This window comes from Lontra canadensis, unplaced genomic scaffold, assembly GCF_010015895.1.
Source record: "Lontra canadensis isolate GAN:19392208 unplaced genomic scaffold, GSC_riverotter_1.0 scaffold100, whole genome shotgun sequence".
NCBI classification, from domain to species: Eukaryota; Metazoa; Chordata; class Mammalia; order Carnivora; family Mustelidae; genus Lontra; species Lontra canadensis.
The window spans coordinates 92618-164706 of NW_022631094.1; the positions used below are offsets into that span (position 1 = coordinate 92618).

The 72089-nt window shown below is 41.3% G+C and overlaps 1 protein-coding gene across 3 annotated transcripts; it reads right to left on the minus strand.

The window, feature by feature from the left end:
* Positions 1 to 11911: 11911 nt before the first annotated feature.
* Positions 11912 to 56044, minus strand: OPTN (optineurin). 3 transcript variants are annotated; one of them, XM_032837789.1, is made up of 15 exons: positions 55882 to 56044; positions 55106 to 55213; positions 48821 to 48997; positions 48016 to 48218; positions 42002 to 42184; positions 39736 to 39809; positions 37139 to 37273; positions 30154 to 30256; positions 28366 to 28481; positions 26853 to 27002; positions 26180 to 26273; positions 22775 to 22933; positions 17079 to 17209; positions 15815 to 15897; positions 11912 to 12815 (listed from the first exon to the last, which is right to left on the minus strand). In XM_032837789.1, the coding sequence occupies exons 3-15, from the start codon at positions 48984 to 48986 to the stop codon at positions 12688 to 12690; spliced, it is 1725 nt and encodes a 574-aa protein (XP_032693680.1). In that variant the 5' UTR covers positions 48987 to 48997; positions 55106 to 55213; positions 55882 to 56044; the 3' UTR covers positions 11912 to 12687. The 3 variants fall into 3 exon arrangements, with proteins under 3 accessions (XP_032693680.1, XP_032693681.1, XP_032693679.1); XM_032837790.1 differs by lacking the exon at positions 55106 to 55213 and having other exon boundaries at positions 15815 to 15894; XM_032837788.1 differs by lacking the exon at positions 55106 to 55213 and having other exon boundaries at positions 55882 to 56043.
* Positions 56045 to 72089: the final 16045 nt, after the last annotated feature.

Genomic DNA, 72089 nt, shown 5'->3' on the forward strand with positions numbered 1-72089 from the left:
GAGATGACTAGACTCAAACAAAAATCTGGTTCACTTTTAATTCTGTCTAACTTTGGGGAAGTAACCTACGCCCTTGGGATTCTGCTTCACCATATGTAATATGAGATCTTAAGTCGATGACATTGTTTTATGCTATAGAAATCACTCTTCACAGAGGAATTTGTGTTCCACAGGTTTGGAGAATTTAAACTGGCATTAGACTAACTTGTTAGAGGGCCCTATTTTTCACGGGATATTTTTTTAGTAAAATTCAGACTTTTTTAGGTATTTCCATTCTAAAAATGGTGTTTGTACATAATTTTGAGAACTGCCATGTCTACATGCAGGATTATATTTAGCTTCTACATAATTTGAAGGAATTCAAAGCAGAAGAGTTTTTGATGGAACAAATGACCACTTTTTAATTAGTTGTTTTTTTTTTTTAAGAAAAAAGTTTATTTATTTGAAAGAGAGAGAGAATGAGAGGGGAGAAGGTCAGAGGGAGAAGCAGACTCCCTATGGATCTGGGAGCTGGATGTGGGACTCGATCCTGCGAATTACGGGATCATGACCTAGGTCAAAGGCAGTTACTTAACGAACTCAGCCACCCAGGCTCCCAATTAACTTTTTTAATTAAAATTTTAGTAATTAACGTACAGTGCAGTACTGGTTTCTGGAATAAAATCAGTGATTCATCACTTACAACACCCAGTGCTCATCGTAACAAGTGTCCTCGATACCAATCAGCCATGTCGCCCATCCCCCAACAACCTCCCTCCATCAACCCTCATTTGTTCTCTGTCCTTAAGAGTCTCTTAGGTTTGTTTCCCTCTTTTTTTTTCTTTTCCCCCTTAGCATATGTTCATCTATTTTCTTTATTAAATTCCACATATCAATGAGATCATGTAGTATTTGTCTTTCTCCGACTTTCAAATAACAATTTTCAGTCTTTTTTTTATCCTCCTCTCACGGGCTCTATTCAGGCCCTGCACCACCTCACTAATTATTTCATGTAAGATTGTATCTCTATCCATTGTGTTTGCTTTCATTTTCAGAAAAACTAAAATCAGCTTTAGGATGATGAAAATAAATAATCTGGATACCATCTACACTGATTTTTTTTTCTGTGTCCTAATGGAATATTAATGCTGCTTATTACCTGAGCTTATTATATGGACCCAGGAATGGGAATAATACCATTTTTGAGAACTGCTAGTGTTGAAAAATTCATAGTAATGGAGGAACTATTGTAATCAAATTAAAGAAAATTAAATGCATCACTACATCTAATTATAAAAGTTCATCATAGATTTATTGGCCATGATGCAGACATTCCTAGACCAATCTGATTTGCTTTCCAATGCTCTTTCTTCAACCTGACTTTCCAGGTCCACTTTGCCCCCAAATCCAAAGTAGAAAACAGTACTGATCTAAGCTCTCAAACTTTCCTCCAGTGAGGGATCGAGGCATTATTGGAGTGAGTACAGTGGTGATTTTGAGAAAGAATTAGGAGAGTAGATTCAGACGCACTGATGAAAGGGAGGGAGGTGGAAAACACAAAAAGGAGTTTAGGGTGTTTTTTGACGCAATGCACTGAAGTAGGGAACACAGGAAACAGAATAGGTTTAGGGCAGAAGACAGACTTGGTTTCAGCTTTCAGAATGAGGTATGAAAGACATGGATTTAGAGAAGCTTTATCTCCAGATCTGGGATTCAGAAGAGAGGTCTGCAATGCAATGGTGTTGATCTTTTTGGCAAGGAGTGATCACAGACCCTTTGAGAACAGAACAAAAATATTTTTTCCCCCCAAGAAAAATGTAGCCTCACACAGTCAAGATTTTGTCTACTTTCTGAGGGGATTCAGGTATTTTCTCAAAGACAGTCTTCCAATTAAGAACTTTGGTGTAGAAGGCCGGAGATGTGGGAGCCAGTGACAGAAGCTGAACAGGAGCGGCTGGAGTGGTTAGGAAAGCAGTCCCATGCTTAACCCTAGGCCTGGGCCTGACCTTCATCTGACCTTATGCTGGTCCTCTTCTAGTTGTGTCCCTCCCCACAGTGTGAGGTGTCCCAGGGCTAAGGGATGCACTCATCCAAATCCTGGGCAACCCCTTGTAGCCAAGCTCTCATTCTGGGATCCTGGGACTTTTTCTTACCCCACGGTTCTGAATCTGCTTTGAGGCCCAGTAAGGCCCCTTCCCCTGGCTGTCCTTCGAGGGCAGATCCCTCTGTCCAAGGGGTCCTTAGTGGATGGTGGTGGGTTGCAGGCAGAGTGGGACTTAAAGGGAGCTTGACTAGCAGGCACTGGTGTCCCCACACTTGGAGAAAGTCTGCCAAGTGCTACACAGAACTGAGTCCAGATGGAAGGAGAATGAAGATTGGCAGGGCTGGGACCATGTTTCTGTGTAAAACTCCAAGGAGACTCTAAGCTTGACCTCTAAATTTGAAAACTCTGTACCTTGGGTCTCTGTTGGTATTCTGGCTCCAGAGTTTTCCAGTGTAAGGAGTGGGCCTGCAGGAAAGAGATGGCCCAGGATGCCAAAGAAGGAGAGTGGTAAGAAGGTAATGGCAAATGTCAGTGGGACAGCAGGGCTTCCCCAAGTCTGGCTTGCCAGAGCAGCAGCTGCAGCAGCCCCTGGGAGCTTGTGAGAAACCAAATGCTCATGCCTGAAGCCAGACTTTCTAGATCAGAAACCAAGGGTGGAACCCAGCATTCCATGTTCAGTCTTGTGATAACTGCATCTTTCTATAGCAGTGGTTCTAAAACTTTAGAGGATACCAGAGTCATGAAAGGCCTTTAAAACACATCACAAAACCAGAAAGGGAGAAGTTAGTGGGCTCCAGCCTCCTTCCCCCAAATGCCACTGGGCCCTATGGCTCAGTTCCTCCCTCATCACCCCTGCTGGAAGTGCTCATTCTCCAGGTCCGTGTCCACCCGTCCCCCATCTTACAGATTATCTTTGCATCTCCTGACCTCACCCCCTCCTCTACATCCTCACTTCTGTGACGCTCCTTGACCTCTGGGCACCTCTCTCTTTTTTACTTCTAATTGATCTATATCCCATCTCATTCACTCCAATCCATTTCTCTTACTGCTCTTGATTATGACAAATTCTTGGCCTGCATTTTCCCTGAACAAAATTTGTCAAGGCCATCAGTTCCTGTACTCACAAAGTTCTTGCCACTCAGGAACTTGAATTACAGACTTGAGTTCTGCACACTTTTCCTTGAATCTCAGCTCTCCTCTTCCCACCTGGAATCAGCCTTTCTTCCAACCACACTGAGCTGGGACTTTTCCTAAATATTCTGGGCTCTGGCATGCCTCAGAGCCTTTGCACATGCAGACCCCTCTGCTTGGAGAGCCTGAACCCCTGGATCACCTCCTACTCATCCACTCAAGCTCAGTGTAGGCATCACCTCCTTGGTGAAGACCCTCTGACCCTTTGGACCAAGGATGGTGCTTAGCACAACTTGAGACCGGGAAGGCACACAGAACTTTCACACTGCATTATGGGCGTCTTCTGCTGCTTCTCACCGTGGTGTCCACATCTGGAGACAAGGGAGCTGTTCTTGTTCATCTTTCTATCTCTTTGCTGTCTTCCCTTCTGCTGCTGGTGGCTGGCACAAAATAAATGTTCCAGAAAGAAAACAAATAGAGTATTTCCTCCTTAACAAGTCCTTTAGCATCTGGAGGGTCAGTTTCTTTCTCTGGAAAGTGCTGAGATCAGGATGTGGATTCGAGGCTATTTTAGGAGGGCTCAAATGAGAATTTCCAGGACATTTTCACACACCAGTTATCAGCCATAATCACTTCCTGCCTCAGGGTCACATGGGGTTGGACAGAGATGTGGTCCATATTCTAAGAACTTACAGTCCAATGTGGGGGATGGGACATATGCATAAAAGATAAATAACATAAGGTGACAACCAATGAGCTCCAAAATTGCTGAAGGGGAGGGAACAGACAGATGAGGTAGAAACATTAAAATGCAGGGCAGAAGATGAACACCAGTCAAGAATTATATTCTGTAAGCAGTAAAAGGATTTGAGCAGGTAGGAGAGGAAGATCGATGTAAAGAGAACAGAGTGGCTAAGTGCTTAGACTTGAATTAATTAAGACTGTGTGGTTGTTAACTGCCAGCCACATACTAACTGTGCAACCTTGGGTCAGTTACTTAACCCGTGTCTCAATTGACTCACCTGCAAAACAGGGCTAGGGATAGTTATTTCATAGGGCATTTTGAGGATTAATGAGAATAACTTGAGAATATCACATAGTGCTTTTCAATCAACCTAGTGGCTACTTTAAACAATGGGGTATGTTCCTCCATCTAGTTACCTCAAATGATGCTTTCCATAAGGAAAGCCAATGAAACCACCAGCCTTGCTGGTTTTAATTAATTCATAAGACTGTTCAACATATTTCTTCCTTGGTTTTGCTGGGTTTATAACCCAGCTAATAATATAATAATAACAGTTATTATTATTATTATTATGTGTAATATATATTGTAATACATATGTAAAATTATATATATTTTAATATGTGATATATATGTAAAATTATTATTATTATATATGTAAAATAAATTTTACCCATAATTATGGCTCTGTATATTTAAAAACTGCTATATAAACCCATCAACTTGTGGAAAATTTCTGAATGAATACTTTTTGTATATTTCTCATCTTTGCAAGTACTTAGCTAGAAAAAAGTAACAAATTACTCAGTGATGACTAGCATTTTTTGTAACAAGAGTACATAATGTTATTTCAGTAATTTCTAAAAGGACGAACTCAGTCAAAGGATTCAAAAGACTGTAAAATTATCTCTACTTTTTGTTTGCTTCTCAGAGCAAAGCAGGTTTCTTACCTTTCATTGCTCCCCTAAGACATTTGAATGTTGGTTCACAGACTTAGTTCCTGTTATGCTTAAAAGGGGCAACTAGCTCTTGTATCAGTTTTCCTCCATTGAATTAATGATGGTGTAATAAATTTATTTCATTAAAAGCAATTCCAAGTTAGCCTTTTTATTATGAATCAAATGGAAGTGTTAGCCAACCTTCCCAAGAATCTTGATTTTATGACATACACAACATATTTTATGTTCATATGAAATAATCTTGTGCTTCAAAGTTATTTTTTTCCTTTTTCTAGAAAATAATGGACTTTTTAAATTGTTTTTAAAAAAGATTTTATTTATTTATTTGAGACAGCCCAAAAGCAAAAGAGATCACAGAGGGAGAAGCTGACTCACCGCTGAGTGGAGAGCCTGATGCAGGGCTCAATCCCGGAACCCTGGCATCATGACCTGAGCCAAAGGCAGACGCTTAACCGACTGAGCCACCCAGGCACCCCAAACTTTATTTTCTGGAACAGTTTTGGGATTATTGAAAAACTGAGTGCAAGGAATAAAGTTCCCATAAAGCCCCTTCCACACACAATTTCTCCTATCACTAACATATTGCACTAGCTGGGACATTTGTTATAAAGGATGAGCCAATACTGATACATAATTTTTTTATACATTATTTTTAACTGAAGTCCACAGTTTACATTAGGATTCACTCTTCTGTTTCACATTCAATGGATTTTGACAAATGTAGCCATCATCACAGTATCATGCAGAATAGTTTCACTGCCCTAAAAATCCTCTGTGCTCTCACCTATTCATCCCTCCCTCCACCTAACCCGGGGCAATCCCTGATCTTGTCTCCATAGTACTGACTTTCCCAGAATGTCATACAGTTCAAGTCATATAGCATGTAGGCTTTTCAGACTGGCTTCTTTCACTTAAGAGATATGCATTTAAAGTTCCTCCATGTCTTTTTGCAGTTTGATAGCTTATCTCTTTTTAGCACTGAGTAATATTCCATTGTATGGATGTACCACAGTTTATTTATGCATTTGCCTATTGATGGACATCTTGGTTGTGTCCAAGTTTGGGCAATTATGAATAAAGCTATTGTAAACATTCATGTGCAGGTTTTGTGTGGACATAGCTTCCAATTCATTTAAATAGATACAAAGGACTGCACACTTAATTTTGCAAGAAACTACTGAACTGTCTTCCAAACTACCATTCTGTATTTCCACCAGCAGTGAATGAAAAGTTTCTGCTATCTCACATCTTCCTCAGCATCGACTGTTGCTGTGTTTTGGATTTTAGCCATTTTAATAAGTGTATGGTGGTATCTCATTGTTTAAATCTGCAATTCCCTAATAACATGTTGTTGAGCATCTTTTAAAATGTGTTTACCAAGTGCACATCTTTGATGACATATCTATTATCTTTTGCCCATTTTTAAACTGAGTTGCTTTCTTGTTGCTGAGTTCTAAGAATTCTTTGTGTATAGAAAAAAATGAATTCTTTTAATTTTTTTTCTTTCTTTTTATATTTTGATACCAGTCGTTCATCAGATAATGTGTCTTATAAAGACTTACTTCCAGTCTGTGGCTTGAGTTTTATGTTTGTGAAAGGTATAAGGTCTGTGTCTAGATTTATTTTTTGCATGTGGAGGTCCACTGTTTGTTCTAGCATCACTTATTAAAAAATACTATCCTTTCTCCATTGAATTGCCTTTTCTCCTTTATCAAAGACCAGCTGACTACCTGGGTCTATTTCTGGGCTCTCTGTTCTGCTCCATTGATAAATTTGTCTATTCTCTCACCAATATCACAATCTTGATTCCTGCAGTTTGAGAATAAGTCTTGAAGGCAGGTAGTGTCTGTCCTCCAACTTTGTCTTTCTTTTTCAATATTATGCTGGCTATTCTGGGTCTTTTGCCTCTCCATATAAACTGTTAGAATCACTTTGTCAATAACTACAAAATAACTTCTTGGGATTATATTAACTCTGTAGATCAAGCTGGGAGAAACCAAAATCTTGATAATACTGAGTATCCCTATACAGGATCATGAAACATTGGTCCATGTATTTAGTTGACTTCTTTCACCAGATCTTATAAAACATATTTTATTAGATTTATACATAAGCATTTAGTATATTGGTACTAATAAGTTATTGTTACCGTGTTTTTAAAGTTCTAACCATTCATTTCTGGTATACTGACATTGGCAATTTTTGTCTTGTTTTCTTAACCTAGCTAGAGGTTTATCAATTTTGTTCATCATTTCAAAGGGCCAGCTTTCAGTTTCATTGATTTTCTTTATTGGCTTCCTGGTTTGATTTCATTGGTTTCTATTCTAATTTTTATTATTTATTTTCTTTTGCTTATTTTGTGTTTAATTTTTCATTCTTTTTCTAGTTTCTTAAAGTGGAAGCTTCGATTGCCAATTTTAGATCTTTCATTCAATGCTATACATTTTCTGCTAAGCTTGGCTTCCACTTCAGTCCACAAACTTTGTATTTTCATTTCATTTAGTTAAAAACTTATTTAAATCTCTTTTGAGAATTCTTCTTTAGTCCATGTATTATTTATAAGTGTGTTAAACGTCCAAACTTTTTTTTAAAGGTTCCCAGCTATCTTTCTGTTTTTGATTTCTAGTTTAATTCCATTGTGGTATGACAGCATAGTGTGCATATGGCTTACCTTTTTCTAAATTTGGTAAGCTGTGTTTTATGGCTCAGAATATGGTCTATCACAGTGAATGTTTTCTATGAACTTGAGAAAAATGCATATTCTGCTATATTTGGAATATGAAGTATTCCGTAAATGTTAATTAGATCTTGCTGATAGTGTTATTCAGGGAAACAATGGCCTTACTAATTTTTTTTACTATTGAGTCTGTTAATTACTGAGAGATTTTGAATTCTCTAACTGTACTAGTAGGTTCATCTATATTTGCTTGCAATTCTATCATTTTTCCCTTAGGTATATTGATGCCTTGTTGTTAGGTACATATGCATTAAGGACTGTTACGTTTCTTGGAGAACTGACCCTTTCATTATTCTGTAATGTCCCTTTTTATCCCCGACAATTCTTTTTGCTTTTAAGTCTTCTTTAAATTAATATAGTTACTCCAGCTTTCTTTTCTTTCTTTTTTTAAGATTTTATTTATGTATTTATTTGACAGACAAAGATCACAAGTAGGCAGAGAGGCACGCAGAGAGGGAGAGAGGAGGAATCAGGCTCCCTGCCAAGGAGAGAGCCCCATGCGGGACTCAATCCCAGGACCCTGAGACCATGACCTGAACCGAAGGCAGAGGCTAAACCCACTGAGCCACTCAGGCACCCTCCAGCTTTCTTTTAATTAGTGTTCCCTTGCTATTTCTTTCTCCATCTCTTTACTTGTAATCTACGTGTCCTTATATTTAAAGTGGGTTTCTTATAGCAGCACATAGGTGGAATCCCTTTTTTTTTAATCTGCTCTGACAATCTTTTAATTGGCATATTTAGACTAACGATGTTTAAAGTGAGTATTGACATAAGGGATTAATATCTAGCACATTTGTTACTGTTTTCTATTCATTGCCCTTTTTCTTTGTTTCTTCTATTGTCTTTCACTCTATTTCTGGGTTTTCTGCTTTTTAAAAAAATTTTATTTTAGCTCTTCAGTGTTCCATGATTCACTGTTTATGCACCACACCCAGTGCTCCATGCAATACGTGCCCTCCTTAATATCCACCACCAGAGTCACCTGGTTTTCTGCTTTTAACCGAACATTTTATGCTATTCCATTTTTGCTCCTCTCTTAGCATAACTTAGCATATACTTCTTTAACATTTTTTTCTCAGTGGTTGCACTGGAGTTTGCAATATGTGAGAACATCCTGTTAACAGACTATCCCACTTCCCTGCTCCCATCCCTTATAATACTGCTATTATTCATTCCACTGATCCATTAGCTATAATCACTGAATACACATGGCTATTATTATTTTGAACTGTTACTCTGTTAGATCAATTAAGAATACAGAAAACAAAAGTCTTCATCTTCATCTACTGTATCTCTAATAATTTTCCTTTTTTATGTAGATCTGAGTTTCTGACGGAAGTAACTTCCATTTTCTCTGCAGAATTTTTCACATTTCTTACAAAGCAGGTCTACTGGTAAGAAATTCCTCAATTTTTCTATGTCTATGAAAGTCTATTTCTCCTTCATTTTGTCCAATTTCCATGGACACAGAATTAGAGTTTGGTGGTTTTTCTCTCTCAACACTTTAAGTATTTCACTCCCTTCTTCCTGCTTGCATGGTTTCTGAAGAGAGATCTGATATATTTCTTATCCTTGCTCCTTTACAGGTAAGGTTGTTTTGTTTTGTTTTGTTTTTCCTTCTGGCTTCTTCAAGATTTTCTCTTTGCCCTTGATTTTCTGCAGTTTGAATACAATATACCTAGGTGAAGATTTTTTGGTATTCAACTTGCTCGGTGATCTCTGAGCTTCCTGATCTGTAGTTTGGTCTCTGTCATTAATCTTTGAAAATTCTCAGCCATAATTACTTAGCACAATCTCTTTTCATGCTGATATTCTCATTGCATATATATTACATTTAAAAAATTGTCCCATGGTTCTGGGATATTCTGTTTTTATTCTTTTTTCTCTCTGCATTTCAGTTTTAGAAGTTCCTATTGACATTGCTTCAAGCACACAGATTCTCTTAACCATGTTCAATCTTTTCATGAGCCCACAAAAGGCATTCTTCATTTCTGTTACACTGCCTGTGATTTCTAGTATTTCGTTTTGAGTTTTTCTTAGCGTTCCCATCTGTTTGCTTATATTACCCTTCATTTCCTACATGTTGTTACCTTTCCCATTAGAGCCCTTAGGATATTAACCATAGTTGTTTTAAGTTTCCAGTCTTATATTCATCACATCTGATGCTTGCTCTGTCTTTTTAAATTGTGTTTTTTATTATTAGTAGTATAATTTCTTGTTGAAAAATGGAAATGATGTAGTAGGTAAAAGGAACTGAGGTCAATAAATCTATAGTGTGAGGTTTTATGTTCACCTGGCTTAGAGCTAGACTATGTTTACTGTCTGCTGCAGCTCCTGGGTGTCACAGGCTAAAATTTCCTCTGGTGTCCTTGTTTTTTCTCTCCTGTTATCTTTGGGATTCCCTATATACCTCTTCTTTAATAAACCCAAAGGTGAGCAGCTCTTCTGGTTGTGATCCCGTTATTAGACAGGGACCTTGCTGATGTGGTGGTAAGGTAGGGCTTGGGGAAAAGAGTTCCATAGTCCTATGATTAGGTCTTGGTCTTTTACTGAGCCTCTGCCTCTGAACTACAACCTTTACAAGTGCTTCTCAGACTTTTTTTCTCCTCCTCAGGTGAGAGGAGTAAAGCTAGAAGGGGCTGGAGTTGGGTATTTCCTTTCCCCTGGGTCAGTCAGGTTCTGATATAACCCATCAGGTTAGGGTCTGGAAAAACAATTTCCCTTGAGGGATGGCATTCCTAAGAACAGAGTACTTTGGTGTATTTCAAAATAGCTTTCCCTCTTCCCCTGCTAAAAGTATGGGAGAATTTTTAGAAATCTTCACTGTGGGGATCTTCTAGGGCTCCTGGAAGTAAAATTCACACAAGTGTGGGGTGCTCTTCAGAATGGGCTCCTATTAAAGCTTTTAATTCTCAAGTTTGTCCATGCTGAGCCTCTGGCAATTCTTCAATTATAGTTTAAGTTCTCCTACTAAGATACTGGTTCCTACTGTGGTTTTTGCTCCTGAGACCCTGATCTGGTAATCTGAGACTCTCTGTATCTGTCTGACTGTCTCTCCAATTTCTGGGCAGTGGTTTGCCCTGTGACTTCAGTTCTCTGAGGGATTTAAAAAGAGTTGGTGATTTTCTGTCTGTTCAGCTTTTTCCCTGTTAAGAGGATGGAGTGATGACTTTCAAGCTCCTTTTACGCCAGACTAGATCAAAATTATTTTAAAATACAATACTTGAAGACTTAATATTGTAATCTTATTTAGCTGTAAAATTTTCATTGTCTCATTCCTATTTCTTCCCAGTTCTCATGTCTCTATTCCTCCCATTTTCCGCACTTTGAGAACACAGGATAGTGGGTTCCAGAGAGAGGCTGACATTCCAATGAAGTGTCATTACCTGGTAACATGGGAGATGGACCTCTGTAGAGACTCAGTTGGTTAGAGAAGACATGCACAGTTTACAAGCTGTTTACCAAACTGTTTGCCTCCCTCAGTACAATAATTAATTTAAACTGACTATATGAACTTGCCTTCATTTGCAATTCTTTTAATTATCCAGCAACCAATTTGATCACGCTTTAATAAGCCACTCACATTATTACCTCAGAGTTGGAATCAGCTTATATTTTTACTTGAACAACATAAAATGATAGTCCCTTAACTTAAATGTGAAACCATTTGGGTTGCTTTTCTATTTAAGACACTAGAGAAATCTATTTCCTCTAATACAAAATAGTAAGGAAAATAAATTAAAACTAGGAACTATAATCAATAAGTTAAAATGAAAATTTCATGGTTACTTTAGACATATCTTTCACAAGCATTCTCCCTGGAATGAGATGGGGGAATCTAAGCTACCAGTCCAATCTGTGTGTTCTCTTGGCATGAACACAGAATTAACTGTTTTGATTCCTGGCTTAAAAAACATATATGCATAAATAAACACACACACGCACACACACACACACACACACGTTATTAAATCAAGTTTGCCTAAGAGAAATTATTATGATAAACCCAGAGTATATCTTTTAAGTTTCTTCTAAATGTTTAGGATATAGACACACAAAGACACTGTTTACTTTGATGACTGGCTCAGTATTAGCTAATCTCAGTAAACTGTGGGTTTACAGAATAGAGCAAATCCCTATCTTTTTACCTTCTTAACAGGAATAATTTCTAATTCAAACAACACATACTAGTCTCTAGTAAGGGGATTTGCTTGTATCATAGAATTCATCAAACATATTTGAATAAGCATTAAGTTTATACAAAGCCGAATATGGGAAACATCCCATGAACTTGGCCAATCATATACGAACAATGTGAACTATTCAAAAGCAAAATTTTATTTTGCAATACCTATTTTTGTGATTATGAAAATACAGCCCGATCCAGGGAAATTAATAGGCAGCTGTTCTTTCTTAGAAATTAATAAACTATCTATTGTACAAGCCCATATACACGGGGCTACAATGAAACCAGTGAACTTAGTGTATGTTCTTCATATATGCCAATACATTTTCACTCATCCAAATGATCAAGTAAAAGCCCACAGCACTCATAGGAAAAGAGCCCCATCCTAACTATGGTAGAGTTAGTGCAGGTGCAATAAAACCACAACATACACACGACCTCATACAGATGTGTCTTAAAGGATGAAGAAAAATAACAATATAATTTATTAAAAAAAAAAAACTCCAAAGATACTATCGATTAAATCTCTGACCGCTTCATTTTTCCTGCCTCCTTAAAAAACTCTCAAAGTTTATCTGTGAGGCCTCCTCCTTCAGTTATATTCACTCTGTCCCATGATGTCACAAGCTCATTAACTGCGTGAATAGTTCAGCTCATGTATGTGGAACATTTAAAAAAAAAAAGAAAGAAAAAAAAAAGAATCTATTATCAGAAGAGTGATATGTTAAGGATTCTAAGGAAATCCACAGAAAATGTCCCATTTAGAACATACTCATTTTCTTTCTCCCAAAATAAACATAATGAGGCAAAATGTTTGTGTGAAAACAAATAACACAGAAGCACAACTCTTGGAGGAAAAAAATCTTGGTATTTACCAACAGTCTGGGGGGAAGTGAGATGTGAACACTTAAATGATGCAGTCCATTACATGGATCTGAAGCGTGTCTATGTCGGGCAGAACTTCTCCACATTTGGGGCAGGAATGAATTGGAATATTCCGCTGCTGCTGCTGCCGCCAGTTTCTGTCCTCAGCTCCTGGGAATAGGCATTAAATGAAACACTATTCCATTTCTTCCATGTTGTAAGTGGTTTTGTTTGATTTTAATAACAAATGATGAATGTTAACATCTGTTAAATTTTGCAAGTGATACCTAAAGGGGAGTGAATACAGGGAATTTTGGGGGGTGGGGTCCTTAACTTAAGACATCTACACACATAGAGAAGATCTCCCAGAATGGTACCCGCTTTCCTATTACTTTGAGATTTGGGCTCTAGTCCAAATTGTAGGCATGTGAAAATATGCGGTTTCAGTTCTAGGTGCAGGACAATATGTGCTACAATAAAAACAAGAATATCTGAGAGAAAGAATGAGATAGATGAAGATATGAGCTAAAGAGGAGAGAAGGTGGAGAAAACAGTAAGCAGCACACAGAGAGACAGCCAGAAAAATGTGAAGCTTCTCAGAAGCAGAAACAACTACATTCATTTGGCTCATGCATCTGAGACCTGGGAGGTGGACAAGAGGGGTACAGAGATGGTGGGGACTTCAGGTGAGAAAAGCAACAGCAGGGACATATGAGGAAAGGGCCGCACTGTGTCATGCACAAGGCAGGTTAGTGGGAGGACTGAAAAGGGCCCCCTGATGAGACCCATTGCACTTGAGAGGAATTCTAGGTGTAGGTAAGGGCTGCCCAGGCAAAGTAAGTGATGAGAAAGAATAGGTCATGGCATTCCATCCAATTTTAGAACTGGAATGAGGGTCAAGTCTAAATTAAAGAATGCTTGAAATAAGCCTTGACTCTAAGTAGGTCCCACATGTGCAAACTGTGATCGATGCTAGAAGTGACTTCTGGCTCCCGGGACATCTCCTTGGTCTGACCTTTTTGGACCAACACAAACCATTTTGGTCTGAGGACTTTCAGTCAGCCCCTGAAATATTTGCTTTTGGAGGCTGACAGTGGAGGCAAAATTTAACATGGTTTTTGGCTTCTGAGCTTATTATCTGAATTGAATGACATGTGAGACAATTACAGATAGTTTGTGTTCAGCAAACACCATTAAACAGAAATACTGACAAGGTGGGTGCCCAGGTGGCTCAGTTGGTTAAGCAACTGCCTTTGGCTCAGGTCATGATCCTTGAGTCCTAGGATCGAGTCCCACATCGAGCTCCCTGCTCAGCAGGGAGTCTGCTTCTCCTGCTGACCTATCTCCTCTCATGCTCTCTTTTTCTCTCAAATAAATAATAAAATCTTAAAAAAAAAAAAAAAAGGAAAAGAAATACTGACAAGGCATGAGTTCATGCCCTGAAAGTGGGGGACTTTCTAAAGGTCTCATGGCCTTAGATCAGGAGTCAGTCAGCTTTTTCTGCTCTAGATGACAACTGGCCACTGACCAGGGACTGCTCATTTTAAAACATTGTGTTCACCTGTGCTTTTTTTTTTTTTTTGTCCTGGTCTGTGTTTCGAGACTCAGACTTGGGCTGTTTTATTAGCTGGTTAACGGGTTCCCTCTATCTCCTGGCTCTTTGCTATAAAATAAGCTTAGTCACTTTTCATTGTTAACACATCACCCTTCTCTCTGCCTTGGACCCTTTATTCTCACATGGTACTTATGTAAATCCTAGCTTCAATGTCAAGCTTAAAGTCACACCTTTTCAAGGCCTTTCTCAGCTCCCCTGGCCCCCCAGTGATCAACCTGTCCTCTGACCTTCAGCACCATTATTCCTATTACTTAAATATTATCTTGTTTTATGAACCCATCCTTTTAAGTGCACATCCTGTCTCTCCAACCAGGCCACACGTCACCATGGACCTGACCAGGCCTTGTGCTCAACTGAGTGTCCCTGACTACAACAGGTGCACTGATGGCCACAGTTGACCATAACGATGAAATACAGTCAAGAGGGGCTACTGTTTAAGGCAGCTTTGTTATGAAGCTAACAAAATTATAATAATAAAAATAAAATGAAAATCTCAATACAGTCTGTTTGGAATATTGCTTTTTATAAGACAAAAAGCTTATTAGGATAATCATGAATAAATGTGTATTTTGTGATGATTTCTGGATTATAAATATAAGTAGAAGAGTATGTGACTTTTTTTTAACATAAATAGGCATTCCTTCTTTAATTACGACAAAAGAAAATCTTCTCCTAAGAAATTAAGGTGCAAGAGATGGTCTTTTTGGACCCAAAACTACAGACACTTTTGATAACAGAGGTATATGGGTGCTTCTGGGATACTTAAAACCAGATTAGGGAAAATGTCTGGTGGTGCTTAAGTGCGTAGAAACAGCTTTTGGGGAAGAACACAGCTTTACCCTGTGACAGTAAACATGCCTGAGGCCAGTGTTCATGTCAGTGCACACAGTAAACTCAGTAAATGCGAACATTATTATGTGCGTAACACCAGGTAATAGGTGAAGTTACGAGTTCTGGGAGAGCTTCATTAATATGGTACTTAGATGCATATTTAGAACACATACGTAATTATAAAATCAAATAGCAGAAGCGTACTACAACAGGAAGAGAGTACTTCTGAAATTCAGGAGGGAGAGGTCACATTTTGCTGGATTCCTGGAGATGGTATTTAAAATGGGTTTTACAGATGGGGTAGGAGTTCACTGGAAAGAGATGGGAGGGAGACAGGGAGATGAGTGAGTGAAGGACACCACGTAACCAAGTACATGCAGGTACACAAGCCTAGAGCAAGTTCAAGGAAAGGGGAGTGATTCAGTTGGCTAATAGCTATAGAGAATTAGAGGGAGAAAGGTTAAAAGTTCGGCTACACCAGGTCTTCAGTGCTAAGACGAAGAGTCTGGTGTCTGGATTCAGTTGGTAATGGTAATGGTAATGGTAATGAAGAAGAGGGTACATAGGAATTAAGGCTGAGGGGTGCTACATTCTTCACAGTTTGATCTGGAATTTTCGTGTAAAATGTAGTGTCTTCACTACATTTGTCCTCAAGCATTCTCTTTACAGGATAGTTATTCCCTGGAACCGTGATCACGGTTACGCACAATCACACGCAACTCACCTCTCTGAACGAGGTAGGCCTGCTGGTCGGAGTCACTGGTTCTCGCCCCATGACGGCTCTGCATCTCCATCAGGGACTGCCTGCTGGGATGAAAAGCAACAGGATAGTGATGTTCTAATGCCCTGAAATATGACAACATTAGACAGACATTCAACAACGGGATGGAGAAAAAGAAGAGCTGAAAAATAAATGCGAGGTTCATAGAAACCAGATATTAAGGATTAAGTTGAATGTTAAGTATTATTGGCGCTAAGACACAGAGTAGTGAAAGAAACGAACAATCAGAATGAAAAACATCAATCAGTAAATAACCACACTGTCAACTGATAATGGAATGGATTAGAAAAAAGTGTCATATTTCTAAAACAAGACACTATAGAGCAGTTAGAATGAAATAAACTGCATATATACACACAACCCCCCAAAGTTTAAAATCCCAGTGTGAGATAAAGCCAGCTGCTGAACAATACCCAGTGACCATCCTGTAACTTACACACAGAGAAACAAATATTATGTTGTTTCAAGATATGACATAGGTATTATACTGATACTATGTAGAAGTATACAACAGATGGGGGTGTTACCACCCGAGCTCCAGGCAGTATAAAATATCCACAATGCAGGGGGCCTGGGTGGTTCAGTGGGTTAAATCCTCTGCCTTCAGCTCAGGTTATGATCCCAGGGTCCTGGGAATGAGCCCTGCATCGGGCTCTCTGCTCAGCAGAGGAGCTTGCTCCCCCCACCCCTGCCTCTCTCTGCCTGCCTCTGCCTACTTGTGATCTCTGTCTGTCAAATAAATAAATAAAATCTTAAAAAAAATCCACGATGCAAATCAATGTAGGTCACTGTCAATTCTGGGTGGAGCACAGACATTCTATCCCTGTATTTTTGTATTTCTATTTGTTCCCAATTTTTCTCAAAATGGACATTTAAGAGACAGAAGTAATTTTAGCCCTATTTTCTTTTAAAACATGTTACAAAATCGAAGTGTGTATGACTTTGTACCCCTCAGGACAGCAGGACAGGGCTTCGGAACACACAAGGTCACGTCTTCCCAGCATGTCTGAAAGCAAAGAACTCATCACGTTCCCACAGGACGCGGCCAAGCCTCGTGAGAAGTCACGCTGAGTGTCAGGGACACAGTCAAGCAAAGTGTGCTCAGCTTGATTCCGACAGCTCATAGGGAGCACCTCGGACAGGCCCCCCCATGCTCGGCCTGTGCCCTGGGCTCCCGGGATGTGCTCTCAGCCTTCTTGAGCCTCACCTGCTTCCGTCTTCAAAAACATTATCCTCTTTCAGCAGGACTGCCAGCTGTAGGGCCAGCTGCTCCTTCTCTTCGTGTATCTTCTCTCTCGCTGCTCTTTCAGCGTGGAAGTCCGAACAGTAAACCTCCATCTGGTAGATGGTAAGAGAGACAGAGGTTACTACCTAGACGAACCCATGGACAGTCTACAGCCCACTGGGTGATGGGGCACAGGGGGAGTGCTGCCTTCTGTGATTCCCTCATCAGGAACAGGTGTGCACGGTCCTGCTAGAAGCCAGCACATGACTTCCCAACCTTCAGACGGAAGACAAGTTGTGTGTGCATGTGCATGCATGCGCGCGCACACTTTAGGCAATCAGAACCCAACAATAACATTGATATAGGTAGTTTAAGTACTGCACATAACATTTGTTCAGTAAAATTCTCCAGTCTTTTTTTTTTTTCTTTTAGATTTTATTTACTTATTTGACAGAGAGACAGCAAGAGCAGGAACACAAGCAGGGGGAGTGGGAGAGGGAAAATGGGCTTCCTGCCAAGCAGGGAGCCCAATGTGGGGCTCAATCCCAGGACTCTGGGATCATGACCTGAGCCAAAGGCAGACGCTTAATGACTGAGCCATCCAGGCACCCCAATTCTCTGGTCTTTTAAAAAAAAATCATATTCAGGGGCACCTGGGTGGCTCAGTGGGTTAAGCCTCTGCCTTCGGCTCAGGTCATGATCTCAGGGTCCTGGGATCAAGCCCCGCATCGGGCTCTCAGGGTCCTGGGATCAAGCCCCGCATCGGGCTCTCTGCTCAGCAGGAAGCCTGCTTCCCCCTCTCTCTCTGCCTGCCTCTCTGCCTGCTTGTGATCTCTGTCAAATAAATAAATAAAAATCTTTATTAAAATAAATAAAATAAAAAAGTCATATTCAGGATTAGCTTAATATAGTAAATGCTTTATTTACTCTGTCAGATATATTTACAAAGGCTGGCTTTAAATTAAATTTTAAACAACAATAATAAATAGATGTTATTCATTGCATTCCAAACATGTACAAGGTCTTACGTCAGGTGCCTATATTCTTACCTTACTTCACTTTATCAGAGGTCCTGTGAATGTATAATTGCTATGCTCATTTTACATTCACAAGTTTAACAGCTCTCAGTCTGGGGTAGTTTAGGTATGTGGTCAAGACAGCACTTGAACCAAGACTGAAGCCTGTATTCTATGCCCCCTTCTTACGGTGGTAGCCAGCCTCCAAGATGGCCTGGGTGATGCTCCCCTCTTGGTATTCACACCCTTCCATGGTCCCCTTCCACAACAAAAAGAGCCAACCCATGTAACCACTAGGATATTGCAGAAATGATGGTATGTGGCTTCTGCCTTGTTCTTCCCTGGGTCACCCGCTGTGGGGGAAGCTTGCTGTCATGTCATGAGAGTGTGCAAGCTGCCGTGTGGGGAGCCCCACAGGGTGAGGAACTCAGGCCTCCTGCCTGCAGCTATGTGAGTGAGCTGGCTTGGAAACGGATCTTCCAGTCCATTTTGAGCGCAGCCTCATGAGGGACCCTGAGTCGGAATCACCCCGCTAAGCTGCTCCTGCATGCCTGACTCACAGAAACCCAAAAATGACAAATGCTTGTTGTAGCAGCTGCTAAACTAGAGGGTAATTTCTAACCTAGAAATATATAAATATTATGCTGTGATAGAGATTTCTTCACTGTTAAAGATTTCTAAAGTAAAAATGAGCTCCTTAATAGTGAAATGAACATTATTCTAATAACAATTTTTAACTTTTTATACTTAAAATTTAGGCTTTCCCCCAAATTTCATGGTTCTAGGATACAAATATTTATCTCTCTTTTTTTTAAAAGATTTTATTTATTTATTTGACAGAGACACAGCAAGAGAGGGAACACAAGCAGTGGGAGAGGGAGAAGCAGGCAGACGCTTAACGACTGAGCCAACCAGGGGCCCCCTTATCTCTTACTTTTAAAAGTAAAAATTAATAAAAACTTAAATATCACAGTTTTAGTTACAACCCCCCCACACACAACTATGTGATAAAAGGTCCTTTTAAGGGACATCCTGCCGTTTATGAATGGTCCAACACTTTATGCGATCACTGATGCATCACGGGAATTTTTGAGACCGACCTCAATTTAAGTTACTGTCTTACTTCTACCAATGATTAGCTTTGAGCCAGTCGGACCTGGGTCATTCTGTCCGTTCCTATGTGCCCTGCAGCGACACCAGTGGCTCACATCCCAGGTGCTCAAAAAGAAGTGGCTGAGTGAACAAACGGGAGTATCTATCAAAACACAACAAATGTCCGCGTACAGAAGGAAAAGGACATGACAATAATACCATGAGGTACCTGAACAATCAAAATGCTGTAAAGGGCTTGGGTTGAAATTCTCTTCCTATAGAAATAAAACTCAAGACTGTAAGTCCAGTAAATCCAAAGGTGGTAACCTTTGGATTTCATATTTGAGTAATGAGTATATAGGTGGTCACTAGGAAATAATAAACTGTTAACTTCATTATATTAAACATAATTTATCTTTATCAGATTGGCAAACATTTAAAAGAATGACGCAAGGAGGTGGGGAAATAGACGTTCTCATCTCCTTCAGAGAGAGGATAATTTTGGATATGCATTTTTGGAAGACAACTTGTTAATATTTATTTAACTTAAAGACAGGCATACCCAATAACCCAACCATTCCATGTCTACATCTCACTATAGATTCCACAAGTGCACAGAGAAATACATACAAGACTGCTCAGTTCACCATTGTTGGTAATAGCAAGAATATTGGTACAGCCTATACATATTAAAGGACTGGTTAAGTCTATGATGGTAATGCACACTTTGGAATACCATACAAGTGTTCAAAAAGATAACAAATGGCTATGAGTCATGGAGAGAAGTCTAAGATATCATGAGTGAAGAGTTGTAGTATAAAAGGTATACTGCAATCCCACTTTTAATTAAGCAAACAAACAAAATAACAACAAGAGACAAAGGTTCTCTCCCACATTTCCTGTGGTTTTACATCTCAGGCAGGATTCATTCTCACTGATAACTTTCTGCAAGTCCTCCACCCACCAGGAGCAAGAGTGGGGTCAAATAGTAACAATAAGACATGGTACACAAATTCTTCTCAAGTAAAAGAAGGAATGTATCTCAACTTATTTTCATGAGGCCAATAAAACCTTGATATCAAAACCTCACAATGACATTAGCAAAAGGAAAATTCCAGGCCAATTTTACTCAAGAATATAGACACAAAAGTCCTAAGCAAAATATAAGCAAACCAAATCCAGCAGTATGTATGAAGGATTGTTCAAGAAATGTAATTTGTTTAATATTTAAAAATCAATGTGATTCACCACATTAACAAATTAAAGGAAAAAGGCATGTAATTATCCAACTATATCATTACCAGAAGAAAAAAACATTCCCTCAATAAAATTCAATATCCACTAGAAATACAAATTTTGGCAAACAAGAAAGAAAAGGGAATTTCCTTGATTTGATAAGTAAGATCAACAAAGCCTATGGCAAACACCATGTACTTAGCAGTAAAATGTTAAAAACACTGCTTCTGAGACTGGGAGCAAGGCAAGGCTGCCTGCCATCTGCACTGTAACACAACACTTTGTGTAACAGGGACTCAGTCAGTGTGTAACAGGGACCGAGTGGCAAGAAAAAGAAATAAAGCAAAGGAAGAACTGGAAAGGAAAACACCCCAAACTGTCATTATTTAAATGATATGACTGTGAATGCAAAGAGGTCAAAAGAATATTCAGAGATATTATTAAAATTAAAATGTGAATTGAGCAAGTCTACTGCATACAAAATCAATTTATAAAAATCAGTTGTATTTCTATATAACAGCAGGTGTTAAAAAAATGAAGATTTTTAAAAAGGTGCTATTTATAACAGTATTGAAATAGAGTATCTATGAATAATAGATACTTAGATAATAATACTAAGAAGATTAAAAATATTACTTAGAAGGATTAAAAAATAATACATTATATGTTAATAAAAAAAAAAGAAAGAAGAAGAATTAAAGAAGGGATGCCCAGATGGCTCAGTCGGTTAGGTGTTTGCCTTCAGCTCAGGTCATGATCCCAGGGTCCCGGGATCGAGCCCCTCATCGGGCTCCCTACTCAGCAGGGAAGTGTGCTTCTCCCTCTCCCTCTGTCCCTGCTTGTATTTTCTCTCTTGCTCATGCTCTCTCAAATAAATAAATAAAATCTTAAAAAAAAAAAAAAAGAAGAATTACAGAAGATACGCCACATTCTTGCACTGGAAGAGTCACGGTTGTAAAGAGGTCAGTTACTTCCAAATGGATTGATAATATATTTAATATAATTCCAGTCAAAGCTCCAGAAGGTTCTTCTGTGTATGTGTGTAAGAATACCAAGTGGATGCTAAAATTAAAATGACAATGAAAAAGGGAAGGAAAATCTAAGGTCTTCTTGACAAGTATCAATGAGGTAGGAAGACTTACTCTACCAGGTATCAAAATTTTGGTGCTTCATAATAAGTCATGACAGTATGGTACCAGAGCAAGGATACAAAAATAGCTCAATGGAACAGGACAGAGTCCAGAAATAGACCATGGATACCTGAACACAATATACAACAAAGAGGACAGCACAGTACTTAAGATGACATTATAAATAAATGGTGCCAAGGCAATAAGATAAAAAAAATGAGTCTTCACCCTTACCCCACTCTATAAAGAAAAACTAATTCCAGATGGTTTCTAGATATTAATATAAAAGGCAAAACAGTAAAACTTTTAGAATACAACACGGCAGAGTATCTTCATGGCCTTGAGGTAAAGAAAGTTTTTTAACAGGACACAAGAAGTACTAATTGTAAGCGTTAAGACTGACAATGTAGACTACATTAAAATTAAGAAGTTCTGTTCATCAAAAGACAACTTTATGGGTGTGAAAAGACAAATCGCAGAACCAAGAAACCTGCAACAAACGGAACTGTCAAGGGTTTGTGTCTGGAGTGTAAACACAGAACTCATAAAATTAAGACAATAAACCAGAAGAAAAATGGGCAAAGATATCTTCAGGCACTTCACAAAAGGGAGCATCAAGAAGACTACTGAACACCTGAGAAAGTACTCAGTCTCATTAGTCATCAGGGAAATCCACATTAAATGAGACACCATTATGTGCCCCCCAGAATGGTTACAAATAAAAGTAAAAATATTGATAATACAAGTATGGGTAAGGATGTTGAGCAATGGGGACTCTGTTGGTGGGAGCGAAAACTGATACAACCACTTTGGAAAAGTACTGGCAACGTCCACTAACATTCAGTAATACATGAACTCTAGCAATGTGCTCTTCCACTCCCAACTAGGTATGTACCCACAGAAAGGAACACAGAGTCCAGCAAAGAGATACCCACAAGAATGTCAGAACAACCTTAATTATACCGGCCCAAACTGAAAATAATCCAACTACTTATCAATGGTAGCATGGATAAATTCATTGAGCTCTATCCTTAACAGTTTGGTGCACTTTCCATCCATGATATGCTTTAATAAAAAATATCTTTAAATATATTGGTGGAAATTATATAACATCCAAAAATATATTTTGAACGCCATCACTTTCCCATATGAGAACAGAACCATGGTTGGCCTCACTCAGTTCATGTTTCAGAACGTAGCTTACTTGAGCCCGAAGAACGGTCATGGTTTCCAGGTCCTCCTCCTGCTTGGCGATGGTCTGCTTCATCTCATCCATCTGAAGCTGCTTGGAAGCCAAGGCCTTCTCTGCCACTTCCAGCTTTTCACTTAGTTCTTGCAGTACCACCTTATCCACTTTTTCAGACTAAAAGAGACAAGATTATTCTAGAAATGACTGTGAAATAATTTAACCTATTTTTTTAAAAAAGATTTATTTATTTAGGGGCACCTGGGTGGCTCAGTAGGTTAAGCCTCTCCTTCAGCTCAGGTCATCATGATCTCAGGGTCCTGGGATTGAGCCCCACATCCGGCTCTCTGTTCAACAGGGAGCCTCTTCTTCCTCTCTCTCTGCCTGCCTCTCTGCCTGCTTGTAATCTCTCTCTCTTTCTCTGTCAAATAAATAAAATCTTTAAAAAAAAGATTAATTTATTTAAGTGAGAGAGTGTGGATGAACAGGGGTGGGGAGAGGCAGAGGGACAGAAAGAGTCTCAAGCAGACTCCTCACTGAGCGTGGATCCTAACGTGAGGCTCGGTCTCACGACCCTGAGATCACAACCTGAGCCAAAATCAAGAGACAGCTGCCTAACCAATGATTCCCCCCAGGTGCCCCTAATTCAATCTATTTTAGTAAAACATTAAATGAAGTTTTATTTTTTTAAATGCCTGTCTCTAAACTGTTTTGCTAATTAGCAATGATAACTTACTCAGAAAGTTGTACTCATTTGACTTACAGCTTGCAAATTATAATTTCTTAATTTAAGACAATTAAAAAAAAAAACACTTAAAGAAGGGGAACGATGACAAACCCTGATCTCAGTGAGGCTGTAACTTGCTGATACTGTTATTTTCCCCACTGATGTTACTCTTACATGGCGAAGTCAGTGGAAAAGCAGAAACATGTTTAAATTAAAAACTGATCACCTCACACCTTTCAGAATGACTAGTATCGAAACCAACCAAACAAACAAACAAAACCCAACAAGTGTTGGCAAGGATGTGGAGAAAAAGGGGAACGCTTGTGCACTGTTGGTGGGAATGCAAACTGGTGCAGCCACTCTGGAAACACTATTGAGGTTCCTCTAAAAAAGTTAAAAATAGAACTACCTTATGATCCAGCAATCCCACTCTCCAGTATTTATTCAGAGAAAATGAAAATACTAATTCAAAAAGATATATCCATTCCTATGTTTACTAGAGCATTATTTACAATAGCTAAGATATGGCAGCAATCTGTTCGTCAACAGATGAATGGATAAAGAAGAGGTGATCTATATACGTACACACACACACACACACACACACACACACACAAGAATATTACTCAGACATAAAAAGACTGAAATCTTGCCATCTGTGACAATATGGTGGACCTAGAGGGTATTACGTAAAGTGAAGTAAATCATAGAAACAGACAAATACTGTATGATTTCACTTATGTGGAATGTAAAAAACATTTGTTTTGTTAAGGAGAGAAATATAGGGGGATGAAGGAGATCAAGAGGTGCAAACTTGCAGTTTGTAGTTATAAAATAAATAAGTCAAGGGATGTACAGTACAGCACAGGAACACAGCTGACCCTCAAACAATGCACGGGTTAGAGGCACTGAGCTCCTGCAGAGTCACAAATCCACATGTAACTTTTGACTCCCCAGAAACTTAACTAGTAACAGCCTATGGCTGACTGGAAGCCTTACCAATAATTTAGTGGCCTAACATATATTTTGTATGTTACATGTATTATATACTGTGTTCTTACAATAAAGTAAGCTAAAAAAAGAGAAAATGTTATTTAAAAAGTTGTAAGGAAGAAAAAACACATATACAGTTCTGTATTTTAAAAAATCTGCATATTAAGCAGACCTGTGCAAACCTTTTGTTCAAGGGTCAACTGTACAGTTAATACTATTGTAATAACTCTGTACAGTGATAGATGGTAGCTGTAATTATGAATGTTTCATAAGGTATGTAAATTTCAGATCACTATGTTGGACACTGAAAACTAATATGACATTGTGTGTCAACTCTACTCCAATTAAAAATAAATAAGCATATAAATAATGAAAAAATTTTACTAGTCCTAGAGAGGAACAATATATTTTTTTAAAGATTTTATTTATTTATTTGACAAATACAGATCACAAGTAGACAGAGAGGAAGGCAGAGAGAGAGAGAGGAAGAAGCAGGCTCCCTGCTGAGCGGAGAGCCCTATGTGGGGCTCGATCTCAGGACCCTGGAAACACGACCTGAGCCAAAGGCAGAGGCCCCAACCCACTGAGCCACCCAGGCGCCCCAGGAAGAATATTTTATTTAAAAAAATATGTGGTGTCTGGGTGGCTCAGTCAGTTAAGCATCTGACTCTTGGTTTTGGCTCAGTTCCTGATCTCATGGTTGAGGGATCAAGCCCTGTGTCCTCAGGCTCTGTACTCAGCGGGGAGTCTGTTTGAAAGATTCTCTCCCTCTGACCCTTCCCTGAAAGATTTTCTCTCTCTAAAAATAAATAAAACTTTAAAAAAAAAAAAAGGAAAACAGAGTCCATTTACAAGCATATAAACTCAAAGACCCCTTCTAATTCAAAGCATTCATGATCTTTACTCATTTATCCCAGCTTTATCCAAGTAAAACTGACAAATTAAATTATAAGATATTTAAAGTGAACAATGTAACAATTTGATATACATATACAGTGTGAGAGGGTTCCCCCCACCAGGTTAACAGGCACGCCTATCACCTCACACATCTTCCGATTTTTAAACTGCCACTCCTTGCTGGTGTTATACTAATATAAGTTGCAGTCCAGTGAGTCCAGGGTCTCAAGGTCACTGGCAGCAGCAAGCTAGCCCTGTAACAGCTCCATGGAGACAAACCTTCCAGTGGCTACCCATAGTCTCACTGTGCCCTGGTCGCATGGGAACCCATGCTGGTAGCTCTCCTATGAACCCACCCACTGTTAGAAATGCTAAAAGCTGTAGCATCTGGGTGGCTCAGTTGGTTAAGGGTCCAACTCTTGGTTTTGGCTCAGGTCATGATCTTAGGGTCCTGGGATAGAGCCCGAAGTTGGGCTCCATGCTCGTCAGGAGTCTGCTTGAGATTCTCTCTCTCCCTCTCCCTCTGCCCCGCCCCACCATGCCCCTCCGCACTCTCTCTCTCTCAAATAATAACTAAATAAATAAATCTTTAAAAAAAGAAATGCTAAAAGCATTTTATAAAGCACATTATACACTGGGGGAACCTCAGAAGCTCTACACACTTAGACATAAGAAATCAATTATAAACTGAAGAACGACCTTTGAAACCAGAGTCAGTTAAGGATTAACACAACATTTTGCATATAAAAATGTTTATAGTTTCTGTTCCTTATGAGGCGATGAAAGTCATTTTTTTCTACGAGTACCTCTTTCCTTTTCAGTTCCTCCAGTGTTTTCAATGAATTACTGTGTTCTTGAAGAAGCTTGTTATGGGTCAACTGAAGAGTGGCTAACTTGGACCTGTTTAAAAAAAAATTAAGAAATGGAATTTTGGGAGAAAATATAAAAACTTAGTCTTGCTTTCCCACCTTCTTCTGAAAACTCGACTAGTAAAACCTTCTCTCTTACCTTTACCATTCCACTACCTGCCAGCCTTTTTTTACTCTCAAAGAAAACAATCTTTCAAAAAAAAAAAAAAAAAAATCAACACTGGGGCGCCTGGGTGGCTCAGTGGGTTAAGCCTCTGCCTTCGGCTCAGGTCATGATCTCAGGGTCCTGGGATCGAGCCCCACATCGGGTTCTCTGCTCAGCGGGGAGCCTGCTTCCCCCTCTCTCTCTGCCTGCCTCTCTGCCTACCTGTGACCTCTGCCTGTCAAATAAATAAATAAAATCTTAAAAAAAAATCAACATAGATTACAAGTAACTTAATCATTTTGTTATAATAGAACAAAGTTTATCTCTTCAGAGAAGTCTCCTGGTACCCCTTCAAATACATAAAAGAGAAAAATTTTAAACTTATTCTAAATCCTAATTCCAATCTTATGAAAGTGCTCTTCTACCTTCTTCTAGCAAGTGGTCATTCAGCTGGGGCATACTCACTTTTCCTCTTCAGTTTTAGCTTGTTCCATTTTGATTTCTGATTTCATGCTTTCCACTTGTAGCTCCAACTTTTTGTTGTTATAAACAAGCTCTTGCTTTTCATTCAGCTCTGAAGGGATTGCATAATTTTTCCTTTCAAGGGACTGACATCTAGGAAAGATCATGAGGATAAACAATGCTCCTTCATTTCTCAGCGACTTTTAAACCAAATCCAAGATTATGTAGCAAACACAAAGAAATTTAGGATTGCCATTTTCAAGGATTTAATGGTGCAAAAAAAATATTTTTATCCTCCTTGCTTCTTTACTAGAAGCAAATAATATTTCTAAACCCTCATGACTAAACATTAAAAAAATACAGACCTTTTTTTGGAAAAGAAATTTACATATTCCTGAACCCTTATGCCTAACATTAAAAAAAAAGTACAGATCTAAGGTCACAGAAGCTATGGAATAATGGCCTTAAGTAGTCATGCAAGTATATTTTTGTTCTTCAACACAGACCAAAGTAGTAATTGGCTAAAGGTGCTTTTCATAGAGTGATCCATGGATATCTTCAGTATTTTGAGAAGTGTGGGTTCTGTCAAAACGCACAAAGAATATGTCCAAAGATTCAATAAGGGAAAAGGAAGTGTCTTAAGGTCTCTTAAAGATCAGAAAGAGAATTTCAATATAATAATAGGAAACATGAACCACAGGTTCCTAATAGCAAGGCATTAACACCAAGCATGGTAAACCTCTCAATATGTTACAAGGTAGGTATAATGACACAGATTTTACAAATGATAAAACTCGGGCTCAGAGAGGTTAAATAAATAACTTGCTCAAGGAAATACCACAAATAAATTCTAGATCCATGCTTCAACTAAGCCTGTTTGTCCAAAGTCCTTAGCTTTAGCTGCTATGCTCTGCTGGATAACCATAAGACGGTAGAGCCTTGGTAAGTAAAACTCTAAGGCAACACACGCTCGTGTATTGAACTGGATTTATGTTTGCCAACTAATCCAAAAGAACAACATCAACTTAGCTTTTTAAAATCTGGTAATTTGCTACATTAAGAAAAATAAACGCAAAGTTCTGAATTTAAATATTAGCCTTCGTAATTGATTAAAAATGAATTCTTTTTCCTCAAGAAATATCCCTGAAGTTCTTCTTTCTCTTTGCAGCTTCATTTATGTTTGCTTACATCAATATTGTCAGCTCAGGTAAGTCACAGGAAATCTGGCTTACTGCTTTTTTTTACAGATCATCCCATAGGCTATAGCAAGCATAACCAACATCCCGGAGCAGCGGAATCAGATTTCCCTGGGCCTCGTTCCCCCATATTACAAGTATTTCATATTTATAAATGAACCTGTACATTAATCTAGACGTTAGTGTTTGCTGAATTCATATTTTAATTAGGCTTCTATTTTTTTTAGTAGCACAGTAATGAAACTATGTTTTTACATAGTAATATAATTTGTAAAAATGTCCATTTTCTAAAGAAAATAGAATTCATCTCTCATTCTTACTTCTCTTGAAGTCTCTTCTTCATTAGCTCAGCCTCACTGAGCTTCGTATGAGCCTCTTGAAGTTCCTTAAATAGAGTCGTCACCTGAAGGTTCAATGTCTCCACTTCACTTCCAACCTGTCATTCAGGAAATCCCAAACACGCACATGTGATTCGGACTAAATGAACCTTTTTGTGAGAAAACTGTGTGAACCATCATTGTCCAACTAAGACTGGTGAATTGATTACACTTTTGACAATTAATGCTGCAAATATCTTCCATGAAAAGAAATGTTTTAGCTACAACTCTGTTTCCTTATATGTCTACATTTACTAATCATATACAACATTTTATGTTTCATAATATGTAATTTGCAAACATATGGCAATATTTATATATAAAACTGTTTTTCTTACATAACTGATCAATTTGGATGCACTGTGATAATGACTTCATCATAATTTTTTTTTCCTATAGACATGTGTGCAGTTTATTTAAAGGGTAGAAGAACTCTCTCCTTTTTGATTCCGGCAACCCAAGAACATCCCCTCTTAAGAGTTGTAGGAGCCAAAATTCACACAAACACTCCCAGACGTTAAGGTTCTAGGTTTTGCTAGTTTCTGCTCACCCTTTGTCAGACCTCAGTTAATCCTGATCATGGTTCAGGGGATCAGAGAGCACAGCAGAGTCAAAGCATAATCTAATTTACCCAGAGAGCAGCTTATGCTCATAGTCCTTGGCTGATTTATGTTTCTAGTTTACTCCACTCTTTTCACTGAACCAAGTTTTTCCTGGCAGCTCCAGAATGGCTGTCAGTGAGTTTTATGGTGCCTTGGAAATCTCAGTACTCTTCTACTACCAGTTGTCAAATTGGCTTTAGTCCACAACACACTATGACTCCTGGGTTGTCTCTTCATCTCAGTGTTTTCAGTGTTCTCCAGTCTCTTGAAGTAGGAAACTCAGCCCAGAGCATGGCATACAGTAGACATTCAACATATATTTGTTGAATAAATGAATTGGCTACAGTGAGCATCTTACAGAAATGTCTTTCATGTGGACGACTACAGCTCTTACAACTTCCTGCCTTCATCCACCTTCCCTAAGCTTAAGACTGAGTGACAGGCTCTAGGGCACAGCTCTGAGGTGCCACAGAACACTGGCTACAGAAACATGAACCTTTACATTCAAACTATTTCATTCAAACCAGTAGTAGGGGAGAACCGAGATCTTTCAATTCTATCCCAAGTTTCTGGGTCATATTCTCAAATAATCTCATTACAAAGTGGGCAAAATTCCTTCTCCACTAGAGGGCCTGTTCACTCACAAAGTTAGAAGAGAAAAATCAGCCAAGAAGGGATAGAGCCTGGGTGGTTCAGTAGATTGGACATCTGACTCTTGATTTTGGCTAGGGTCCTGATCCCAGGGTCATGAGATGGGAACCCTGTGTCGGGCTCTGCCCTCCACAGGCAGTCTGCTTTGGATTCTCTTTCTCCCTCTCTCTCTGCCTCTCCCCTCACTCGTGCATGCTCTTGCTCTCTAAAATAAATAAATCTACCTTAAAAAAAAAAAAAAGAAGATACAGAGGTGTAATTCCCTAGAATCACTGGGATAGGAGCACATCTCACTATAATTTACTATGGATGGAATTCGAATCAGGTCAAGGAAATATGAGAGAAATAGAATATAATATATCCAACATTATGATTATTTCCATTTCTAAATCTAATGACACAGCACAAGACTCGACTTCAGATATGACTCTTGGGTACATCAGGGGTGTGACAGTAGCCTTAGAACCCAAGTACCTACAGTTTCGGGGGCTTTCTCCTCTTCTTTCTCTTTTTCTGTGCTTCCCTCTGTCTGGGTCTCAATGTCAGAATGATCACTGGCTTTCTTTTCAAAATATGAAACTCTGAAAAATACAGAATATGGAAAAGTTAGTTTGTCTTTGGCTTCAACAGAACAGCAATTGCAGAAGCACCAAAACCAGCATTGTCTGAAATCCGGATGGAAGATCAGAGATTTCAAAATCTCTCTGTATTTGCTATATTATATATTAACCTTTTTGGGTTTAGCTCTCATCCTAAAATTGGCTAGATGTGATTTAAGGGATGAATTCATGCAGAGATAAAATATGGGCATAAATCACACCAAACACTTAAAAAACCGTCTCTTTCCATGTACAGTAATACACAGAAATATTTTAAAAATCTGTGTCTTTGTTGTACGTACATGCATGCTTGTGTGTTACATGAGTATGCATCCCTTTATAAAGATCCAGCAGAGAAAGGAAGCCCTTTTGGACCCATCTAAGTTCACAAGTCCTTAAAAACAAACAAATGTACCAAAATTCTTACAGTGAATCATAACCACATGAAAGCCAGCCCAAGGCAAATGAAACAAGAAGAGATTTCTCGTTAATGACAGTGAACTGAACATATGCACATAATTTTTCTGCCACCCTGTACTCCACCAAAATGACTTTTAAAAAGCTATCTACATACAAGAACAAAGAGAAAGGGAGAGGAAATAACAGCAAGAAGATTTGGGGAGTATGGCTATGAGTGGGAATTGACTTGGAAGCCCAGTAAGGCTGGGTCTGAAGTCAACATTAGGGAAAGCCAAGACTTAACCTAATCGACACTGTGGGAAGTAGAAGGATCAGGAGTCAGTGACACCAGGTACCTCTGGATGTGGGGACAAAGGTGGGGCCTGTTTAAGAGGGACTGGAAGTGATGTCTGGGTGGCTCAGTCAGTTGGGCATCAACAGGGTCATGAATTCTGCCCCATGTTGGACTCCACCCTGGGTGTGGAGTCTACTTTTAAAAAAAAAAAAGAGGGTCTAGAATATCACAAATAAGGGCTTTCTGGGTTCAGACATTAGTCAGAAATGAGACATGGGTTGTCCTATAAGGGGAACTTACACACAGAACATTAGGACCCTCAGCCACCTTCTTTTACTCATCTCAAGAACCTCCACATTTGAGAAATGCCCTCAAGGCTGGAGGCTAGAAGAGTATCCTCTGGAGTATGTAACCAGGATAAGGGAAAAGATTGAAAGTTTTTGACACAGCACTTCCCCAAGGAAACCTCTCTAGATGTGCACCAAGAGCTTCAATCAGCTTCTGATACCCTGTAATCCTGCTAAATTTGATCAAACAGCCAAGATTACTAGACATTTAAGGAAAATCTTAATAAGAAACAGAAAAAAGTAACTTACTGAAAACAGAATATCCCAGCAGGGAAATAAATGTCAAAAATATCATTAAGATTTTTAGAGAGATGAGGAAACATTACAACCACAAAAAAATAGAACACAATAAAAAATGAATACTCACAGGTTCTCCTCCACAAAAAAAGGGAAGATGAAAGTTGATCAAATTCATCAGAAAGGAGAAAAAGGGAGAGACAGAGAAAAGGAACAAGGAGTTAAGAAAATTAGAGGAGATCCAATTAAAAAAATAGTAATGCTATAAAGAGAGAACAAAGACAATTGAGGGTAAGAGATCATCACTAAATTAATTCAAGATCATCTCTCAAGAACTGAAGGACATGAGTTTGCAGAATGAAAGATCCCAAGAGCGTCCAGAACAGATGAAAAACAGGCTCACACCAAAGTATGTGAGAAGTCTCATCCCCAAAGATGAGGAACCAGAATGGCAGAGGGTCTTTTTAGCATTAACACCAGAAGCTAGGACACAATGAAGCAAAGCTTTTGAAATGTGAAGGGAAAATTATATCCGATAACAGAATTCTATACCTAGCCAAACTATCCATGAAGTAAAAAGGCAGAAGGAGAGATTTTTAGATATGCAGGTCTGAGAAAATATACTGCCCATATATTCTTTTTCAGTCAGTTAGTGGAAATGTGGTAAGCTTTGTTTGAGAAAAACAACAACAATAACAACACTTAAAAAGAGTAGAAAAGGTGTTGGATTCAGGAAACAGGTGATGGAACACAGGATAGGTGAAGGAATTCCTCAGGGCGAAGGCAAAGGGAGATGCCAAGATGACTGCCATGAGACAGGACCTAGAAAGCAAGTATTCTCCAGAGAGAATACGACTAGACTACTAACATGTCTGAATGCATCTGAGAGAGTTCCTCACTGAGGAAGAGTATGGGGAAAATAAGCAAATTTTAAAGATGTAATTATGCACAGAAGTAAGAAAAAAAAAGTTGTATAAAAAAAGGAAAGGTGTTCAAGACACAGAGCAGAGCTCAACTGAGTACTCCCTGGGTGAGCCTAATAACGTAAAATGCCGAGTAGTTACCTAACTAAATTTCAGTATAGCCAGTTTCGGAGGTGGGGCAGGTAAGTCAGGTCCACAATCATCTGTGTGTGCAATGGGAGGTCAATAGGTTGTGTTCACAATAGGGGGACAACTCAGTAGCAATTTAAGCCTGGTGCATGGAGGGAAATATCAAAAAAGTCACAACCATCACAAATTGCCAAACCTAACTAGTGCACAGACACTATTTCAGGCTAAGCCAGATAAATGGGGTAAGAGCCAGCTGGTATGGAGTTGATGGATGGGCCTTTTTCACGCCACTCATGTATGACCCAGGGTTCTGATCTACTTTTGAATAATCATTTATCTTACTTTTATAGGGCAAATTTTCATCTTGGAGTGACTTTCCCTGCAACTTCTTGACTCTCTTGGGCCACACTTCCTACACTTTCCTCCTTTTTACTTGCTGTCAGTTTAAATTTGTTTAGAAAGTACAAATCACATGAAATATGAATCCTGGAAAACAATGAGGGAAAGAAAAAGACAAATCTACAGTCCCCTTTCCCCACAAATCTCCTAAGAGTTTTCAGAATAAATTTCATGCTCTCTATATCCCTATTTGTCATGATTAAGGAAAACAGCTGAAGACTCACTTGTTTGAGAAAGAGACATGCTAGGTCTTGGGATGTGTTTTCATCATATCCTATACAGCACGTACAAGCCAGGCTGTCCAGGTATCAGGGATTTTATTTCTTGGTTTTCAGTTCTGCCACAGCAAGGGGGAAATCATCATCCTGATACATACCCAGAGAGCATGAGTCTGTTGACTTACCAGTTGTTAAATACTGAGAGAGGGCTGGCTCAGAGAATGGAGATTTAATGCTATTGAGAAAGCAACCCTTTCTAGGTGCTCAAGGTGGGAGACTAAAGACAGCCATCTCAAAGGCATGCCTGACTTCCGAGGGCCATCCGAAGAACTATTGTTACAGGGAAAAGGCTGTGATTATTCTGAAAGCAGGAATTATATACATCATATGAATGATGAGGAGGTATAATTAGTAAATTCCCAAGTTGACACTTTCTTAACACTTTCATCATGAAAGCTAATCATGTTGTCTAAGTACAGATGAATTACTGGCTCAACCTGACTTCTGAGAATGGTGTGCAGAACACAGGAGGGGTAAAAGTGCCTACAAAATACAAACACGCTGATTATTCATGGCTTGTAAAGGTCTCCTTCAAAGGGTAACATTTTCCCTTTAAAAATAGCTTGGTAACTAAGATGTAAAAAGAGTGCTTTTATTTATCTATCTATGCATTGTTACTATGTTTTAGGATTTGCCGAAAAGACAGGACGAATATTTTGCTCCATTAGAATACATGCTACTTGTCTCCTAGAAGTCAACCCTTGAAATTTTCTAAGGGACAACAAGAGGATATGGTGTAAACATACAGGATTCAGAGCCGACGTGCCCTCCACACCTTTTGAAATGCACTGATCATGAAATCAGTCATTGGACCAAAGCCGATGGTGTCTTCCAGGTTAACCTCATCTGAATAAGGAACTTATGTTTCATATTTGACAAAAGATCTTTCTATAGTTGAAAATTTAAATTGTTTCAGAAGCTCCTAGATGGAGCAGTTGGTTAAGTATCCTACTCTTGGTTTCAGCTCAGGTCTTGATCTCAGGATTGTGAGACTGAGCCCTGCCCTGGGCTCTACACTCAGGGTAGAGTCTGCTTGAGACTCTCTCTCTTCCTCTCCCTTAGCCCCTCCTGCCTCCCTCTCTAAAATAAATAAATCTTAAGATGTAAACTGCTTCAGTTAGAAAGTACTTCTCACAGTGCTATAATTTTAAGATTAATAAGCCATTTATAATGTCTGAGAGAATCAATGATGTCATAGTATATTTACGATTAAATGTTGCAATTGCTGGAGCCTTAAAACTATTGCATAACCTCTCCCATATCCTACATAGTTTAGCACTTTGCATTTCTTAAAAGTGCATTTGCACATAGAAATTAATTGACTTCACAACTCTACAGTGTATAAATTTTATCCCAAAGTGGGTGTGTGTGTGTGTTCCCATATATACCATATTCTATGAGGCCAGTATTTCCCTTACACCAAAACCAAAGACATTACAAGGAAAGAAAACTATGGACTGATACAACTTATGAATAAAGATGTAAAAATCCTTAACAAAATTTTAATAACCTAAACTAGCAACATATAGAAAGGATTATACATCCAAGTGGATTTACCCAGGAATGAAAGGTCGGTTTAACACATGAAAATCAATCACTGCAATATATCATATTAACAGAAGTTTAAAAAACCATTAGTTGTCCCCATAGACATGGAAAAAGCATTTCACAAAATTCAAAACTCTTCATGATAAAAAGTACAACAAACTAGAAATAGAAGGGAGCTTCTCAGCCTGATAAAAGCATCTATGAAAACTTGCAGCTAACATCATACTTGATGGTGAAAGGTTGAAGGCCTTCCCCCCCAAACAAGCATGCCTGCTTTCTCCACTTTACTTCACATGTGCTAGAGATTCTAACCAGGGAAGTCATGCAAGAAAAAGAAATACAAGGTACCCTTGCTGGTAAGGAAGAAAGAACACTATTCCTTTGCATAGGACATGATCTTGTATAAAGAAAATCCTAAGGAATCCACTAAAAAACTATTAGTGCTAATACATGAGTTCTAGCAAGGTTTCAGGATACAAGATCAATGTACAATATACAAAAAAGTCAGTGGTATTTCTACACACTATCAAAGAATACTCCAAAAAAGCAATTTAAAAAACAATTTCATGTATAAGAGGGTTTTGAGACTAGAAATCATAGTAACAAATTTCGAAAACTAGTTTAAGACCTGTATACCAAAAATGACAAAACATCATTGAAATACATTACAGATGACCTAATGAAATTATGGGTTATCCTTCACAGATCAGAAGATTTAATATTGTTAAGATGGCATTGCTCCCCAAACCGAACTCCAGATTTGATGCAATCCCTAACAAAATCCCAGCTGACTTTCTTTTTTTCTTTTTAACCAGAAATTAACCAACTTATCCTAAGATTTATACAGAAAAGCAAGAAGCCCAGGACAGCCAAAATAATCTTTCAATTTAAGAACCTATACTTCCTGATTTCAAAATTTAACTGTAGTAATCAAGACAGTGTAGCATTTGCAAGGGATAAACATATAGATCAAAGGAATAAAATTGAAGGTTTAGAATTTAATCTTTACATGCATGGCCAACTGATTTATACCAAGGGTGCCAAGGCAGTTCACCGACGGAGAGAAGGGTCTTTTCAACGAACGGTATTAGGGTGACTGGATATCCACACACAAAAGAAAGAAGCTGGACTCCGACCTCACACCATATACCCAGATGAACTCAAAATGGATCAGAGACCTGACCGTAAGAGCTAAAACTATAAAGCTCTTAGAAGAAAACATAGGAGTGAATCTTTGTGACCCTGGGTTAGTCAATGGTTCATTAGACACAACATCAAAAGCACAAATGACAAAAGAAAAAGAGATAAAGTGGACTACATCAAAATTTAAAAAAAATTTGTGCTGCCAATGAAAGCGCCCAGGAGGTAAAGAGGTAATTCACAGAATGGGAGAAAATATTTACAAATCATATACCCTCAAAAAGGATTTGCATCTAGAATATATAATGAACTCTTAGGACTCAGCAATAAAAAGGCAATCCTATTTTTTTAAATGGGCAATAGATATTTTCAATAGATATTTTCAAAGATGATATACAAAGGATCAACATTATCAGTCATTAGGAAAATGAAATCAAAATCACAATGAGACACCACTTTACATCCATGAGGATGGCTGTCATCAAGAAGGCAGACGATTACAAGTGTGAAGGAGGACATGGAGAAAAGCAGAACCCTCAAACGTAAAATGGCGCAGCTACTGCAGGAAACAGTTTGGTAGCTCTTCAAACCATTCAACACAGAGATGCCAATGGCCCAGCGATCCCACTCCTGCATATATACCCCCGGAGGATTAAAAAAATATGTCCACACAAAAAGTTGTGCAAGAATGTTTACAGCAAACATTATTCACAATAGATAAAAAGTGGGAACCAAAACGTTCACCAGCTATTGAATAAGCAATAGACTACTGACTAGTCACACAATGGACTATTATTTGGCAACAAAAAGGAAATGAAGAACTGATTTGTGCTACAACGTGGATGACCTCTGAAAACACGATGCTAAATAAAGTCAGTCGACCACAAAAGACCACATATCATATGGTTCCATTTGGATGAAATGTCCAGAATAGGCAAATCTGTGGAGACAGAGAACAGACTGCTGGGAGGAATGAGGGATCAGTGTTAACAGGTACTGGGTTTCTTGTTCCAAAACTATAATGTGGTCATGGCTACATAACTGGGAATATTCTAAACTATACTGAAATGTATACCTTAAATGCATGGATTATCTGGTGTCTTAATTTTATCTCCATAAAGCTGTTAAAAAAAGCAATGTATGCATATTTCAAGTTACCTATTTCATACCTTTCTTTGGCTTCCTTGAGTGCAATTCCAAGCTTCTCCACCTTCTGGTTTTCCTCCCTTAGACAAAGCAGGAGCTGGCTCACAGTTAATTTCTCAAATTCCAAATAATTCCTGGCACTTCCTGTAGATTTGCTCCTGTACCAAGAACAGAATAAAGATTAAAAGGTTTTCATCAGAAAACACGAATGTTGAAGTGTCTAAGAAAGTAACTGAAACCAAAGTAAAGGAACTACTTTTTAGAACACTCTCCAAATAATTCTCATCTACAGACCAAACGCAGCTGGCCTGCGACCACCAGGTTCACACTCCTCCACAGTGTCCGGGAAAGGGGTGGGGATTCTGGGGTAGCCTCGCCTTGCACTGGACACACTCACTTCCTCCAAATAGCCAGTGTGCCCACTACATCAGACCCCAGAACCCCCAGGAATGGTAGAGCAGAGGTGGCCCTGGTTTCCGGTGCCCGGCCTTCCTAGAGAACTAGCCTCAAAGAGGATCACAGTCACACAAAGTACACGAACACGTGTGCTGCCTGGCAACACCCAGACTGCTGACCTTTCTCCAACTTGATATTCTCAGGTCAAGAGAAGAAGGTACTTTTTGTTTTTGATTTCAAATAACTATAGCAGAGAAATGTAAGCACCACTGGTATGTGAAATATTTTCCTTGATTTCGCAATCTGATTATATCAACAAGCAGGAAGATGACAAACAAGACCAGGACCACCGGTATGACAGCTACACTTCCCGGATGACCGCAATGATGCTCACGTTCAAGTTCACATGTTTCATACACAGCCGGGATTAAATCCCAGTTCCCGACTTTGAACTCCACACCCAGTTATCAATCTCTGACTCCTTCATATACCTTCAAATGAGGTAAGAAAGCAGTTACTAAAACATAACTGTGCCTTGGGGTATCTGGCCAGCTCAGTCAGAGGAGCGTGTGTCCCTTCATCTCAGGGTTGTGAGTTCAAGCTCCACATTGGATGTAGAGATTACTTAAAAATAAAACCTTAAAAAAACAAAAACAACCTATGGCTTAAAAAAGGAAGTGGCTTTAGCAGGTGGCTACAGATGAAGAGGAAGTGGCTTGGAAATTTCAACCAGGGCCTTCTTCCTTCCCACCACTTCCAGGAAAGTCTTTCGATATTAAAAAGAGCAGGATGGGGGAAAACTGAGGAACTGCTAAGCGAGGAAGCAACTTTCATTTATGCTGACAGCCCTGTTTAATGAAAGATTATTATCTATCACTTATTTTCTACTTGATGCAAGGACTTGGGAGCAAAACTGGGAAAAAAGAAACAGCCTGTTTTTCTAAGTACATTTGTCACATTATGGGAAAAAAGGTATTCAAAGCCCACGAGAGAAGAGATTCCTAGATGAATTTTCAAATAACTGTCTCTTTCAAAGAGACGAACCCAGCAGTAACTTGCATCCGGGGGATGAGCCAACAGCCCATTCCAGGTGAGAGCTGTGAATGACTAGCTCTTCTGCCATCTCTTCTGCCAAACCCCACCGCCCCACCCCCCCACTATTTAAGATGTCTGCTTCTTAATGTCTACTTGGAATAGGTCACCTAGATGTCTGCATCTTCATCTTTTTTTTTTTTAAGATTTTATTTAAATAAATAAAGTAAATACTTGACAGAGGGAACACAAACAGGGGGAGTGGGAGAGGGAGAAGCAGACTTCCCGTGGAGCAGGGAGCCCGATGCAGGGCTCAATTCCAGGACCCTGGGATCATGACCTGAGCCGAAGGCAGAGGCTTAACCCACTGAGCCACCCAGGTGCCCCTAGATGTCTGCTTCTTAATGTCTATTTGGAACAGGTCAACTAGATGTCTGCTTCCTGATGTCTACTTGGAACAGGACAGCTTGAGACTCCACAGGTAAGACATCTGGCCATGGGGTATGTCAGCGTCTTAGAGCACTTACAGTCCTTACTGGAGATCACTCAGGATCAGTCGTCTGGGCTCATTCTGGGGAATGAACAGGGAAGACAAAATGATAACATCCCACTTTATCGAGCTGAACAGCCCAGGCCAGGGCAAAGTGCACCAGTAAACAAATCAGCAAGCATGAGTCTTTTGATTAAGAACAAGTTTGTCTTCTCTTCTCATCCTATGGGACATGAAACACCTCTAAACGGAGTGGTGAGGGTTGAGTTGGCCCACAGAGGGACCACACATTGTTTTTATTCTCTGCCAGCCTGGCTGCAACACTAAATAGCATTCAAACCGGACATTCTTAAAAGGTCCTGGCATGGGGCACCTGGATGGCTCAGTCAGTTAAGTGGCTGCCATCTGCTCACGTCAAGATCCCAGAGCCCTGGGATCGAGCCCTGCATCAGGTTTCCTCCTTGGTGGGGGGTCTGGTTCCTCTCACTCTGCCTCTCCCCCTTCTTGCGCTCTCTCTCAAATAAATAAATAAATAAATTCTTAACAACAACAACAAAAAAAGGGTCCTGGCATCAATTAATGAGAATCAACTTTTGCAGCCCAAGATGTTTGACCTCCTAGCGGCGAGCTGCAAGTGACAAGACCGCCCGGTGTGGGGGCGGCGTAGGGGTTGTCCACTAGCCCTAGCCCTTGTCCACATACGTGTCAATGGAATCAGTTCTTGTTGGTCCAGGACTTGTCCTGATTTCTCTCACTGCCACATCTGCATCTCCTTCCTGTAAAGGCAGAAGTAAAAGGGCTTTACCATGATAATGTCCGCAAGACAAATTTTTTATCAAGAGAAAAAGGCAGTAAGATCAAGAATGTTGATGGCCTGCAACCCAAGGAAGCTACCGACATTTAAATGTGAGATGTTCCAACGAGGTCACTGAAATGGAATGGGAATCTAGCCTTCCCTTACTCTGCACACCCTGTCAGGATTATAAATATCTAGGCCAAGGTGTGAAGGTTCATTTCTCATCCAGAAGAGTCAACCTGACCCCGAACACATGAAAACTTATCTCCTCCCTCTCCTTGGCAGTTCGTTCCCTTCTTTCCCAAGTTAAGGTCACATGGAGCTAGCGAGACCTCCATTCAGCTTCCCTGTACAGGCCTTTAAAATGCAAAATGTCAGAACCTGCTGAAGCAATGTTGAAAAAGAGGCCGTTTTCTATGGGCAAAGCTCACAAAGCACAACGCTGGATCCTAGCAAAATCTGTATACATCACGGGCCATTTAAGTGTACAAGAAGTCCAAGACCAATCAAATGGTAGGAAAGACACTAACAGTCCAATGAGCTAGCAGGAAAGTCTTCCGCAAATGCATGAACAAAGATGGATCTAGACAATTCTGATTGTGTACATTTTTCCTAAAACTTGGGCAGTGTTTTCCAGTTCATAAGAAGCAAGGCAAGAAAAGCATGTTTACACTAAAACTAACTGTCACTCATTGGACAAGTGGAGGAGCATATTGTGCTCACCATGTGCCCCAAAGGAAGAAGCCTCATTTGGAAACTTCTCATATGCTCCTTGGCCTTCCTGAATTTTGCCAGGTATTTGGAGAAGGTGAAAGCTGTTCAATCAAACCTGCATTTCATTATCTTTGGTCATCTGCTGAAAGGGTACTCTGGCAAAGCGTGCTTTCCATTTGGTATTTCAATTCTCCTGATTTCGGCTGCTATGAACGCTCCTGAAGATTTATTAGGGAGCATGGACGGCAAAGTTACTAAGAGCTGTCTCCCCATGCTACTACTCTTCAGTGCAACAAAGGAACTGGAAAGCAAAGGAAGTCACACACTAATAATTCTGACATGCCCAGGAGTTCAGCTTTTTACAAGCTTCCCACGCATTACCTACAAGGTCCATATTTCTCTCTCAGAGACAGTCTCTTTTTTCCTGTCTGATGTACGGTCTGATAAAGCTAACATGCCAGTGGGTATCACCGAGGATCTTATCCTTGTGGGTTTTTCTCCCTCAACATTTAGTATTTTCTAGTGGCGATGAACGAGAGTGGCTCTGTGGCTCCCAGACACGGACACCAGAGATACTCGTCATATGCTCAGGAACGGGCCAGCACATGCCACTTCACTTTCTTTTCGGTTCCACAGAAACGTGTCAGACACCCAGGGCTTCACCCTCAGCTCCTGGAGGTGCCCAGGCAGCTTCTGTTAGAAGCGGGGACAAAGCCAAGGTCAACCCTCAACCACAACCCCAGTGGCACTACTTTCTTTTCTTCACTTCTTGTTTTTAATAAACCAAGGTTTCTCATAAGGCTTGTCTGAAAAGAGGCTTCTATTATTAAAAAGTATTTTAAAGCCATCAGTTTGCCCCACCTTCTCATGAGTCTGTACACCCAAGTGCAGTGCGGGACGCAGTGAAGGACCTTGTCTGGAAAAATGTATGTTTTCTGTTTTGTTTTTTAGATCAGTCACAAGATATCTGATTTATCTGATTATCCTTCCTATGGGAAGGAAAAGAAAAGAAAAACTAACCCTATCCCTTTTGTCATAAAAGATAATCAGTATTCTTTCATTTCAGCCATGATAGCCCTCATGAGTGTTAAGACTTTTTTTTTTTTTTTTTTTTGAGCGCGAAACAGAGAGAGAGTGCATGTGCAAGCAAGGGTAGGGACAGAGGGAGAGAGAGAATCCCAAGCAGGCTCCATGATTCAAGCAGGATCTCATAACCCTGAGACGGGGACCTGAGCCGAAATAGAGAGTCGGACGCTTAACCCACCGAGCCACCCAGGCACCCCTAGGATTATGTCATACTTAAAAACTAGAGCCAGTTTATCTTGGTGATATTGATGCTGAAACTCCCGCCTCTTTGGCTGTGGTGTGTTGAAAAGACATGATGGTAATCTAGGTGTCTAGGTGTCTAGGTGAGATTTTGTAATTTGCTGAAAATGAAATCAAAACCAGGACACTTACAGCTATCCTGATTTCAACAAAGGAGTCTTCAGAAGAGCCCCCCGAATTCAGCTTGAGCTGTAGTTCTGACACAATCCCCAGCAGATCTGCTTTTTCAGCTTGGAGATAGGCCACCTGGGTCTTCAGCTGTTCGAGTTCCTGGTCTGCTTCTACCTTGGGGACTTTGGGGTCCCCAGTGGGGTCCTGGAAATGATGAGAAGCAAAGTGAATGAGCAAATCAAACTAACACCTGGTCATCAAACTCAAGTGTTCCCACACCCCCTGGCAAGACAGCTACACTTTACGGTAGAAAATTCTAGCCTTTTCTTGGAGATATATTGTGATACAACATTTCAAATGGAAGATTTTACATTATTTTATTATATTCAAACAACACAAAGTTAAAATAATCTCATGACAAGAAAGAAAGGCTTTCTCAGCATACAGGATAATATGACATGAAAGAAACCAATCAGACTTTGACAACGGTAAAGTTGTCCAAAACCTCAGAAAATAAGGACAAAACGCTACCAAATCAACCCCTTGCCTTTTTTCTTCCCACACAAAGGCAGACTCACCCTCGCTCTCTCCATACTTGTCATGTATAGTTTGAAGTCAAAGCATCAAGCCATCTCATTACATGAAACATGAATGGTAAAGACAATGCAAAGTCCTAAATTCTCTCAGGCAGTCTGTTACACTCTATGTTGGTGTTTTTTTAGGCTGCTAAAAGTAAGCCCAGGGAGAAATAAGAAAACTGAAAATTTGGAGGCTGCTATGAAAGGTAAAAAAATTAAATTTCAGGCTATGTCAACACGAAGAATAAATACTCCTATTTACTAATAACAAGTATGTGTTGCATTCCTCTTATTACACTTACTACCTGTGACAAAGTCCTAAGAGAAAGGGTCTGTTTAGATGCAGTGTTTTCATCTGGGAGCAGAGAAAACAGATTCCAGTCCACAGCCTGCTAATTGCTGTCACCCTGAGCAGATTTACTTAATGTCTTGGCCTCGGTTGTGTTGGGTTAGAAAGGAAGACATGGTCCCAAGTGGTCTCCGTGGTCCCTTCCAGCCGTGACCTAGGAGGCCTCTCTGATTCCCTCCTCAGGAAACCTTCATTGTGTTTATGGGCATGGTGCCACCAGAAATCCACACTTGAGGTTATCAGAGCATTACAACACAGCAATTCTCTCTCTCTCTCTTTCTCTCTCTCTCTCTCTCACACACACACACACAGATACACACACCCATCTCCATGATAGATTTCCTAAGGAACCAGAAATAGACCTAAAGGCTGTTAGGAGAACCAAAAAGCATCAAAAGGATTTGCATAAACCAGTTGGTCCCTGAAATATTGAAACCTGGAGAGAAAGGTATTAATATGCAGCACGGGACTATCTCTCACACCAGTGAGATCATGTTCTTGCTTCACTGGGAGTGTTCCCTTGCAGGAAACGACCACAGGCCTGAGAGAAAAGAACTCATTGTGAAGCTGAAGAGTTAGATGTGCAGGGAAAGGTTATCAGCCTGGGCATCCTCTCTTGGTAATGACTCATTCTAAAGAAATGAAACTGTGAAAGCGGTAGAAAGTCAAAGGAGAGGCCCTACTTAGCCTGGACTAGGAAGCAAGCAGGTAAGGGCAAAGTCAGGGTCTATTAGGTATCTTCACATTTTCCTGCTGGACCCCTCTGAGGACATTTTATAGAATGGATTTAAAAAAATGTTTTTTTTTTTTTTTTAAGAAAGAGTGAGTGTGTTAGTGGGGGTGAGGAGGGACAGAGGGAGGGAGACAGAATTCTAAGCAGGTTGCACACCCAGTGAGGAGCCCAACTCGGGTCTTGGTCTCATGACCCTGAGATCATGAACTGAGCCGAAATCAAGAGTCAGATACCCAACTGACTGAGCCACACAGGCACCTCAGAATGGATTTTTATAACCACCTTGGCGTAAGTGTAGGAAACAGAGTTTTAAGCAAGTGTCTGATGACAAGGGATATAAGGCCATGATTCTAGAATCTCAGACTTGTCAGGGTAATCTTCTTTTTTACAAGGGTGAGGATCTTTTGACTAACTTGGGAAATTCCTATCTACTTATTTGGCCATAAAATACCTTACAAGGTAACATTTTAAATCTCTCTTCATTTCACTACTGAGACTCCTTTCAATCCTTTCCTGGACTAGAACTCACATGTTGTTGTTGGTTTTTTTTTTTTTAATTTTTTATTTTTTCAACGTAACAGTATTCATTATTTTTGCACCACACCCAGTGCTCCATGCAATCTGTGCCCTCTACAATACCCACCACCTGGATTCCCCAACCTCCCACCCCCCGCCCCTTCAAAACCCTCAGATTGTTTTTCAGAGTCCATAGTCTCTCATGGTTCACCTCCCCTTCCAGTTTCCCTCAAATCCCTTCTCCTCTCCATCTCCCCAGATATGGACCCTCAACTCTATGGTCAATTAATCTTCGACAAGGAAAAAATATACAGTGGAAAAAAGACAGTCTCTTCAATAAATGGTGCTGGGAAAACTGGACAGCTATATGCAGAAGAATGAAACTCGACCATTCTCTTACACCGTACACAAAGATAAACTCAAAATGGATAAAAGATCTCAACGCGGGACAGGAATCCATCAGAATCCTAGAGGAGAACATAGGCAGTAACCTCTTTGATATCAGCCACAGCAACTTCTTTCAAGATATGTCTCCAAAGGCAAAGGAAACAAAAGCAAAGATGAACTTTTGGGACTTCATCAAGATCAAAAGCTTCTGCACAGCAAAGGAAACAGTCAAAAAAACAAAGAGGCAACCCACGGAATGGGAGAAGATATTTGCAAATGACAGTACAGACAAAAGGTTGATATCCAGGATCTATAAAGAGCTCCTGAAACTCAACACACACAAAACAGACAATCATATCAAAAAATGGGCAGAAGATATGAACAGACACTTCTCCAATGAAGACATACAAATGGCTATCAGACACATGAAAAAATGTTCATCATCACTAGCCATCACGGAGATTCAAATTAAAACCACATTGAGATACCACCTTATACCACTTAGAATGGCCAAAATTAGCAAGACAGGAAACAACATGTGTTGGAAAGGATGTGGAGAAAGGGGAACCCTCTTACACTGTTGGTGGGAATGTAAGTTGGTGCAGCCACTTTGGAGAACAGTGTGGAGATTCCTCAAGAAATTAAAAATAGAGCTTCCCTATGACCCTGCCATTGCACTACTGGGTATTTACCCCAAAGATACAGATGTAGTGGAAAGAAGGGCCATCTGTATCCCAATGTTTATAGCAGCAATGGCCATGGTCGCCAAACTGTGGAAAGAACCAAGATGCCCTTCAACGGACAAATGGATAAGGAAGATGTGGTCCATATACGCTATGGAGTATTATGCCTCCAGAAAGGATGAATACCCAACTTTTGTAGCAACATGGACAGGACTGGAAGAGATTATGCTGAGTGAAATAAGTCAAGCAGAGAAAGTCAATTATCATATGGTTTCACTTATTTGTGGAGCATAACAAATAGAACTCACATGTTTTATTCTCTCTGATCAAACTCAACACCATGATTTGTTATCTTTCATTACTTTTGAATGCTTGCCCTTGACCTTCAAGCAACACAATGGCTCTCCTTGTGTACTTGTATCATGTCTCCAACTTGCTGTCATGGAAATCCGCCCAGGCTACCATGCATTTTATAATCCTAGAAGAAATACCCAGCTAATGATCTCTACCTAGCAATCTGTACCATTAAAAGTTAAAAAGTTCTCTCTACAGATGATAATAATGTATAATTCTGTGAGTTGGACAGAACCATGAAAACCTCAGCCTCACCCTGAGGATCAGAAGGCAGATCTCCAAAAGAAATGCCCTATTCACTTTCGTTGTGTGGCACAGAACACGTGAGAGGCCCTGGTGGCTGGAAGGTCCTCCCTGGAGAGATGCAGCAAGGATGGGTTAGCAAGAGTGAGAAAAGGCAGGGTCTGGGAGAGCTTTAAGTCAGGAAGACGACAGCCTAAATTGTACAAATCATCTCAACTGGTCCATGAAATAAAAATTAAAGAAGAGGCAGGGAGGCAATAAGCAGGCCTGGGAGGCACATTTCTGGGGAGAGAAGGCTGATGACCAAGGGTATTAAAGAGCCATAAATGTCTCTTTGTCCAAGTACCCATGTCCTCTGTTGCGAGGACTCACTTCTGAGTCATGCTTATAGCTTGTTTCAGCTATCTTCTGCATTGAAAGAAGCTGTCTGGAGCTCCAGCTTCTTCTCTCCATCTCTTCCAATACTGGGACTTCTTAGGAAAATGCATACACAGATGATTTCAAGCAAACTGCTCTGGAAGCTTCTTTCTGGGCTTCAGTGTGATAGGCCCCAACAGACTGATGCCAACTGTCAGCTCACACCCCAAAAGCCAAAGGAGGAAAACAGTGTAAGATATTTTCTGGGGCACCTGGCTGGCCCAGTCAGTTAAGCATCTGACTTCGGCTGTGGTCATGATCTTGAGGTCCTGGGATCAAGCCTCACTTTGGGCTCTGCGCTCAGTGGGGAGTCTGCTTGTCCCTCTGCCCTTCTGCCCAGCTTGTACACTCTTTCTCTCTCAGGTAAATAAAATTTTAAAACAAAGGTATTTTCTTACAGAGAGTAGAAAATTATTCAGATATCCTAGCTGATCATTTTTTCAGAGTATTCTACCTTGCAAATATTTAGATACCGAGAGATTTCCCCCAAAGAAGTAACTTAATGTTTTTTGAACTATAAGACAAGTTGAAGCATTAGATGTGATAGAGCTAATCAGCAATGAATCATTTCCTACACAAACATAAGTTTATTCAAGCAGAATGTTCACACGGTCCCATAAGCAGGGATCGATGAGTAAAGCCCTGATATAAAGCACAATAAAGTACCCTAAACAACTTTTCATTCTTCAGGTTATTCCATATTCCCCCCCACCTTTTTTTCCCTCTTATCTTTCTTTGTTTGCATACTTTACCCAAGAAATCAGAGATCAACAGGGTTCAAGGTATCTTAAGGAACATCTCTGAAGTCTGGGTTTCTATCCTCCCTGAATCAAATCAGTGGTCCATCCCTCAGGGGGTTGCTAAGTTCCAGGTCAGGAAAACAAGGAACAGCAGATGCCCCGCCTAAGGAACAACCAGTCCTCAGAATATGAGCGGATGCTTCAGATGGGTTCTGATACATATTTTCTCACTAACAACTTTGGCACCCACTCTTGGCCATGAGCACATTTCTCAGGTTCTTTGGGTCAATGAAAATGTGGCAAACTGACAGCCTCCTATCACAACATGATAAGTATTGCACCATTTTTCAAAAGTAGATGTAAAAAAGAAAAGTAGATGTAAAATGTAAAGTGAGGAATCTCTATTTTAGACTTAGGAAAAGACTAAACTAGTAAGTAAAACTTGGGAGTAATAGTTTTTTTTTATGTAATTTTCTATCAGACATAAACTAAAAGCTGACACTTGGATGGTTCGAGGCAGAGGTTCTCCTGCACGGTCTATAATGAATACAAAATACTGATTTATAACCACAACCTTCTTTTGACTATAATCAATATGGTCAAAACCCTCCCCCAGGGGCACCTGGGTGGCTCAGTGGGTTAAAGCCTCTGCCTTCGGCTCAGGTCATGATCCCAGGGTCCTGGGATCGAGCCCCGCATCGGGCTCTCTGCTCAGCGGGGAGCCTGCTTCCTCCTCTCTCTCTGCCTGCCTCTCTGCCTACTTGTGATCTCTGTCAAATAAATAAATAAAATCTTTAAAAAAAAAACAAAAAAACAAAAAAACCCTCCCCCAACAGATTTCCCTCCCCCAACAGAGACTGCACACGACCCTTGAAACTGAAGCCACCTTCTCAGGAAGAACAGTTCTCTCAAATGATGCAAAATACTCATCTAGCCTGAACCATGAAAGGTTTTGATCTAGAAGTCTAGATAAGGAAGATTCCACTCTAAATATTAATAAAATAAAATAAAATCGCAACTGATTAGTCTGCTCACCTCAAGGGGCTTTTCCATTTTCCCTTTTAGTTTTTCAAGTTCTTCCTTCAATTTTTCATTTTCGTGACTCAAAGCCATGAGGCGCTCTTTGGCTTCTTTGCTCTGTATCTCAAAAAAGAGGCGTTCTTCCTTCTGTTTCTCTGTCCAGGCTGAAAGCTCTTCAAATCGCCCTTTCATTGCCTGATTATTTAGCTTCATGGCTTCTGTATGGGGTTCAGAGTGAGAGTGTCACACATCAGACTCGATTTGATGAATCCAACCTCCAACCACCCTCATCACTTAGCTGTGAATCTAAAGAAGCCCTCCTTGGCCTGGACCCCAGGGTTGGCAGGAAATGTAGGAAGTTGAGTGATTTTTGCTTCCAGACAAGACTCGGGGGCCTAATGTCATTTCTAGTCCTCCAAAGACTCCAGAAAATAAAACTAGTTTGGGTTCCACCATGACGGCACACACGCTAGAGCACTGATTTGAACACAGGTCCTGCCAGAAGCCATGGCCGGAGATCCCAGAACGCGTTCTATGAACAGGGTCATATTTAGAACTCTGTAATTCTTCCTTTCTTTCCAAAGGGACTCTATGTCTTTATACCATTTCCCCGGGGTGTGTAAATACCTTTTATTCTTACCTGTATCCCAAAAGTAAACAATGGAAACAATTTTAGCTTTACCAAAAGCTAAACTCTGTGCTCTTTCTCCCGCTAGTGAAAGAGAGAGAAGGGAATTCACCAACAAGCTTTTTGACAGAGAGATGCTGTTCATGAAGGCCCAGGGTGAATGAAGAAATGTGGTGGCCAGGGGCTTCTCACCTTTGAGCTGATGGTTCTCAATCAGGAGCTCCTTCATCTGCCGCAGCAGCTCCTCTGGGGTGAACGTGTCCAGGTTTGGGTGAGCCAGGTTGGGGGGCCCATTTCCTGTGGTTTCGTTGGGGCTGTCCCCCTTTTCAGTCAGGCAGCTAAGCGGTTGGTGGGACATGGCTGCAGGACCTAGGGAAACGTCACAGACTGAAGAGAGAGCTGTCTTCCCGCTGCAAGGGGCTCCCCTGAGTCCCACAAATCCATGGGCAACTGCTAGTGTGCATTCCAAAAGCTGCCTCCTTCCTCTCCAATTCTTTTTTGGACATTTTTGGCTCTTCCCTTTTAAACAAAGAGGTGTATTCTAGCCTCCATGCGTTGTGAGTGTGCCCATGTGTCTGTGTGCGTGGGTGCGGCAAGGGCCTGAGGGATGGAGGAGGGAGAGAAGAGCATGAGAATCAGGGATCCTAACAGGAATTCAAGGCTTCCAAATGTACATTTGTAGATATGGGTAAAGTATCATTAAATTGGTTTTCCTATGCAAATCTTTCAAGCTCAGATCTTTTTGTTTTGGGTGAACTGCACATAAAGCTGTTAAAAAAATCTCCATATTTTATCTCTTGAATTTTTGGCTAAGAGGAAAGGGAGAAGGAACATTTTTTGGATGCTTACTACATGCTGAATCACCGCAGCCAACACGTCAGTTTCTAATCCTCACTAAAACCCAACTGGATGGCTACTTGACAGGAGACCGAGCTGAGCTCACAGCGGTGTTAGGGCTCAGCTGAGGTCACTTCAGAAGAGGTTTGAACTATAGGAGTATGAATAATACCAAAACCCAGCTCCGTCATACAATAAAGATGCTACTGAATATTTAGGCTTCAATATTCAATAATTCTGCAAGGCATCCTAAAAAGACTAAGAAACCTTGCTCACTTATTGCATATTCTGAGAATATTTTAAGCATACCACTTTATTTTTTAGAGAGGTCAATGTGGACGTAAATGAGATAGACAAGACAAGAAAGACAAGATGGACAAAAATAAGATCCGTTTATGCATGCCCTACCACCTGGGCAAACATACGAATCTCATCTAACAACTGGTAGCATGCTACACGCAAACATTTTCTTTTTTGCGCTTCATGATGATCATGATAAGCCTTGTCGTGGAAGATGAAGAAGGATAAGTGCCCTCTTTCTGATACAGCACCATATCATTAACAGCTAGGAGCACGTTTGGTGACTATTAAAATGCAACCAAACAGACAGGTTGTGGTACAGTGCTTTTTCCCCACCCGCAATGGAAGCAATGCCTGGGGTTCTCTGGAGGCCCCCTGGACCCAAGAGCCTGGTGATCTGCTTTTGGTCTGAAGGAACCTGCAGGTCATGAGGGACAGTACCATGACAGGACAGCAGACTCCAGCTTCTCCCCTGAGCAGCCACCTTAAGGAGAGGCACTCCCATGAAATTCTTTAAGGAGGATGTCAGTTTCTGAAGTGAAAAGCATTGACGAGGCATACTATCACACTGTGGGCCTCTGGAAGGTAGCCTATGTTCTACATATCCTAATGCATTAGTAAAGTGGTCTAGTGCTGAGGTGGGATCCTAGTATTCAGTGATGAGAAGAGACTGCTTTTGGTTTCCCCAATAAAATAATCTGGATGAAATAATTTAAAAGGGAGAAAGCCAGTTTCTGGATTTCTGTAACATTTGTTTTTGCACAGTATGATGTTGGAGCTAACCTTTCATAAACATGGGTTTTTACAAAATAATAGGAATACTAAAGAGACCTAAAGATAAAATCCTCACAATGTGCCCCAATGTTTAGAGCAGCAATGTCCACAATAACCAAAATATGGAAAAAGCCCAGATGTCCATTGACAGATGAATAGATAAAGAAGATGTGGTATATATCTGCATGGAATATTACTCAGCCATGAAAAAAAAATCTTGCCATTTGCAACGACAAGGATGGAACTAGAGAGTATTAAGCTAAGCGAAATAAGTCAGTCAAAGATAGAAAAATACCACATGATTTCATTCATGTGTGGAATTTAAGAAACAAAACAGAGGAACATAGGGGAAGGGAAGGAAAAAAAAAACAAGATAAAAACAGAGAGGGAAGCAAACCATAAATCTTAAATCTTAAATCTAGGGAACAAACAGAGGGTTGCTGGAGGGGAGGTGGGTGGGGGATGGGGTAATTAGGTGATGGGCATTAAGGAGGGCACTTGACAGAATGAACACAGGGTGTTCTTTTTTTTTTTTAATTTTATTTTTCTGAGATAGAGCACAAGTGGAGGGGAGGGGCAGAGGGAGAAGGAGAAGCAGGCTCCCCGCTGGGCAGGGAGCCTGTCATAGGGCTCCAGCACAGGACCCTGAGATCATGACCTGAGCCAAAGGCAGACACTTAACCAACTGAGTCCCCCAGGCGCCCCAGCACTTCGTGTTCTGTGCAACTGATGAATCACTAAATTCTATCCCTGAAACTAACAGTACACTATATGTTAAATTGAATTTAAATAAAAAATTTTAAAAACCTTACAATATGTATCATTTACTTGTCAACTGTCCAGTTTGCTTAGAAATTCAATGATTATAATACACTTTGCAAAAGCAAATGGAAACATTCAACAGATTTTTTTTTAAGTTCCTAAGCAGTTCTCTAGAGATGTGCTTAATTTCATTTTAGTACATACACATTTCTCCTTAATTGTTTTTCCAAGAAAGAGGAAAGGGGAGAGAAGAGGGAAGGGCAGGGGAGGCAGGGAAGAGGAAGAGAGGGGAGGGGAGAAAAGAAAGATTTTCTCTTGAAAATTATCCAGGTTATTTTTCCTCTTCAACTTTCCTTTATACTTCCTTTAGACATCCACAACAAAGTTAAAACTGGTTCTAGCTTTTTTATCAGGGCTTCTAACTTTTTCAGGTTGCCCAGATTTTAGGACATGAAGGGGAAAAGCAGGGTCACGCTAGGGGACAGTATAAAAAACACTGGCTGCCTTACCCAGATGTGTGACCTCTTATGATAATTTACGGACTTGTCTAGCGAATGATGATCATTACATTTGCTTTTAGCTCAAAAACCCCATGAAAAGTATTCTTGAATTTCTAGGAAGATCCAACCCCCCCATCCAACACACACAACCCAGCACCATCATGGCCATGCCACCATATGTATTATATGCCTGTCCTAATCACAGCAAACACTTCATTATCCAGCATTGTTAGGAAAAATTATTTGGTAATTCAAATGTCATAGGAAAATAAGAAGTTAGTGTATATGCCAAACATAAGCATGTAAATACTTATTACCAAATTGTTACCAAAAGCAACTTAATTGTTTTTTGGTGACCCAAAGAGCACCCTATGATTTTAGGTATTTTGGGGGGCATCATTATGAGTTATGAGTACAGTGCCTATGTGAAATGTCTATTGGTAGAGCACCGTTTAGGGAAAGCTGAATTCTCTAAGTCTTTAACATCGGTTTAAGCTACATTCAATTGAACAAATACAGAGATGAATTATAAATTCTTGCACACATTTCCAAAGGTTATAGAAATTGAAACTAAGCCATTTATTCCAAGGTTCTATCCATTAACAGAATTGTTTTTCTTTTTTTTTTTTTTTTAGTAACAGAATTTCTCATAAAAATCCAACTAACCTGGATCTGAAACATGTCTTTTTTTTTCTTTCTTTTGTTTCTTTAATATAAGTTCTATGTCCAACATGGGGCTTGAACTCATTGCTCTGAGATCAAAAGTCACATACTCTACTAAGTCAGCCAAGCATCCTTGAAACACGTCATTTCTAAGCAAAGGTGATATTTAACTACAGAAGGGTGAATTAAGCAAGCACAGGATTTATCAAGATTTCACCAGTGAGGAAGACAGCAAACTACCTGGAAGAATTTCCTTGATTTTATTCCCAGTCCTATTTGAATTCTTAACTATATTATCATTTTTAATTCCAGAGGTCAAGTAGCAATGACTTGACTCTGTGGATGTGGGCATGAGCTTAAATCTCATTTCTGAGTTGGCCTTACAAATGATCCAGTCCAACTTCTTATTCGATGCAAGAATCTCTTATCTGGTTTCCATGGAAGAGGGTCATACAGACCGGGCCTGAAAGGCTTCAATGACAGAATATATGAGCAATGACTTTGGCAGGCAACACAGCCCATTCTGTTCCAGGACCATTCCCATCATTAGAAAGTCATCCTATATTGAACAGAAATCTGCCTTACACTGACTTGCACCCACTGGACATTGGACCAGTGCCCACTGGTCATGCAGAATAAGTCCAGGCCCTACCCTGGTGTGTTCTAAACTGGCTTAATAAAAATTCACAGGTTCAATCCCTGCATGAATAAATTAATTTTAAACAGTAAAAACCTATTTCTTGATCAGAGACATTAGGTGGCTGAGATTGTAGAATCATGGCCTTATAACCCTCGTCCTCAGACCCTTGCGTAACACTCCGTGTCCTACGCTTATGCCAGCGTGGGGGGCTGAGTGTTATCCCAAGATTACATCAACTAAAACCATCATCATCCTGGTAAAAGAACTCAAAGCCTGTATCCAATGAAGGGGGAAAAAGCAGCTTCGCTTTTCATGCCAGAAATGGTATTCTGATTTTGTAATTTGCTAACCTACAGAAAATGGAAATCGATTTACCCTTCTCAACGTAAGTGAGAGTATCCGGATTCTCTCCATTGGAGTCTCATGGGTCAGTAAGTTGCTGGTACTTCCTCCTCCTTCCCATCCTTGCCAGCTTAGGTCAGGCCCTCCGTGTCTTGTCTCAATTACAGTAGCGATGCACTCCACAGAGTACAGGATTTTTGTCTGTTCTGTGCACCACTGTGTCCCCGGCATCAAGAATTCTTGCTGAGTAGTTACCTACGCGGTCTGTGTGGCCTCTTTCTAGCGCAGTCCCCATACCACTACAGATTCTTTCCCAGCATGAGGTCACCCTCCTGCTGAAAACCCTTCCCATGCAAGGCAGAATGCCAGCTCCTAAATGAGAAAAACGTGGCCTTTCAGAGCCTGGCCTCCACTTACTCACCGGTATCATCTCTCGTCACCATGCCACTGGCACGCAAGGCACATGAAAGAGCTCACAGTTTCCCGCTCTTTTCCGCTTCTTTGCCCTTATCTCTGTTCTCCCCTCTGCACAAAATATCTGGCCCCACGTCTGCCCTGGCAAATACCTACCAGACAGCTCCATGTCCAGCTGAGATAGATGGCTGTGTAAAACAGACTGTTCTTTCCTCTCAGTACCCAGTAGCACTGGGCTCTTTCTGCAAAGTTCTACGATCATCCCATTCCAGGAGATCTTCCGTCAAACTTCAGGGAAGGTCTCTATTTTATTCTACCTTGTGAGCAGCGCACAGCAGGCTCTCAGTCAATGTTCGTTGAAATGAAATGAAAATACAGTGCAATGAGGTATTTTAAGGTCTAGCACTAGTAAGACACTTTCTGCTCTATAGTGACAAACCCAGCACGCTAGTATTATGAGTTTTTCTACAACTCTACGGCACTCATTCCTTAATTCTTGACCTCAAGTTTTAAAACGTGTTTTGAAAATTAGCACTGTTTCTTTTATCATCCCCAAAGGTATCTGAGTGTCATTTCATAACACACATCCTATTATCCCAGCCTCATATACATGTCAAAATGAAAACCTTTAAAACAATATTTTCTTCTGAAACAGACTTCACTTCTCAAAAACAGAGTTTAATTTCTTCCTTTTCCTTTGGATTTACTAATCCCACTGATTCCAAGGAACATATCAAATAGTTCAGGTCTCTATAAAATTCAGGAAAAGCAGAGCTTGGAGAGGAAAATACCCATGTATCCTTACTTAAGGGAGAGGGTTCTGAAGGAAGGTAATACAATGGCCAATTTCTTTCGAGAATAAAGTTTGTTTTTGTTTTTTGGAGGAGTTAGTTGGACTCCACAGCATAATATGCAACCTGAGATCAGTTACCAAAAAAAGACGTTATTTTTATAATGTTGTACATAATATACAAAGAACCACTAGAAGTGGCCCAGTAGAAAAACATATCAGTCACTCGGAAGATTCCTGTCTCTGTCCTCTCTCTCCAGGCCAAATTTAAACTTCACTTGCCTTGTCCATTCCTAGGGCAGTTCCTGGCCTTTACCTCTGCCCCAGGATCTCTCCAGCCCAGCACAAACTGGGCACATCCTGGGAGGTAGCCAGGGTTCCCTAGTTCTTCTCTCCCTAGGCAAAGAGCAAGGGGAGGGGCTGGTTCTTGTGTTAACAGCGCTGCTCTTGCTTACCAGATCTGAGGCTTTTGAGGTCCTAATACCTCCTTACTGGACCACGGTTCTGTTTTCCACTACATCCTTCAATAGTTCGGGGGCATACATTTCCATACAACAGTTTTCCTGGAGGAGGAGGCCAGACCAGAATCTGGGTTTCGTTTTCTCTTAGCGATGCTGACTCTGCCTCCAGCTTACACATTTCCCACAGGAAAAACAATTCCTCTGGGGTTCTCAGCCTCATGGAGCATTCATGGTCTATGTACATATATACACACAAACACATACACACACACATGCTCTCCCGGACACAATGGTTTATGAAGATTCCTTTCAGCTGTTCAGAAGTCCCCAGCACCTTAGAGAGAGAGGTCACCTGTTCCTTAGTGTCCCTGGGCCACCTCAAAAAGCTAGAATAGTTTTCGTTTCTCAAAGGTATACATTTAACCACTTCCTATATAATGAGGAACTGGCTGTAATCATTCCCAACCTGCGGGAGGATGTCACCCTCAAACAACCTCCGTGACCTACAGAGGAAGTCACTGGCGGCCAACGGGGCCGGTAAAAAAAGGGGGGGTGGGGGGGCTTTGGGAGGGCCGCCCCGCTGCCCTTTCCCACCAGGTCAGAATTCGCCCAGGCCCGGAAACCCTCCCGGGGGAGAGGACGTCCCATCCCTCGCCATCGCACCCGACAGGCTCCGGCGTCGCAGGGAACGGGGCCGCGGGAACAGCTTCCAAGGCGGAAAGGGAGCCGCCACCTCTCCAAGCCCCTGCCCGCCCTCTGCCCCAGCTCACCCCGCGCCCGCGCTCTGGCCTCTATCGGGGTCACTGCTCTCTCGGCATCGTGCCCGCTGGGGGAGGGCTCCGGACCCGGGTGCAGACGCGGACTAGGGGACCCGCCAGGGGCAGCGATCCGGGCTCGGGGAGCCTCTGGCTGACTTGCGGCCTCGAGACCCCGCCCAGCGCCGCTCAGCTGACCGCCGCGCGGGCCTCCCCGCCCCCGCCGGGAATTTCCCGGGCCCCGCCCCGCAGTCGCGCCCCCACAGACCCCGCCCCCTCCTCCGGGTGCGCGATCCCAGCCCCGCCGCTCGCGCTGGTAGGGGTCCCTGCCTGGGAAATGAGGGCTAAACGGGTCCGTGAACTGCCGTGACTGGCGGCGCTCACGTAAACAGATAATTAATTAAAGGATGTGCGGAGTCGGTCTCCTCTGCTGGGATCCCTTTACAAGGCCGGAGGCGCAGGGGTCCCTGCGCCCCACGGAAAAAGGGGTACAGTCCGAGACATCTTTTGACCGAACCCTGGATCTCAGTTAAAAGCCTTACATCTAGGGGCGCCTGGGTGCTCAGTGGGTTAAAACCTCTGCCTTCAGCTCGGGTCGTGATCCCAGGGTCCTGGGATCGAGCCCCAAATCGGGCGCTCTGCTCAGCGGGGAGCCTGCTTCCCTTCCTCTCTCTCTGCCTGCCTCTCTGTCTACTTGTAATCTCTGTCAAATAAATAAATAAGATCTTAAAAAAAAAAAAGCCTTACATCTAATATAGTTAACTGAGCATGCATGGCTTTCCATCCGACTTTGCCCTTAAAATAGACCTTTATTAAAAACACAAAGGCTGCAGGATGCTTCTTGGGCTCTTTGTTCCCAAGAAGAGGCCAACTGTGGACGCCTGGATAGTTCAAGTGCCACAGGCAGGTGGTATTACTGGATTGACCTGGATTGTTTTGGGAAGCAGAAGTATTGATCTACTTGTCCGGGACCGGGGAAGATGACTCTGGATTAGACAGATTTAAGAGGGAGGAAAGCAGACGAGGAAGGAGGAAGCAGCACAGTAATTTGAGTCCTAAACACAGCGAGAAGGGTTGAGGAAGGACGCAGACACAGGACACAGAAGGGAACTAATAATGAGGTAAAGGTCTGGGCAGGGTCTCGACCAAGGTGGTGAAGCCTGTGTCCCGGAAACAGGACCCCATCAAGACAAGAAAACAGAACTGGGAGAGGGAGAGGGGGAGGAGGGGAGAGCTGTGAAAGGAGAGGGTCTGAGAGTAAATTTGAGCCAAAGATCAAAAAGGACTTTAAATACCAGACTTACACCCTATCCTTAACCCCTAACCCCAACCCAGCAGTAATCTGGACTTTTATTCTCTGGAGTCTCTGAACTGCAAAATACGCTAACCCGAACCCCTAACCAAGAAAAAAAAAGGGGGGGTTCAAATGCGGTAAGAACTCGAGTTAGTAATGAAGAAACTGACGCTGCTCGCCAGTAACACGCAGCTTGTGGTTGTGCGTCCAAACTGCCCAAAGCTTGGAAGGCAAGGGGGGAAAAAAATCTGAATCTAAATGGGAAAAGGCGGATGCGCCCTCTTCTGGCATCTGGGAAGGATTCAGTTTCACTTTCTAGACCGCCTGCTTCAGTCAGGTTCCCTCTGCCTCGTCTTTCACACCACTCTTGAGTTAATAATCTCTAAAATTGGGCGGAGGGGTAGAAAGTCAGTCCCTGCCCCACCCCCAACACCCAATTCCCGAGGGTCCCTCCTGAGCCTGTCTGGGTGCCTGGGGTGAGTCCTACTCCCACTGGGTTTCCTTCTATTTTAAACCATATTAAGGTAAGATAAAATTAGTGTAATAGGATTTGGGGGCGGGGAGGCGGGGAAGGAAGGTCGTACACAGGCTGCACTCAGCTGGGGAGTAGTAAGTAAGGTTAGAGTTGAATTTCTGGTAGAGAAATGGTCAAGGGAGTTTTCTCAGCAGTTGGGGAAGGGGACATCTGTCTTACCACTTAGTAGCTCCGTGACCTTGGGCAGTTACCCGATCTTGCTGATCTTGCCCGGCGGCATTCTCTTTATCCGCAAAATACAAGAAGTTCTGAGAACTTTGCCAAAGCCTTTCTTAGTTCATTTGGCGGCAAAATGTGACCTCCACCGATGAAGAGTTATTTACAGTCCTTAGACCACCACTTCATGGGATTATTTATTTCGTTGAAGACATTAGTTAGTTTGAGATCTGCTTCGGACACTCTTGGGAAGTTAGGTTATATAAATTACATACTTTGTAATACATTCCTGTCTCACCTTTCTAAAATCCAAAAAATTCTGAATTCTGAAACTGGAGCTTGCTCCGACTGCTTTAAATAAGGGATCTGGATCTACAGCCCCTACTGCCTATGGCCATTGGGAGGATGGGGGGCTAGGACGAGTGAAAGTTAACAGGGGGGCACAATGTCATTGCTGTTGTTGCTGGTGTTAAGCCAGGCTGGTCCCGGGTGGTGCCTCCTTCCTCTCACTCTTCCGGGAGTAGATGGAATCTAAGTGTAGATAAAAAGACTGAAATTATTACGAGCTTTTAGCTGTTCACTGATGTGGTTTTGTGGTGGGTGAATGCAAAGCAGTGTGGCAGCATAGTCAGTGAGATATTTATTTCATGCTTTCTGTGCTCCTGCCCCTCCCCCTCCCCCGCTGTTTGGAGAAGGCAGCCCATCCCTTCCTGGCTGCTACCTCAAGGGCATTTGCAGGACTCTTGGACAAACATGCTTTTTATTTTTATTAATTAATTTATGTATTAAAGATTTTATTTATTAATTTGACAGAGAGAGACACAGCGAGAGAGGGAATACAAGCAGGGGGAGTGGGAGAGGGAGAAGCCCACTTTCTGCAGAGCAGGGAACCTGATGCGGGGCTCGATCCCATGACACAGGGATCATGACATGAGCTGAAGGCAGACACCCAAGACACGCAGGTGCCTCAAACAAGCCTTTATATGCAATCTGTCTCAGGTGTCCTGGAGGAAAGTGGAGAGAGGCCAGGTGGTGTGTGTCCAAGCAAAATGAGCAAGACTTTTAGTTTCTTTAAAAAAAAAAAGAAGAAGAAGAAAGTTTTATTGGAGCCCAAGTGAGGACAACTTCCCTGGATCCACAATCTTTACAAAGAAAGGGGAGAGTGCTCCCGAGAAAGAAGGTTTGATCTAGGATTATATATGTCTTTTTACATCCAGGGTTACAATTCACCATGACATAAGACATTTCAGAAAATTACGAACTTTATCTTAGATTTAAGTGTGGACAAGGGTGCAGGCTTCAGAGGTAGGGGAGTTTGGGGGGAGTCTTACTCTTCTCTCTAGAAATTTTTTTTCTTTCTTTTTTTTTTTTTTTAAGATTTTATTTATTTATTTGACAGACCGAGATCACAAATAGGCAGAGAGGCAGGCAGAGAGAGGGCAGGGGTGGGGGTGGGGGTGGGGGTGGGGGAAGCAGACCCACTGCTGAGCAGAGAGCCTGATGCAGGGCTCGATCCCAGGACCCCTGGACCATGACCTGAGCCAAAGGCTTTAATCCACTGAGCCACCCAGGGGCCCCTAGAAATATTTCTCTTAGGTGATTTGCTAATGAAGCAGATGCAAAAAGTGTGCTCGCAGCAGAAATAGTGCCCATGCTCTAAAGTTTGGTCAAATTTTTCTGACCTTGGTAAAAGTTAAAAATACAGCTTCCCTGAGATCCCTGGAGTAGAGCCCACAGCATTAAAACTTGAAATTTTCTTTATTAGGTGGACGGCTTTTCAGCAGTTGGACTGCTGTTTGACTCCCGCAAAGTGGGAGAGGGATAGAGCTTGGTGGTCTCATGAGCACCAAAGAGTCAAGCCTCAGTACCTTTGCCTATAATGATACTGTGATTGAGGGCCCCTGGGTGGCTCAGTGGGTTAAAGCCTCTGCCTTCAGCTCAGGTCATGATTCCAGGGTTCTGGGATCCAGCCTCGTGTCAGGCTCTCTGCTCAGTGGGGAGTCTGCTTCCCCCTTCTCTCTGTCTCTGCCTTATGCTCTGCCTACTTGTGTTCTGTCTGTCAAATAAGTAAATAAGATCTTTAAAAAAAATAATGATACTGTGATTGAACCTTATGGTGATCAAAGAAAAAACATTTGTCAGTGTCTCTTGGAGATTGGTATTGACAAGGTTCATGGATTCTAAAGTGAACCTAACTACACAAAGAATTTCTTAAATAAGTCTGTTCTCTAAACCCACTTTGGCTTCCTTGTGAAATGATTCTCTGCAGTAAACAAACTTATTATTTATTTAATCATTCACACTTCCATTCACATCTGTATGATTGTGGAAAACAAGGAGTATGTAGGCTGGTAACCCATAAGAAAATTGCAGTAAGGTGGTCACAAAGCCCTGTACCATCTTAACACATTTCCAGTGGAAAATATTTTGTTTTGAGTGTTTATTGTTCAGTTTATTATTTTTCACTTCATTAAATGCTTTTTTGGTTGTATTAAACCATGTATGTTGCAGCTTAACAATAAAGAAAAGTCTACGGAAAAAAAAACAATTAAACTATAGATCTGTCTGTACCACGATTCCATAGATATGAGATGTCTGAAAAAGGGAAACCGAGAGAGACAGAAAGCAGACCTGTAGTTCCCTGGGGCTGGGAGTGGCCTTGACTGCAAGCGAGTTCAAGGGAATTATGGGGGGTGATGAAAATATTCTAAAACAGGTTTGTCATGATCATTGTACAACTCTATTGGCATAATTAGAATCACTGAGCTTACAATGGGTGAAATTTATAGGGTGTTAATGATACCTCAATAGAGTCGCAAAAACAACACCAAAAAGCACCTCGGAGATTGAAGTTATAATTAATCATGAGGTCTGACGAAGGGTACGTTCGTCCCTTCTTCTGAGAATGGGTTCCTCGAAAAAGTTCAACGGCATTACCACATGACCCTGTCATTCCTCTCCTAGGCACAGTCCCCCAAAGGATTGAAAACAAGGACTCAAACAAGTGTGTGTATTTCCTTTTACAGCTATCTGGCACTGTAGCATCTGCCTGTAGGAGGAGTGAGGTGTGTAGTTGAAGCTTCCATCAGAATGAGGCTCTGCGAATAGAGTCGAACTTGCCATCAGTTTGCAAGCCAAGTATCTTGAGTGCCAGGAACAATGGCCTTGCTTTATGAAAAGCCAGAGCACAGTGTGTGTGGTCTGTGTTTAATTCCTCTCCTTTGCCTCATGTCTATAAATCTTGAAACAGTAATCCATTGGGGAGGACTCTGTTAATCTTTTAGGTGATCATTGGGCCTCCGTGAACATTAAAAAAAAAAAAAACACCTTAGTAATACGAAGTAAAACTGATAAGCATCAGTTACTTCCTGCTCCTGTCCATTACGTACACCCAGAAGCTGTCCTAGACTCCCCCACGTTTTCTTTCAAGGCAAAGCAGAGCATAGATTACACATTAAATTCTTGTTTCCTTGTTTTGCTATAGAACTGTTAAAAACTCCTGGAACAAAATTTTCTGTTGAGGTACTTCTGAGTCAGACCAGTGATTTTGGAGCATAATCCCTCCAAAACACCACAGCTCTCGGTCATGGTCTGAAAAACACTGCCATTGTCTTTGTCAGATGTCTGGCCAGTGGGAAATGGCCTGGGTGGTTTTCTACAGATTTCCTTGCTTCTGGTTAAATAATTCATCTGTCACTGTTGAAGCCCATGTGATTTGTCTTTATTCCATCTCACTTATTCTTTCCCAGAATGAAATTTCTCCCTTCTTAGAAGGGCAGGGTGGTATCGGGGACCCAGTCCTGGGTATCAGGCTACCTGGGTCTGGCCTGAGAACACATGAAGGAGTAGAGTTCCTTGGCTCTTGGCCTCTGTATCAGTGAGGTAGAGAGGCGGGGATCGGTGATTTCTTAGCTTCCCTCCAGCTCTGAGAAAGCAGCATTCCTTTTGGTTCATTATATTTGGCATCCTGTCTTAGCAGATGTCAAATGAACTTAATTTCAGTTTAGACTTTTTTCTTATGTTAATTGTGGTTCTCTAGAGAAACAACTGATAGGATATATGTGTATGTGTCCATATAATTTTATTTTGATTTTGCAATTTGAACTGTATGTATATAATATATTTATTATAAGGAATTGGCTCATGCCAATAAAAGCTGACAGGTTTCTAGATCTGCAGTTGGCAAACTGAGCCCCAGGAGAGCTGCTAGTGTAATTCTAATCTAAAAGCTGGCAGGTTTGAGACCCATGAAGTTGCTGTTTCAGCTGGAGCCTGAAGGCAGGAAAAAACTGATGTGTCAGCTCAAGGCAGTCAAGCAGGAAGAGTTTCTTCTTATTTGGGGGGAGGGTCAGCATCCAATTCTATTCACGCCTTCAACTGATTGGATGAGACCCACCCACACTAGGGAGAACAATCTGCTTTATTCCATCTTAGCCATTTAAATGTTAAACTCATTCCCAAATTCCCTTATGGAAATATCCAGAATAGTGTTTTTCCAAATATCTGGGTACCCCACAGCCCAGTCAGGTTGACACAAAATTAACTGTCATATTTCTATAGAGGCTGGCTTAATGCTTGGCTAGTTAAATGATCACAAATGATGTTGCAATTTGAAAAGTCACAAGTCCCCTGAGAAAATGTATTCATGCATGGCTTTCAGAGAGACTATAATAAACCTGGACAAAAAATCTTAGCTGGATTGTCAATGACCTTTTGTACCCACAGAACCTCAGTGTTCCCCTCAGTAGACTACATTAGCCCTTTTCTGGTTTTGTGGACAGAGGTCCTTTTCCCCCTGTCATAGGCCAATAGACAGTTATTAAGTTCATAGACATGATAGCCCGCTGGGCAGGAAATCAGCTTTTTTTTCGGGTTGGTCTCCTCAGATCTTCATAACTGGACTCCAGGAGCACATTTCTTTCCTAAGCTCCATGGGTCAATTCTCCAGCAAATAGGCTTTAAATTTTGCAACTAATGACTCCATTGATATTCCTGCTCTCATCCACTCCTCTTTCTGGTTCCATTGGAAACTAAGGGAAGAAATGACTTTGATTACACAGGAGTTGTTCCAATGTGGAAGTCACATCAAGCAATTCACATAAAGCAGTTCTCCCCAAGTTAATGTGATCCAATTCCAGGGAGGTGGGAAAAAGTCCCAGCCAAAATATACTTCTTGCAGAGACAATTGGATATTCATGGAATATTATGGCAGTGGTGGCCAAGCTTTGAAAAGCTGGCTGTGAAAACTCTAAGAGGAAGGTCTATTTGTGAACTTGGAAGTGCTGAAGCATTATTTCCCACTGCCATGATTTCAGAGATCTTATATAAATGTAGAGCTTTCCCATTCATTGGGTCTTATTGAAATTCTGGAAAACTGCTTCATTCTGTTTATTCTAGAAAGAAAGGAAGAGTCTCTGTGGATCTTTTTATAAAATAATTTCCTGTCTACCTTGGCTCACATCCTCATGAATTCTTTTATTCACCTTCAGTGCAAAAGTATATTTTTGTTGAGTCAGTGCAAAGGTATATTTTTGTTGATTCTGGCTTGGTTGGTCCAAGTGTACCTTGTTTGTCTATGTGTTCATGAAATGTCACTCAGCAATTTCTCTCTGCCCCAGGCACCCTTTCTTCCTGCTCCTATCTCCCACCCTCTGATTTCATACCCTCACTCTCTGTTTGTGTTGTCGCCCTTTCCCCCTGGAAGGCTGTGTGATATAGCCATGACACCTGGGTGTGTTTTCAATGCAGATTGTTACCTTTCCAGGGCCTTTTGCATTTAAGATCATTTCTAACATTGTAATAAAAACTTTGTCTATTAGAGGAGCTCCAAGGATCTGCCAGCAGGGGAAGAATTCTTTCTAGGGTTGGGCCCTTCGCAGTAAGCTTGAAATTGGACCTACTGGGGACCTCCATCTCAGCTATGAAAACATCACATAGTTGACTCTGTCATAAAAAGGGGGATACATTTGGGAGTTTTTATATAGGTGGAGTGGACAGAATTTCAGGGTGATGAGATGGGACAGGTGAGAAGAAGAGAGCAGTTGAAGACAATTAGAAATTTCTGCCCTGGGTGACCAGATAGATGGGCAGCAGCATCAATGGGAAGTTGATTAGTCCTGTCTGAAGAATTTGAAGAACATGTGGAACAGGTAAATGAAATACCTGTGGGATAACTGTGCGATATCCACAACCATCTGGGGAAATGAACCTCAAGAGAGAGATTAATGTCAAAAGCTGTAGCACCATGAGAAGTCTGGGTGCAGAGAAGTAAGTTTGAAACTTGGAGACTTTAGTCAATCAATTCCTATCAAGTTCAAAAGAATAAAGCAATAATACTAAAATGTTTGGTTGTGTTCTTTATTTGATTAAATATACTTATACATGCTAAATAATAAACTCATTATATAAAAATGACTCTACAGATTTGGCCATTATAGGTAAGCTGCAGGATGTAGTTTACATGGTTGGCTATGTATTTCTTGGATCTTAGTCAAACCCTAGAGAATTTGGGGAGAAAATTTATTCTAAAGCTAATTCCACATGTATCTCAATATTTCGTTAATTTAAAAAATGCCTTCCTCCTTCTCATCCTGTCTCCTTGATGCTATTTAATGCCTCATTTACTTCTTTTGCTTAATTTTTGGAGATAAGAGCAGGCAAATGAGAGACAACCTGTCTCATTATATTTACTTGGTGGCTTTGGTTATTTCTATAATGTTATCCATGGGAGAGCTACCTTCCTGGTGCTCATGTTAACTTTCAGTATCAAAAACTCCTTTTTCGACATGATTCATCCTACTTAGTGGCTTGTACTAATTATAGTCAATCTCGACTCCACTGCATTTAGGGATGTCTTCTTATCATGTTCCTTTCTTGTATTTGTAGACACTGGTTTGCTCATTTCATATTTCCCCCTCCTTTATTCCAAGATTTATATCTCAGTTATGGAATTAGAATCCTTCTCTCTTTGGAATAGCATGTAAATCCTTTTGGTCCTTCCCAACACTATTTCTAAACTGTTGAATCTTTTCATGATCACTAAGAACCAATTTTAAAAATCAATAAAAAATGACTAAACGGTGGGGCACCTAGGTGGCTCTGTCATTTGGTTTCAGCTCAGGTCGTGATCTCATGGGTCTTGAGATCCAGCCCCACATCGGGCTCTGCACTCAGCATGGAGTCTGCTTGAGTTTCTCTGTCCCTCTTCTCCTCCCCCACAGCTCACTCGCTCTCTCTGAAATAAATACATAAATCTTTAAATAAAAGAATAAATGGTGAGTAAGTCTGCCCACACTTTCTGTACATAAATTTGCTAACATGAATTTACTGTGGTTTAGTCTTGCTAGGATTTGATCGAGGCTGCTCTGCGTGGTTGTGCAGGCTGCTCATGGCCCAGTGGTGCTTGGTGGCGGGGATGAGTGCAGGCAGCCACACAGTTAGTACTGTAAGCATCAAGCCATGCTTCTCCCTCGGGAAGCAATTCTTTTTTCTAATTTACACGAAGGACCTGCATGGATCAGCAGAGTCCTGGATTTGATCATTTTCTATAGCTCCTCAGGCTACGTTACTAGATAGACCTTGTCTTCACTTGAGCACACACAGAAAGTCTAGAAGAACATATCAGTCTTGCCGTCAGCTTTCAGCTCTACATTCCAGCCATTATGGAGTCATGAGGGGTGTGCGGCCACAGCAATTTTGCTATGCAGCTAACTCCCTGCTCCCATTCTCCCCTGGTGCTGGACCATACTGGCCCCAACACAGCCAACATCTTATGGTCAGGAGGAAAGCCCCTTCCCTGTCAGACCTCCTATTTTTCCCTTCTGTCACCCATAACCCTTCTGTGCTTTTCTCTCACCCACCCCACTCCCAGGGTTCTGACTTCTATCATGCTAGTCTGCAGGGATTCCATCTGGTCTCATGGCTGCGTGCTCTCTTGTTGATTCTTCATGGGGAGAGGAGCAGAGGTAAGCATAGAGAAGGGACAGGGTCAGCAGTGTCCAAGTTGTCTCTTATGCTCTCCCCTGTGTCAGAGAGGACTGGGAACTCTATTTCTGAGACTGCCCTTTCATGAGGCTTCAGGACAGGGCTTAGAAGATGAGTCTGTTCCAGGCTACGAAACTGTGAGCGCACCAAGTGTGGGGGCTTCAACAGATGGATTTGTGGTCCCTTTCACATTCCTTTGATGGTTCTCAGCCCCCAGGTTGTGGACAACTGTGACCACTGACAATGGTTTTCTATATTTTGCTGACTTCTGGGTGGCAGCTGCAACTTCTGGGCCACCGCTCTGGGGTCAAACCTGAAAATTAGGGGTAAATCCTTGATGCTCATTGTAGGAGCCTTTGTAGGGAATTAGAGTTTTATCCATAACTTCCCAAATATTAAGAACAACTGCCTTACATTTTAAATATCAGTGAGAGTGACTTTGCAAATGACATATCAGATAAAGGGCTGCTATCCAAGATCTATGAAGAACTTATCAAGCTCAACACCAAAAAACAAATAATCCAATCAAAAAATGGGCAGAAGACATGAACAGACATTTCTCCAAAGAAGATATCCAAATGGCCAACAGACACATGAAAAAATGCTCCACATCACTCAGCATCAGGGAAATAAAAATCAAAACCACAATGAGATACCACCTCACACCAGTCAGAATGGCTAAAATTAACATGTCAGGAAATGACAGATGTCAGCAAGGATGCGGAGAAAGGGGAACCATCTTACACTGTTGGTGGGAATGCAAACTGGTGCAGCGACTCTGGAAAACAGCTTCCTCAAGGAGTTAAAAATAGAGTTGCCCTATACTGCAGCAATTCCACTACCAGGTATTTACCCCAAAGATACAAATGTAAGGATCTGAAGGAGCACTTTCACCCTAATATTTATAACACCAATGTCCATAATAGCCAAACTATGGAAAGAGCCCAGATGTCCTTTAACAGATGAATGGATAAAGAAGATGTGGTACACACACACACACACACACACACACACACACTGGAATACTATGCAGCCACCAAAAAATAAAATCTTGCCATTTGCAACCACGTGAATGGAACTAGAGGGTGTTATGCTAAGTGAAATAAGTCAGTCAGACAGCCAATTATCATATAGTTTCTCTCATATGTGGAATATAAGAAACAGTGTAGAGGATTATAGAAGGAAGAAATCAGAGAGGGAGACAAACCGTGAGAGATTCTTAATTCTAGGAAGCAAACTGAGGGTTGCTGGAGGGGAAGTGGGGGTGATGGGGTAACTGGGTGATGGGCATTAAGGAGGGCATGGGACGTGATGAGCACTGGGTGTTACACACAACTAATGAATCACTGAATTCTACCTCTGAAACTAATGATATATATATGGTGGCTGATTCAATTTAAAAAAAAACGAGTGACTTGAAACATGGGGCCAAGATATTTGGACATACCTGAAAAGGATAATAACCCATGTATTTTGCATTTGCAACTTATAAGTTTGGGTCTTCCTTTCATTTATCATTGTCATGGGACATATTTACCAAGTAAAAGCTGCCTGAGTATAAACTCCTTGAGGGATTGAGATTATTCTGTTTATACTATTTGCTACCGTTCCCTTTCTTGGGCCTTCCTCCCTAGCAACATATGGTGGGCCCTCCCATTCCCCAAATAATTCCATCACTAAGTAAGTAAGGCCTTTTCTCTTTATCCTTTCTAATTGGTTTTCTATACCCAGATGTCTTAAGTGATATGGGACTCCCTGAATTTCCATTGTTTTTTGGGGGGGTATTCACAAGGTTTTTGGCCTGGAAGGGGTGATTGTGGATCAAAAAGCCTTTGTTAAGCAAAGCTGAAGACATTTTTCTTTCCATGGCCTTTAACATGGTGGCATGCATTATTCACACAGAATTCAGTATTTCCTGAATGCTCCTAAGAACCCTTTTGCTCCAACCAAGAGCACCGAGGACCTCCAGTCGCTAAGCTCAGTGGATGTGTAACAGGATGAAGAATTGTTTTTAGCAGAAGCTGACATTTCAAAATGGTTAGCCCTTTCTTGGCTTGGAACACCCAGGTCATCTTGGAGCAGACCTTCTTTGTTTTGGAAAGGGTCATGAGAGTTGCCCCTTTTAGTTTCCGAGCTGCAGTGTTTCTGAGGGGAGTGTGCCCTAGCATGTTTACTTAATTTTTCCTTGGGCAGTGGCTGGGTTTCTGGCTTGAGGGAGACCCCATGATTGATCGTAGCTGAAGATTTCAGGGGGAAAGAGCTTTCAGGGCTGAAGGATGCTGACACTAGAAACTTTTCTCTTTTTTGTTTCGGCAGAGTCTTGGTGGGAGCTCTGAAAATAAGACCTCTCCTTTCCATGGCCTTTCATAGGCTGACATCCATTATTCCCACAGAATTCAGTTGTTCCTGAATGCTTTTTTAAAAAAATTATGTTATGTTTGTCACCATGCAGTACATCATTAGTTTTTGATGTAGTGTTCCATGATTCATTGTTTGCGTATAACAACCAGTGCTCAACACAACACGCGCCCTCTTTAAAACCCATTGCTGGGCTACCCTATCCTCCTACCTCCCTCCCCTATGAAACCCTCAGATCGTTTCCTGGAGTCCAGAGTCTCTTGTGGTTCACCTCGCCCTCTGATTCCATCCCCCTTCAGTTTTCCCTTCCTTTCCGTAACGTTCTCCATGCTATTCCTTATGTTCCACAAATAAGTGTAACCATATAGTAATTGACTTTCTCTGTTTGACTTATTTCACTCAGCATAATCTCCTCCAGTCCCATCCATGTTGATGCAAAAGTTGGGTATTAATCCTTTCTGATGGCTGAGTAATATTCCATTGTATATATGGACCACATCTTCTTTATCCATTCATCTGTTGAAGGCCTTCTCGGTTCCTTCCAGAATTTGGCTATTGTGGACATTGCTGCTTTGAACATAGTGTGCATGTGCCCCTCCTGAATGCTTTTGACAAGAACACTTTTGAGGTGTCTAAGATCTTTCTCTCTGCCTGGTTTCTGAACAAATTGAAACATAAGAGAGAAGAGCAGATGGAAAAATTAACATTTTCCTTTCTGACTGATTAAGGCCTGACTGGAGGGCGTGGCTTATCTACTGGGGAACTGGGCTTGCTAAGTTTTGACAGACCTGTCCACCCAGGCCTGTCCCAGCTACCACACCCTGGGGGCCCTAGAGAAGCAAAGAAGAGCTCATGCTCTTGAGGGCAACTCCCTCTGAAGAGGAAAAAGAGAAAGGAGGGAATAAGTGTGCTCTGTTGATTCCTCCCAAATTTACCACTCAGATAAGTCACCCTGCCTCCCCTTGGTTGGAGTAAATAAATGGACAGAAAGATCCAGAAGGGTGACCCCAGTGAGCTCCTTCCTGCCTTCCTTCGTGGAGGAAACACCTGGAATAGGGAAGACATGTCTCCTTGACATGTATTAGCATGACTAATGGAAGAGGGAGAACTAAAACAAGGTCAACTGGTAGGAGGGTACCTGGGGTACCCTGGGGTTCCTGATGGTGGCAGGGGGCGCTTTCCATGCATGGCAGGTAAGTGATGCTGTCACTGCTTCTGTTTCCAAACACACCAGAATCATAGGGGTTCTTGGGGAGAATGGCTTTGTGGTATGGTGTGTTACATGGAGTGGTACATGGGCTCAAGGTAATACTGAGGACACAGGTGATCTTGCCTCCCGTGTCCCACATCGTTGGGCTGGCAGCAACCTCAAATCCTTGGTTTCAAGACTCTGACACAAAACTGGTGGCTTTTAGCAGCGATACCATGGGCCACCTCTCCTGTCCCTTCTCTGTAAAGTGACAGTTCTTGGGATGGATATCTTTCATGGGAATGTTGCAATGGGCTGTTGGCCCTTACAGCTGGGAGCTCACCATCCTGTGGTTTGAATACTAAAGAAGTGCTGCTTTTTGTACCTCAAGAGTGATGGAGGCATGACTTCTAGTTCCTTCCCTTGTGTTATTTTCTTGATGCCTCTGTTGCATTTAACATCTGTGATCATACACATAGCTCCTGGGTTCTCTTCACGCTGCCCTGATTGCTTCATCTGGCCTCTCTCACAGCTGAAATTTGTTTTTCCAATATTCCTCATCAGCATGCTTCAAAGGTTAATGCTCAGTGTTCTTCCTCACCCCGAAAAGTCTCTCTCCCTCTTCTGGTCCTGTGCTTGCTCTCCTCCCATCATCAGACCTTCTGTAACCAATCACCCACTGCAACCCTCAAAGCATCTCAAAATCAACACACTACAACCCTGAATTCATCATCTTGGCCAAATTGGCTTTCTCTCACTTTCTCCACCTCGATTCATGTCATGACGTTCAGACAGTTGTATGAGTTATTCATCAAGACCTGACCCCTGCCCCCCACATTGAGTTAGTCATCAAGACCTGACCCTTAAAAAAAAACTTCTTAAGCGTTTCTGGAAGCTATTAGCATCTCTGCTTCCATCAGTGTTGTGTTGATAAGTGACTAATAAACAACTCTGGGGGGAAGCCTTGATTTGGCGCATTTGCCTGATGTCCATGCCTAAGTACTCCCACCATGGTTGATTTCCCATCCAAGGTTTAATAGTGTATCCCCAAATTTCTAGAAACTGCATTGGCTTTTGCAAGATGGCACAAGCCAGCTCCAGCACGCACCAGCCCCATCCCTCCTCAGTACTTCTCAGGCTGCAAGTGAAGGCCGTATCCCGCCGGACTGCGGGGGCTGGGTCACATTAAAGGTGGTGATTTTTGAAGAAAAAAAAAAAGCTCCTCTCCCCTTAAGCCATTCTGCAGTCAGCTGCTACACTCAGTTCTGACCATGCCACACCCCTCCAGAAATACTGCTGATGGCTTCCTGGGTAATTCAATCCACCTTATGAGTGCACTGTGCACTGACCCCTTAACAGTGCACTGAGCTCTTAAGACACAACCCTGCCTACCTCTCCAGTATCATTTCTTGGCTCCTATCTTTTTTTCCTTTGAGGCTCGACTCAACTGAAATCCCCCTCCACCATTTTTCAGGCTGAGACAGCTGCCCCATCTCAGTAGGTTCTGATTACTGCGCTTATAATCTTGTATTTATGGGGTTTTGTTTTTGGTCTTTCTTATGAGTCTGTAAACTTCTCAAGGGAGAAATCATGTGTTTGTTTTCTTCCCCTTGCTGTGTGTATACGGAACAGTGGATTTCTCATTGAAATTAATCAATAAACAGTTTTTTTAAAAAATAAGGATTCTTTTTCTTTCCTTTTTGAAAAGATTTAATTTATATACATGTGAGAGAGAGAGTGCATGCACACAAGAGAGCACAAGCCCGAGGTCCAAGAGGGTGAGGGTGAAGCAGGCTTCCTGCTGAGCAGGGAGCCCAACTCTGGGCTCCGTTGGATCCTAGGACCCTGGGATCACGATCTGAGTCGAAAGCAGGTACTGAACCAACTGAGCCGCCCAGTTACCCCTGAAATCGATCGATAAACACTTCTTAATTACTAAAGTAAGATTATCAAAGTTCTGCAGGTGTGTGTGTGTGTGCGTGTGTGTGAGTGAGTGTGTGTGTGTACTGGGAATGAGGTGGGGTTTGACATTGTCTATTTACCTGTCGCTGTGTAACAACTTCTCCTACCGCAGTTGTGGCTTAGAACAATAGCAGTTGTTCTGTTCATGAACCTGGGGTTTAATGGGGTCAGCTAGGCAGCCCTGCCCTAGTTTCTTCTGCAGAAGCAGCTGCAGTCAGATGGGAGCTGGAGTGGAAGCCGTCTCAAAGACTTCTTTACCTCCACGTCTGGGAAGACTCAAACAGTCGGGGCTCCTCAGGACTCTGTCCCCACACACGGCTGCCTCAGTGGCTGGACTTCTTCAGTATCACTGCAAGTGGACTTCCTCTGTGCGCCCCCCCACCTGTCCTGCCATGATGACTGTCATCTGTCTCTTCCCATGTTTGGAGGTTGTGGTCCCCCAACACTACAAGATGGCTTTGAAATATGCTTTTCCCACTTTCAATGATGACGGACTAAATTTTAGGTCAGAATCTCCATGTTTTTCCTTCAGTTCCTGAGGCTGAAACCTCTCCTGGGTCATTCAGCAGCTGACCATTTGTCTCCCTAAAGTCACTAAATGGTGACACTGGAAGCCAAGTTGTCAAGAGAAAGCCCTGGGAGCTTTGACTGGTGGATCATAGGTCCAAAAAAAAAAAAAAAGTGAGTTTTTATTTTTAAAACCTGCAATTCATGTTTTCCTTCCCTGTCACCCTTCTAGGTCCTAA

Excerpts from the sequence above, each read along its gene's own strand:
- OPTN (XM_032837789.1), bottom strand. The coding sequence starts at position 48,986 with ATGTCCCACCAACCGCTTAGCTGCCTGACTGAAAAGGGGGACAGCCCC. Across the intron at positions 28,482-30,153 it reads AGGAGAAAGCCCCCGAAACT|GTTGGAAGTGAAGTGGAGAC; the intron begins GTAGGTACTTGG and ends CCTGAATGACAG. Across the intron at positions 27,003-28,365 it reads AAGAAGAGACTTCAAGAGAA|ATGTCAGTCCCTTGAAAGGA; the intron begins GTAAGAATGAGA and ends GATCTTTCCTAG.